We start from the raw sequence: 72,089 nt of genomic DNA, 5'->3' as shown, positions 1-72,089 counted from the left end.
AAAATGAGGTGTAGGCTGAGTCCAGGTGGAATTTATGTTGTCTTGAGACACCTAATTAAACTATGTGTCTTGTGTTTCAGGATACAAATCATGTGCTTACTCAGGCCGTAGCATTAGTAACTTAGTAAAAAGACATTCAGAGACTTCTACTTTCAACCAAGGTGGAGCAACAGAGACTAGAATTGCCCTCCTGCCACAAACAACTAAATAATAGGAAAAATATGTAAAAAACGGTGATTTTCAGATTTCGGACAGCAGGCATCACAGGACACTGATTCCTGAAAAAGAAAACTAATGAGGTGAACTCTGGAAACTGCCTGGAGACAGTTTCTAGGATACAGTGCAAAGAGAATGAACCCAGACAGAACCCCACAGTCTCCTGAGTTGGAAAGGTAGAATTAAGGGTTTGCAGAGGCCAAGGAAACTAGAATTTGGGCAAGGAATCAGAGAGGAGAGAACTTCTGGTCTAGAGAGTTCTGGAGATCTTCAGAGGTCCCCTTTCCCTCAGCATCTCTTCACCTGAGTCCTGATCATTGCATGTATATGAGAAAACAACCCTAGGCCATGGAAAGAACCATCTGAAAGGGGCAGATAGAACAATCCCTGGAGGTCCCACAAGGCTAGTAATAGTTACTGTTTCCCTTTGTCAGAGTAGAAAAATGGCATTATATATGGGGCATTAGGTGGAGCACTCTGAAGGGTATTGACTCACTAGTGGGCAAAATTAGCCCTAAAGGCTAATCTGGTCCCACCTAACAAAAATCTGTTTTGTTAAACTGTTATAAAGTAATTTAACTATGTCCTAGAATAAAGCTCCAGAATATTGTTTTAAATACATGAATATACAGTAGCAGACAAAGTAAAATTATCAATATCTGGTGTGTAATAAAAAATTATCAGGCCTTCAAAGAAGCAGGAAAAATAAGACCCTTAGTAAGTAGAAAAATCAATCAAAATAGAAACAGATGATGGAACTAGTAAACATAAACATGTAAGAAGTTATTATAAATTATTCCATATGTTCACAAATGTGGAGCGAAACATGAGCATGATAAGGAGAGACATAAAATATGTAAAAATGATCCAGACTGGTCATCCAGATATGAACAATACAATGTCAGAGATTTAAAATACACCAAAACAAACTGCAACACAAAGGCACCTGACAAATAATGCCTTTGTTTGGAACCAAATTCTGTTCTAGGTGATCCAACTGAGCTCCATTTCATTTGTGAAATGGTGATAATAATAGTGTCCATCATACTGGGATATTATAAGGCTTAAATGAGCTAACAAGTACAATTCAGAACAGACCTTGGCACATAAAGAGAATTCATTAATTTAGCTAATAATATTAGCAATATATCTTATTTACATATTTCACCCAGTTTCTCTGCTGTGCTCCAACTCCCTTTTGATTTCCCAGCTGTTAGCTATCTGCTTAGAAGAACCAATTTTCACTATTTTTGCCAACACATCCAGTTTGACTGAACTTTCTTTTGCCATACTCTGCTGACTATGATCCCTCCCCAGGGCCAGCCTAGTTTCTGCTTCTTTTCCCACTTGGTTTAGTCTGTCCTGATGTTTATCAAATTCGCTATTCTCTTTCTGACAACAGGGAACCTTGAAAGTCATCCAGTCCAATCACTAAAACTCCAACAGTGATAGATATTATAAAGAGTTTATTTTGTTTTCCTAGGCTAGAAGTTTATTTCAGACAAGACATAATACACAAACCAGTTTTGCAAAGTTTTTATTACTGAAATAATGAGTTTGACTAAATCTTATCACATAAACTATTCTATTTTAGTTTATATTATATAATATATATGGAATATTATATACCATCATAATATGTAAAATAATAGTGTATTATATAATGTAACATTGCATAGTATTCTACCCTGTATTTATAAATGCAATTTCTATATAAATGAAAAGTAGCTAATTATAGCTATAATTCATTTTAGCAACTTTTGTGCCAAGGAAAGTTTTTATATACTATCTCATTTCACTTCACTGCAACTCTATAGGGTATTTACTATTGATATCCCTACTTTACAAATGAGAAAATTGAGCTTCAGAAAGGTCAAGTGACAGAAAGTTGGTGATACTGGATTCTATTCCATGTCCTTCTGAGTTAAAAACCTAAATTCTTAACTACTCTGCTATACTGGAAAAAAATGAGATAAGTGCCTTGAATAGATCTAGCATTTGTTATTCTATCTCAAATAGTAGGTTACTAAAGCACAAAACAGGAAGATTCATAATATTAATGCTGAGAAGCCTCTGGAAATCTACAGATAGAAATAATTCCTGGAGAGAGAGGGCAACCATACTATACTATACCTTGAATCACCCATGAAGTCAAAACAAGTATGATATCTAGCTGTAGTCAGAAATCAATTTTCTTTCTAGCTTTTCATAGCTTCTCTTTCTCCACTCTTTAAACTGTCCTAATCTGCTTTCCTATGTGGCTTATTTCCAGTAATGTATAGTTTGGATCACAGCATCCACACACCTGGTGGGCTGTACATAGCTATCCACGCTGTGAATGTTAAGGATTCTAGGAAACTGGGAGGTACAATACAAGCCCTCATAACTTCAAAATGAAGACATGAGCTCTGTGGATGGTGGGAACTGGCCAAAGACAGTAGCATCAAAACCATAGGTGAGCACTCTCACATGCAAAAGCAAAACTCAATCAGAAGCCAAATAGCAGAGCATTTTGATGAAAAGTAACATGTTTTATTAGATTCAGTTTCATCTATTTGTTGAACTGTATTCCTTTTATCATAAAATACACATGTATTAACATATCCTGTAAACAGTACTCATTATGGTCAGACACTACATTTGGTATAGGGAATACAAAAAAAAAAAGTCCCAGATGTCAAAGTAAAGTCTTCATATTCAGGTAGAAAAATCAAATATGTGAATATGTTGATGCCCACCAGCCAAGCCACCAGAAATATACCTGTATTCAAAGTTGGGTTTATTATTTGCTGCAACAAGGGAGACTCCAGGCCATGAGGAACAAAGAGGAGTCTCAGAGGGTTATAGCGAGGACTTGTTGTAGGGTTTGAGTTTGGGTTTGCATTAGGTAATTTAAGAGAAGGTTTAAGGAAACAGTGGTTTTTGTCCATATCAGGTGCTGTCAGAAAGTGGGAGCAATTCTGTGATTGGCTATCTTAAATTTTATTGAGGAGGAGGAAAGAATAAAACGGGGTTAAACTTGCAATTTGTAAGGCAGCAGGAGCTATTAGCTGGGAACGGGGCGTATGTGGCCACTATTATGGTTAGCACTATGTTCTTGTTTTTTTCTGGGCTCTGATGTTAATTATAGAAGGTTCCTGTTTTTGTTTTGATCCATTATGTGGTTTATGCACACAGTAACATCATATGATTTTGTTTTTCTATAAAATGTATGTTCAGCTATGTTCAGCAGGATAACCATGGCTTGCTTGGGAGTGAAGTTGTTTTTTCTTCCTCAGTTGTGAGCTACACCATACCTTGATACGTGCTAAACTACAAGAATACACACAAGTTTGAAAAACTAATGAATTTTGCTTATGAATAGGTGTTCTTTAGAAAAAAGGTTTATGTGAATAGTGTATTGAAGAAACAGAATTTACTGGGCTCAGGAGAAGTCAGAGGACATTTCCAAGCAAAAGCAAAGTGTGCAAGCACACACAGCATGATGGGGAACTTTGAGCGGAGCAGCACTGCTAGAATGAACAAGGGAGCTGAATTGGTGAGTCTGAGGCTGAGTCAGCAGGTCATGGTCAAGTCATGAAGGAGTTTGGACTTCATTCAGCTGGTAAATATGAATCCATCAAAAATAATTTGAATCAGAGTCCACGCACGGTGGTTCACACCTGTAACCCCAGCACTTTGGGAGGCCGAGGCGGGCAGATCACCAGAGAGGTTAGGAGTTCAAGACCAGCATGGCCAACATGGTGAAACCCCATCTCCACTAAAAACACAAAAATTAGCCAGGCATGGTGGACACGTGCCTGTAATCCCGTCTACTCGGGAGGCTGATGCAGGAGAATCGCTTGAACCTGGGAAGCAGAGGTTGCAGTGAGCCGAGATCACATCATTGCATTGCACCCTGCACTCCAGCCTGGGCGACAGAGTGTGACTCCATCTCAAAAAAAAAACAAAAAAAACAAAAAACATTGAATCAGAGAATAACATAATCAAATCAATGTTTTAGAAAGCAGACTTTGGCAACAATATGGAGAACAAACTAGTCTGAGGAGATTTTTTTAAAAAGAGACCAGTTAGTAAATTACTTTAGCCAAGAGACAATTCATGTTTAAACTGAATCAGTAGCAGTAGGGATGGAGGACCGAGGGATGTAAGAGATGCTGCTGGTATGCAATTGACCAGAGTTAGAGATTATATCCTACATTTAAATGTAAGCTGCATCGGGGTAAAATCAGGTGCATTTGCTCACATTGTACACCTAACAAGTACAGTGTCTGGTGTGTGGCAGTTGCTCAATGAATGTTTGTTAAATTAAAAAATAAATTATGAGGGATGGGTTGAAGAAGATGTGAATGAAGTAGAAATAGTAGATATTTCTAGGTCATGATGCTGGGTGAATGGTGACTAAATAAACTGAGATAAGGGAGCATATTTGTGGAGGAAGAAGTTAGTTTGATTTTGGACAAACCCACAAAACAAAATAGATATTTTTGGCTTTATATATTTAAAATATTTCAGGGGATATTTTTAAAAGACAATATGACAACAACCTGAACTGTGTTGATTAACCAAATAAAAACTCAGAGTCCCGAAATTATTCACATATGTTAAAAGAGGTTAATAAGTTCCTTCAATGCTGAAAACTATCCTATGATAGATAAAAGGCACAGACTTATTAATTATATTTGGTGACTAAAGAGACAGAGCTAAAAACTAAGGTTCTGGAAAATATAATTGGCATATGAAATGAAAAATTTTCTTGTCTTCACCATAATTTGTTCAGCTTTATTGAGGTATAAGCAACATATAATAAACTGTGTATACTTAAAACATATAATGTGATCAGTTTTGATGTACTTACGCACCTCTGAAATAGTCACCACAATCAAGGTAATGAATATATCCATCAACCCTAAAAGTTTCCTTATGGTTCTTTGAAATCCCTTTCTCCCTCCCTTCCTTTATCACTCTATCGCCCAGCCCCAGTCCCAAGCAACCACTGATCTGGGTTCTATATGTACAGTTTAATGTGTGGCTATATAATTTTATATAAACAAAATCCTACAGTATGTCTTCTTTTTTGTCTGACTTCTTTCACTTCTCATAATTATTTTGAGAATCATCCATGTTATTGCATGTATCAAAACTTTATTCCTTTTTATTGATGAATAGTATTCCATTGTATGAACATGCAAGCAATTTCTTTATGGATTCTCCTATTGATGGACATTTAGGTTGTGTGGCTGTTTCAAAATATGTCCAAGAATATTATTTTGATACTACTTTGACACTTAGGAAATGGAGGCTAATTTCCCTCTCCTTTCCAGTATGGACTGGCTTAGCAACTCATTCCTAATGAATGGAATAAAGTAGAAATGATGATATACAACTTGTGAAGCTAAGTCATATAAAGATTTTGGATTTCCTCCCTGCTCTTTTGGGTCATCCACTCTGGAGGAGGCCCACTGCCATGCTGTGAGGAAACTCAAATAGCCTCATGTAGAAGGCCATGTAGTGAGAAACCGAGGTCTTCTGTTAGCAGTCATGTGAGTGAGCCAAGTTGAAAGCAGATCTTCTAACATCAGTCCAGACATCAGATGACCACAGGCCCTTGACAGCTTGACTGCAACTTTATGGGAAACCCAGAGCCAGAACCACCTGACTAAGCTGTTCCAGGATTCCTAATCCACAGAAATTATGAGATAATAAATGTTTGCTGTTTTGTCACTAAATTTTGGGTTCATGTGTTACACAGAAAGAGAAAACTAATATGGGTTATTTCAGATTCAGAGTTATTACAAATAAAGCTGATATTAACATCTGTAAACAAATCTTTGTATGAATATATGCTTTCATTTCTTTAGGTTTACTATATATTTTGACTAAATTTTTATTTTGCCTTATTTTTTTTTCCATTCAAGTGTCAAGTTGACCCAACAAGTTTATACGATCCAGGTACTTACTTAATATTCCACACAATGCTCATCCCCATGCTAATTGACTAGTAGATAATCAATATTTTGAATTGAGATAAATTGAGAACAATAATAAGTAGCCAAATGACTTTCAGTAGGCAGCCAAGAGAAGGGAGAAGGTGATTCGGTGTTGCTGTTGAACACACTGACTGACTTCCCCTAGCCCTATCCTGTGAAAAACAATTTGATTTGCTTTAGGCTCAGGAGAGCAATGTAGTTTGGAGTTCATAAAGAAAGTTTTACCCCCAGGTGATGTGAGTTCTCATTTGAACACCACACATAAATGGGTAAAATTAATCCAGCTCCATCGTGGTGAAAATCTGAAGTGACATGCTCCTCAAAATAGAAATAATAGGTATTTGATCACGTCGCCAGACTGGGTCCTCTCTCTTTCAGCTGCTTTTTAACCAATTTAAGCTGTGCTTAGGGGAACAAACTATGGCACTGAGAATTTGAGTGAGATTTCTCTTTCAGCTCTCAGATGTGATTGGAGAGAGCAGGTAGAGAGCATACCGACTGCTTTGCTCAAAGAGTTTCTACTGATTTAGTTCCTTTATCTGGTAGGGGGGACACTGAGCTTTCTAAAGGGATAGAACTATATTAAAGAAGCATTCTGAGCAAAGGGGGTTTACCAAACTGATCCACAATGTACTGAATTTATGTTAAACATAATTATATCCATTAGTATGAGATAGGAATCACTCTATAGCAGTTCTTGAGAGGTAGTAATAACATGAAATTTTCTAAAATATTAATGAAGTTTTCTGTTTTACATTTTCTTATGCTAATCTTGCTTCTATTCTACCAAAAAATGTGCCTAGGGAAGATTTAGCATTGTTAAAACAGGAATGTAAAGAGGAAAAAAAAACAGTGTTAATATTCAGCTCTTGCTATCTGAAATGCAGCAACTTGTTTTAGAGAAAAAGAGAGCAGAAGGATTTTGGAGACTCTTTTATTGCTTCCTTTAGTGAGCCAAGATTGGTAATCTTAGTCATAATGTTTTTTATATAAGGAAGATCCTATCAATTTAGGAAGACTGAGCAAACAAATTCATCCTCAGCCCAGTTAATAGGAAGTGAATAAGGCAGAGTAGAAGGGAGCAGAGGCAGTGAGTAGAGGAAACATCAAGACCGTTGATCCCTTTCATGCCTCCAGTGCCCAATGTGAAAGCACACAGGGGCTTTAGAAATATCCTAATAAATATATTGGCACTTGATTACCTCAGCACTGTTGGTATGCATCTCTCACTGCAAGCCTAGGAGAAGGCCTGCACCCAACCACTTTCAGTGTAGGAAAGAGCAAAATACTGGAGGTGGAGGCAGAAAGCAAGTAGATATGGAAGCTTGAATATTCATGTCAGAAATCCAGAAAACCCTCCACATCTTGATAAAGGTACGGAGAGGCAGTGAAGACTGCTGAACCAACAGAGAGCTTCAGGTCCAGAACAAATGGCCAAGACCATAGATGCCAGTGGGAGAGATATCACAAATAATCCCCAAGAGGCCAGTGAGATCTGTGGAGTCCCAACAGTGACCAGATTTAGCAGGTGACTACTGGTCTGACTACTGACCAGGTAAGTGCAGTGTTATACACCCTCTTCTGCCCCTCTTTAAGATGAGATGTGAAGAAAGAGAAAGGATTGTATCTTATGTAGTGTTATGGGGTTTGTTAGAACAGTGCTTGGAAAAATATAGTATCTTCTGAATCATTTTATTTATTTATTTATTTATTTATTTATTTATTTATTTATTTTAATGAGATGGAGTCCTGCTCTGTCACCCAGGCTGGAGTGCAGCGGCACGATCTTGGCTCACTGTGACCTCCGCCTCCTGGGTTCAAGCAATTCTCTTGCCTCAGCCTCCCGAGTAGCTGGGATTACAAGCACACACCACCATGCGGGCTAATTTTTTTTTTGTATTTTTAGTAGATACAGGGTTTTGCCATGTTGGCCAGACTGGTCTGGAACTCCTGACCTCAGGTAATTCACCCACCTCCGCCTCCCAGAGTGCTAGGATTACAGGCGTAAGCCACCATGCCCAGCCATCTTCTGGATTGTTTTAGAGTGACTGGGCAATCCTAGAAAAATACAGGAGCTATTGTTAATTTCTCCATGACAGTTGTGATGACAATACATTTTTGAATGTGCTATACCAGTTTGTAACTGCATTAGTTTGCTAGGGCTGCTATAACAAAGTACCAGAGACTCGGTAGCTTAAATAACAGAAATTCATTTTGTCACACTTCTGCAGGCTAGAAAGCCAAGATCAAGGTAGTGGCAGTGTTATTTTCTTCTGAGGATTTTCTCTTTGGCTTAGAGAGGGCCATTTTCTTCCTGCCTTTACATGGTCTTTCCTCTCTGCCTGTGTTTATCCTAATCTCCTGTTCTTATCAAGACACCAGTCATATTAAATTAGGGCCTACCCCCAATGACCTCATTTGATCTTAATTACCTCTTTAAAGGCCCTATCTCAAATAGAGTCACATTCTGAGGTACTGGGTTAGGACTTTAACATATGAACTTGGTGGAGGAGTAGGGGACACAATTCAGACCATCATAGTAAACAATCAGAAATTAGTGACTAGGGGCCTGGTGCGGTGGCTCATGCCTATAATCCCAGCACTTTGGAAGGCCGAGGTGGGTGGATCACCTGAGGTCAGGAGTTCAAGACCAGCCTGACCAACATGGTGAAACCCCATTGCTACTAAAAATGCAAAAAAATTAGCTGGGCATGGTGGCAGTTGCCTGTAATCCCAGCTACTTGGGAGGCTGAGGCAAGAGAATTGTTTGAACCCAGTAGGCAGAGGTTGCAGTGAGCTGAGATCACGCCACTGCACTCCAGCCTGGGCAACAAGAGCAAAACTCCATCAGGAAAAAAAAAAAAAAAAAAAAAGTAGTGACTAGGTGTGATGGCTCATGCCTGTAATCCCAACACTTGCGGGAGACCTAGGCGGGAGGATAGCTTGAGGCCAGGAGTTTGAGAGCAGCCTGGGCAACATGGCGAGACACTGTTTCTACAAATAAAAAATAAAAAAAATTAGCTGGTGGCAAATGCCTGTAGTCCTAACTACTGAAGAGACTAAGGTGGGAGGATGACTTGAGTCCAGGAATTCAAAGCTGCAGTGAGTTATGATCACACTCCTGCACTCCGGCCTGGGTGATAAGAGTGAGACTATCTCTAAAAAGAAATATAAATAAGAATTAAAATGTTATAATTCTTAATTATTTTCTAATACAAATAGTCAAGAATATAATTTTAGAGTTTAATAATTCTGCTTCAGAATTTTTTATGCATAAAAATTTTTATTCTTTGTTACCCTGGTTGATTATTTATTACCCCCAGCTGGAGAGCCTTTAAAAAACAAATTCCCAAACCCCATCCCAGACCTACTGAGTCTGCTCTCTGTGTGGTGGAATTCTCTGTGGCACCAAATAGCAAGAGCTATTCAAAGAAGAAGATATGTTTTCACTGTTCACTATAGGGGATGTATGTTATTTTTTGCTACCCTAGTCTCTATTTTCTTGGTGTCTTTTGGAAAATTACTGACTCCAATGTGTGCAATCCTGGACCCATAAAACAAGATTGTCTGTCTTTCCCTAGCTCAGGGGTGGACCAGGAACCAAAGATGGCTACTTGGCCTCTCTCCTCCAAGACTTTGAACTTTAAGTGGAAGAAAGGAGAATGGTTGGAACAGTATCCTGAAACAATGTGGTATACTCAGTGCTATCTGATTCCTGGAGATAGCTGTTGCTGTTACTTTTTAAGCCTGGTTCTCTACCTTCTTACTATTATCTTTCCATAGATTGCTTTTCTGTTTTTGTTAGCCAAAGTTGATTCCTCTTGCTTGGACCTCAAGACCTGCAACTAATGTAAACACTTGGAAAGTAAGAGGAATAGCTACTTGGAATAGACAAGGAGATAGGTACAGCCCAGCTTCAGATAAATTATGGTAATTTCTAATTAATGTCTTTTAATTAGTAACTTTTAACAAATTTCTTAGATGTACAATAACTGGTAAGACATTAACTACAGTTTACTAAGAGACTTAACCCTAAGGAACCATGTGTGAATTAACAGACAGTATCTGCCAGAAAAACATTTCTCTTTCTCTAGAAATAGGGGAGCCAGCTGTGAAATCCGATTACCAGAATTTTGGCCATTCCCAGTGTTCTGGTTCTCAAAGCCCACATCTAGATGTAAAGACTATATTTAGCCTCAAAATTTTAGAGCTTTAACCTGAGAATCTAAAAATCCACGGAAATAAGCAAAAAGTCTTTGAGGAAGCTAATAAATAGAACATGCTTGGATGCTGAGTTCGTAATTACTGTCAATCTACAGACAACAGCAAGACAGGCTCCATAGATACCTCAGAAGCGAGATGGAAATTAAACAGAAGAGAAATAGACCAGAGTCTATATGTATCCTCCCTCTTCTAGAGGATACAGTATGGGAGGTCAGCAGTCTGGAATAAAAACTTGCAATATCCCCACATTCATACTCTTAGTTGGAGCCATATCAGTGTCAAAAATTGTGAAGGGTTAAATGTTTACCCTACTTGCAAGCTGATGAATAAACCTTCCACAGTTTCACAGATACTGGCAGAATACACCAAACTCCTGGGTCAAAAACCAAAGGATTTTATTAATCATAGCAATAGCAGTAGCCACAGGGGCAGCATTTGCATAGGTTTCTCAAGCCTGAATTCCCACAGGGTGACATAAAGAAAGCTACTTCACTCCTTTATACATAGTTGATTACATTGTAAGAGAAACTTTGAGCTTAGGAAACCTGGATCTTTTATGATAGGCAGTGAGTCTACCTGACATTTGTTCCAGAGGCAGACATTGTCTTATTACCCTGGTCAGGAAAAAAAATGTGCTTTCTGTCCCAGAGAGAGTCACTATCTTCCAAGTCTTTCACTATATACTCAACTTTGAAAAGATAGTCTGGAACAAAGGCATTCAGAGACTCTGTTTACAAGATGTGCAAAAACATGAGACCTATACAGGACTGTGTTCCAACAATCAATACCTACTAAAAACCTTCAAGGTAGGGATTTTACTTGCTTTTTAGAAAAGGAAAATGAGAGTAAAAGAAGTTAAGGAACTCATACTAGGCCCCACAGTGGTGCAGCTGGAATTTATACCCAAGACTTTGTTTTTCCATGGCCTCTCCCCACTAAACCACTGCCAAGACCCATCCATGTTTATGGTTTATGTTTATGATAAGCCAAAAATCATGACAGACCATTCTAGGAGGAAAATTTCTGTCAGCTTATTATGCCCCCCAGGGTGGCAAATGCTATTTCATGAAAGATATCCTAGAAAAACTAGAACAAAACTTTATAAACAAGCTTAACATGCCTCCTGCAAAGTGAGATTTGTGTACAGTAGGCCACCAAATTCTAATTGTCAACAAAAGGGGGAGGGGAGAGAAGGAACTATTGTCCAAAGTGAAGGAATATCCTAGGAACCTGAATGGAGTATCTGTCCTCTTTTGTCCATTTCCAGAAATTGGGCTTCCAGAAACCTGGGAGGGGTGGTGAAATCTATCATAGCAGGGTGGAAAAGAAGAGGGAGAATCTTGTTTAAACCTAGGAAGATTTGGTAGCTTGTTTCCAAGATGGCCACCACCAATTTTCTCCCTTCCTGTATGTACATTTAATCCCCTAAAGAGAGGTAGGGTCTATTCCTCTCCTTCCACCTCCCACACCCCTCACCCCTCACCCCTTGAATCTAGGCTGGATTTGGTAAACTTCTTAAATAACAAAATGCAACAGAATTGGTATTCTGGGACTTGCAGACTTTAAGTCATAAGAAGCCTTGCAGATTTTGTTCAAGTTTCTTGAAATGTTTGGTCTGGGTAGAGTATAAAAAGTCTGACTACCAAAACTGCCATGCTGTAAGGAAGCACAAGCTGGCCATATGGAAAAAGATAGATGTCCAACAGCCCCACACTTCCAGCCATCTCAACCCATGCACCAGTCACATAAGCTAAAGAGCCATATTGGACATTCCTGTATCAGCAGATGCCACATGAAAAACAACAACAAAAAAGAAAAGAAAAGAAACTCAACCCATAGGGAGAACAAAGGCCCCATACATATGGCTCAGTGTTGAGCTGTCCTAAGTATCTCAAGCCACCTCTGCTATGCCTTATCCAAATTCCTGACTCACAAAATCATGTATATAATAAAATTGTTGTTCTATGCCCTAAATTTTGAGGTGGTTTGTTAAGAAGCAATAGATAAGAGCAAAAATAGGTATAATTGAAATACATGTTGAGAGAGTGGTTAAAAAATCAGACTGGGACAAATATTAAACAGAAATTGTAAATTCACATTGTAAGCTGATTAGAAGTTTAACAAGCAATTAAAACTTAAAAATAAATGTTTCACAGAGTTAACAGGATAAGATTTTAAAATGATGTTTGAAATCTCTTTCAGATACTGACTGATTGACCCAAAATTGGAAAAGGTATCATTCTGGGGTAGTATATCTCAACTAAGAGCAATTTTGTCCTCCAAGGTGCATTTGGCAATGACCAGAGACATGTTTGGTTACCACATTTGGGGCAGGGGGAGCTGCTGGTATGTACTGGAAGTTGCTAAATGTCTTATAATGCAGAAAGCAGCCTCCCATAACAAAGAATTATCCAGCCTAAATTGTCAGTAGTGCCAAGGTTGGGAAACCCTATCTTAGAGTAACTGAGGCAACTATATTAAAGGGATTTGGCAAAGTCATAACTTCTTCCATTTGGAGAGAACTTTCGTTATTCAAACTTTCTTCTCCGTAATACAATGTTAAATCTTTATGTGGATCGCAACATGTGGGTTTCAGTCTAAAATATAAAGAAACATTTCTTGAGGTATTTATTTGTTATTTTATTAGCAGTAGGCAATTCACTGGCACTGTGGATTTCACAAGTTTCCTGACTTCTGTGAGCTGTTATGTAACGTGGAGATTGACATGTCAACGATTATAGTACTATGGGATAACAGCAGTACTGGAGACTGGAAAATAGGACAAAGAATACTAAAGTAGGCAGGGGATTTTCAGGAAAGACTTCAAAAGGGAGAGGCACTGAATTGAAACTATATGAATATGTTTCAGACTGGAAGCTGGAGAAAAATAGGCTTGACTTGTATGTAAGCCCAATTAGTTTTATAAAATAAATTGTGCTCTCCTTTAATAGTATATGAAGCAATTAGGAGTTGAATCAGATGTGGAATCATTGGAGGCTTCTGAAAATTTGATTGGAAAAAGTACAATGGCTGGTAATTTAAATCTCCAAAGGAAATGTCAGGAAAACTAAACAAGTTTTCAGAATGTAACTTCTTCATGGTCCAAAGATTAAAAATATAAAACACACGAAACACAACAACAAATTTGGCCATGGCTGAGAATAAAAGATTTAAAGCCGATAACAGCTTTTTAAGGATACATGGCCAGCATTAAATGTACGGATAAAGAATAAAGAGGCTTTATCACCAGCATACGATGAGAAAACATAAGTTAAACTTTGGAAAATAAGTTTTGCCTTTGTTGTTTTCTAAAATCTTTTTCAGATTGAAACAATCATTTTTTGAAATTCCAGGAGGTCCTTATGATAAACAACTGAAAGTCTCTTATGCTATCACATGCATTCAATTTTCCTACATTTTCCCTGTAAAGACACACAAAAAATCCCGTGGGCTTCAGAATATCTTAAGTACCTTAGTCACACAATGTTCAATTTGAACTGCTATCACTTATAAGCTTTTATGATTCAAAAATCATATAGTATGACATTTTTAAATAGCCCAAAGACTATCATAGAATTTCTACAATCATTTGCCACAGTTGTGTATTCTAACACTCAAGAAAATACACCTGATTTCAAAAGACATGTTTCCCTTGGCAAAACTGCTGTTTCGAAATGGAGCAAATCTCCTTACTTCACAGAATACTCCGAAAGCACAGAACATCACTAAAGCAATGTATGTTAACAGAATGTTGTCAACTAACAGAAGACCAACACCAGATTCCACTGCACTAGGCCGGCCTGGTTATGCTCAACTAGGTAGAGGCCAGGCTCTCTCCCTGGACATTGGGCAACTCTGGTTTCTAAAAATCAGTTCTTATGTAATTATTTCCAAGTAGGTAAGTGGGACTTATGCTAGCATAACTAGTGAATGAATGCCCAAATATAAAGTGTATGATGTGATGATTCCTATGCAAAAAGCAAAAACCAGGTTATCCCCAGGGAGGTCATTTAGATTGTTTTCATCCATACATAGCACTTTTCTCAAAATGTAGTTCTTAGACCACTTGCATCAACATAATCTGGGGTGTTTACTAAAGAGGCAGTTTCCTGTGTACCCTCAGACCTACTGGAAAAGAATTTTTAGTTTGATTTTTTTAGGCATGCTATAATTTATGAACTGTGTCTTTATGTTAAAAGTCCAGCAAAATTTTGCATAAGAAAATTACTTATTTTGTGTGGAATTCACTCCAGTATATAAAATCATACTGAAAATATAGCTTTTAATTTCTTTAATGGTTTTGAGTGTTCCTGGCCTACGTCTACATGACAGGATATCAACATTTGGGGGTGGGGGAAATCAATTATTGATTCCTTGCTTAAGAAATAAGATATTTCATCACAACATTTGTCAAAGTCAGTGTCACAAAGTAGTAAGTGTTGAAACTGTTTCCTCTGTTCCCACTTTAGAAGGATTTGATGGGGTTGTTTCTCCAGATAAAGGAGCCTGACTTAACAGAGCAAATTTCTCTGCAGAAATAATAATAATAAGTTTTAAAGTATGAATATGGCTTAGCCCAGGGAAGGAGAGTTGATTTAACTTGAGAGCCAAGAAACCCTGAGGTAACAATTAGCATTCAAAAGAATAAAGTGTATTGTACTGAAAGGGCATTTTTCTTTTATATTACATGTCATGTAAACACCCCAATCTTAAAACCATATATTCTTATAGGTCTTTAGTCTGCCCCACAACCCCTAGCAAGGTGTTACTAATACTTTGGGAGGGAGGTTTGGGCAGTGGAAGAGGTTGACACGCTCATGACTGAATGAATGAAGTGCACTTTCCCTCCACTCAATGTTCTAGGGTGCCAACAGCTCATTCTTTCTGAAGTGCATTCCCAGAGGAGCTTATCTGTTGATTAGCCAGAGACCTTAGACTCCATGAAAATGTATAAGTTGGTATAGATTCCTCTTACTGCCATTTTGGGGTCATGAGCAAGATGACAGAGCAGAGGAAATTGTGATGAGAATGAGCCACAGGAGAGTAGAAACAGGACAGAGACAGAGAAGAGATCACGAAGCCTCTGAAAGACTGAAGTTGGTCTTCTGGTCCTAGTTGACATAAGACCTACTTAAATGCCATTGGGTGTCCTTATAGTTCACAAGACTTCCAAGCACCTATAATAGCCCTCCTTTCCTTTGATTTGGCTTATTTTAGTGGCACTCTGTTGTTGCATCTTGAAACATACAGTTTCTAAGATAATATGATTAATAATCATGTAAACTTCCATACAAAGCATTTACAATGGGGATCTGCCTTCTCGCTTGGTTTCATCAATAGCCTGGCCTTTCTGAAATAGCTTCTGTATCTTTTATCAGCATTTTAGGTCATATTGTGTGGATAAGAATTACACAGAGAAGAAGGTATTTGGACTCACTTCACCCTGTCTTGACTTAGGTAAACAGAGTCTTTAATCAGCTAAACTCCCTTCTAGGGATTAAAAACTAACATTTATTAAAAGTATTGCGCAGGCAAAGATGTTTATGGACATTAGCCCTTTAATCTTCACAGCTTTGTAAGATTCAGACTCAGAAAGGTTAATTAACTTGCTCAATGATCAGAGCTAGAAAATAGTAATGTTTATACCATAATCCTGGTCTCTACTTCCTAGTTCGGAACTCTTTCTACTAGGCCAGTATCTCTCAAAATATAGTACACATATCAAATATGGTACCAAAGAGTATTTTAAATAGATTATGAAAAAATGTTTAAAGTTACACATTTATTTAATATACTGGAAATGCAATTAAATCCAATTTTATAAATATATATAGTAAATAATAGTACAGATGGCATATAGATATGGTAAAAATATTGAAGATAAATGATTAAAGTTTGAAAAACCCTCACCACACCAAATTCACAACTTGACAATATGTTCAAAAATGATCCAATGGCCATATTAAGTTTAAAATTTGGATGTAGATAAGGTATTTTTAGGGAAGAATACACCTGTAGTATTTGATCTCCATATGATTTTGAAATTATTCATGTGCAGAAGACATTATTACATTTTAAAATAATCTTATTGTCATCAATATTCAATATAAAAATAATCTTATTGTCATCAATATTCAATATAAAAGTATAATAAATATTTTTCTAATTTAATACATGTACATTAAAATTGCTAAGTAACAATATAGGTAAACTCTTTTTTTGTTTTGTTTTGTGTTTTTGTTTTTGTTTTCTGAGATAGGGTCTCGCTCTGTTGCCCAGGCTAGTGTGCAGTCGTATGATGTCTGCTCACTGCAACCTCCACCCACCAGGCTCAGGAGGTTCTCCCACCTCAGCCTCCCAAGTAGCTGGGACCACAGGTGGACACCACCATGCCTGATATGGTTTGGCTCTGTGTCCCCACCCAAAATCTCATCTTGAATTGTAATTCCACATGTCAAGGGGGACCAGGTGGAGATAATTGAATCATGTTCTCATGATAGTGAATTCTCACAAGATCTGAGGGTTTTATAAAAGGCTTCCGCCTTCGCTCGGCACTCATCCTCTCTCCTGCTGCCCTGTTGAAGAGGTGCTTTCCACCATGATTGTAAGTTTCCTGAGGCCTCCCCAGACATGCTGAACTGTGATCAATTAAACCTCTTTCCGTTATATATTACCCAGTCTTTATTAGCAGCATGAGAACAGACTAATGCCCAACTACTTTTTTTTCTATTTTATTACACTCAGGGTCTCACCATGTTGCCCAGGCTGGTCTTGAACTCAGCTCAAGTGATCCGCCCACCTTGGCCTCCCAAAGCTCTGGGATTACAGGCATGAGCCACTGCACCTTGACCAACTCTGTAAACTACTCTAATGCTTTAACAAATGCTAAAAAGTTTTAAGCATGCACTTGGGAACTTTGTACATCTTGAGAAAATTTTCCAGGTAATCAGAATAAGACAGGGTAATGTTATAATGAAGGCCAAGAAACTTCAACCACCAAAGAAATATAATGAGCCTTTAGTAATGTACTGCCTGGAGTTTCACACCCATATGATGAAATGGACCTGAGAAAGGAAAATGACCAAGAAATCAAAACTAGGGATGACCGGACACGCTGGGCATAAGTACCAGAACACTCACAGCCGAATAAAAAATCCTTCACATATTAATTCTGAGGTTCTTTCAGAGAGATGTAAATGTGCAATATTTAGGGGATTTCTGACGCTGAATCATCTCTGTTGCATGGGAGCCAGAGAATAGCAGCAATAAGACTAGATTAGGAAGGAATCCAAAGCTTCATTCTCCTAGCTCTGTCCTCTATTAACTGGGAGAATTTGGGGAAGGCTTTTTACTTCTCCAAGTCTCTGTTTCCTCACTCAGAAAATATGAATAAAAATACCTACCTGACTAGATTAAAAGAATATTATAAAGGTATATCATAAATTGCTAAGTACTCTGTACCTGTTAAGCAATATTATGCCTAGAAAAATAGTTAATAAAAGGATTAATTTTTTCTCCTTATCATGAGATTTGCTTGTCTTATTTTCTCCTATAGTGCAAAGCTTGGTGTATTTCTTTTAAGAAGCGTAATATTTCTGTAATATAATACATAATAGTATTTGAAAGTTAAAGGTTGGATGCATTTTTATAGTGAGATGTGGGAGAAATCCTATATTAAAGAAAGATTTTTTTCATCCAGAAACATTACAGTAGATTCAGTAGCGTATGGGATGAGATGCTCCAATTTAAATACACAAAAAAACTGCTCTTTTTAGGATTGGAAGGAAGGAGGAATGTGTTTATTTTGCACAACATGGGATCCACTAGTCTGGAGATGTATCTGAAGTAAAGAATTCATGCCCTCTGCATCTGACTCTGCCAATGTCACTGCTGGTTTGAGAATGTTGTCTTTTTCTTTTACTGCCAACTTGGATCTTACTGAGGTTCTAAAATCCTATGTCATCATTTTGTTTTCTAAGACCTTGTTAAGTTCAACTTTTTAGAATAAAATCACTCTAGAAGCAGCTTTAATCAACAGGCTTAATGAGGGAGATGGTTACAGAGTTCCATGTATGTATAAAAGGCTTATTTTTTTGTTTAATTACTTCAGAAACATTTCTATATTCCTAGATAAATTCACTTTACTTTTACCCAAGACACACATTGCCCTTGAAAATCACTTGATATCCTTTGCCTTGGATAGATGTCAAATACGTTGACCATTTCTGAAAGCCATTTCTCTTTCAGATCACCTATTGAGGTTGTTTCAAGTACTGTGATTCTGTATTGCCTTTTATTTCTTGGTAATATTCTTCTGCTCAAATATCTGGAAGAAAGGTTGCTTACTGTACCCTCTAGTGGTGATTGTGACATTCTCTTAGAAATATATGTTTATTTCCATCTTTGGCCTTTTACTAAAAATTTAATGTACAGTATGAAAGAATTTCATCAATCTTTAAGGAGATACAAATGATGAAATTACACTGTGATGGTGTTTGCAATTGCATCACAAATTGTTTCATAGGAAAACATCTTATTTTCCTCAAAATTTGTTAACCCAAATTTTATTCAATTAAAATCAAAGTGTTTAAATTCTTTCATTTTAGCGTATTGTCAGTACTCAGTTATTCACACTCCTGGAGGAAGTATACATAGCACTATGCATCTCCCAAAATATCATTTATATTTGAATTTACAGGACCTTTTCATTCATGTTTAGTCATAGTACATTTCACTTTCTAAGAATTCACAACATTGGAAATAAAACAAAGAGGCCACACATGGAATTTCTGACTCTACAAGAACTAAGAATTTATCCACATGATTCCTCCTCTGGTATTCTGCCATTTTTTCTTCTCTTTCTCTGCCTTCCCTGCTCTCCATTTTCTCCCCACCCCAAGGTGGATCAAGGCGAGTCTTTAAAATGAGAGGAAGCGTGTGCTTTGGAGGAGCTGCTGCCAAGAGTACAGCTATCGCTCTGTGTCCTTTTTTCTCAGGTAGAAATTTAATTAGATATTTTTATTCTAAAGTTCTTGCTTCCAAACTCTAATGAGTTATAGTTCATATGTAGAGGATGAGAATAAATGCAGTTAAGAAACACAAAGGAGATAATCAAGCTGAACAGGTGGTTCTCAACAAAAACTTTAAGATTTGTCTTCTACTGAGAATAATCAAGAGATAACCATAAATTAAAATGACTTTAATAAAGACATAAAATGTCTTGTTCCTGAATAAGAAGACTGCATATTTTCAGTTGTCAATTTTCCTAAATTAATCTGTAAATTCAATGGCATCCTAATGGAATTTTAATAAACTTGAACAAATGTTTCTGAAGTTTATCTGAGAGAATATTCAAGTGAGAATAGCCAAGAACAACAACAATTTTAATAAGAGTTATAGAGAGAAGGATTAGATTTAATATATGTTTAAAGGTGATACCAAGCCACAATAAATAAAATGGCATGTTCTCAGCTCAGTAAAAGAGATGTATTCCAATGGAACAGCAAAAAACAAACAGTAATATATAGTATCTTGTTTCATTTTATTTATTTTTAGAGAAAGGGTCTCACTGTGTTGCCTAGGCTGGAGTACAGTGGTGCTATCATAGCTCACTGTAACCTTGAACTTCTGGGCTTAAGCAGTCCTCCTGCTTCAGCCTCCTGAGTAGCTAGAACTATAGGCACACACCATCATACCTAGCTAACTTTTTATTTTTTGTACAGACCGGGTCTCATTATGTTGACCAGGCTAGTCTTGAACACCTGGCCTCAAACTATCCTTCCCCCTCGACTTCCCAAAGTGCTGGGATTACAAGTGTGAGCCACTGTTCCCAGCCCTATCCTACAGATATCTGTACCTTTATGTAAAGCATTTCTGTAGGATAGGGCCATTTATATATGGCTATTTATATATATATAAGCTATTTATATATATAAAATACAGATATATAAATATATATAATACAGATACATATAAATAAATAAAAAAATATATATGGCTTTTATTTTATTAAAAATGACTCAAATGCTACTATGGGTAACAATGTAGCAGTTCCTTAAAAAATTAAACAGAATCACCATATGATCCAATAATTTCACTTCTGAATATAAACCCCAAAAACTTGAAAGCATGAATTGAAACAGATATTTGTATACCTACATTCATAGCAGCATCATTCACAATAGTCAAAAGCAACCCAAGTTCCATCAACCAATAAATAAACAAAATGTGGTATATACATATAGTGAAATATTATCAGCCTTAAAAAGGAAGGAAATGATGATACATGCTTACAACATCAGTGGACCTTGAAGAAATCATATGCTAAGTGAAATAAGGCAGTCACAAAAGGAAAAACACTGTATTATTCCACTTATATGAGGTACCTAGAGGAGTAGAGTTCTTTGAGACAGAAAATAGAAGAGTGGTTGCAAGGGGCTGCAATGAAGTGGGAATGCAGAGTTAGTCTTTAAGGGTACAAAGTTTCAGCTGGGGAAGATGAAAAAGTCCTGAAGATGAATGGTAGTGATTGTTGCACACAATGTGAATGTACGTAATACCTCAAAACTCTATACTTTAAAATTGTTAAAATCATAAATTTTATGTTATATATATATTTAACCACAACTTAAAAAGTGTTGTATGGTAAATGTTGGGATACTTACTAGATTTACATCATCTATTAAAGTATTTTGAAATAAATACTTGTGGCAGTATTTGTTTAAACAACCAAAATGTTCATCAACAAACTATAGTATAACCATGCAACTATGGAACAGCATGCAGCTATTAAAAAGCATAAAGTTGACATATATGGAATGATATACAAAATGTATTGTCAAGTGAAAGAGGAAATGGAAAATTGTATTCGACCTACTTTACATATTTCTTTTGTAAAAACAATATTACATCAAGTTGCCCAAGGGTAAGGCCGTCTAACCCACATGATAGAAAAAGCATCATCTTTGTTATTTTCTTCTTGGGATCACAGAGCCAGTCTCACTCTTTTATATAGTAGTTGGGTTTCCCTATAACAGATAGAAGTTCTCCACTGTCCATTATACTAGGAAGATATTCATCCTGGGACAAAAAATGAGGACTTAGTGAGTAGGAATTAGTCTGAGGTGAGGAGAAATTTTTTCTTTTTTCTCTGGGTTTGAGACTCGGTGACTGTGAGGAGCCAGGTGTCCTGACCTGGGCCTGACAACACAGAGAAAAGCTGATGACAAGTCAGGAAGGTGGCTAGGCCCATAGGTGACCTACAGCAAAATGGACTTGAACTGCAGAAGCAATGTATCTTCCGTGTTGGACTCTCCTTCCATTAGTCTTTGTTCTTCTGTAAGGGGAAATTATGGTAGAGCCCACATCCATATTTGTGGGCAGCGGTCACTGCCAGATAGCAGCCATGTCCTCCAGAGTAGAGATGGTGAGAGTCATCACTGGAACAAGAGGGATACTAACATGAAGTCAGGACCAGAAGAGAGGAATGCCAGGGATGTGTTCCCTAGCACACATTAGGTACCAAAATCCATTAGAGATATCTGAGACACATTCTTTAGAGCAGATTGCATCTTAATCAATAAGACTGGGGGAGCAGTCTCACCATCATGGTTTGGATTAGCGTAATTATAAACAAGATATCTTCTAGGGTCTTTCTGACTCTTAAAGGTAGAAGTGGTTCAACACTGCCAATTCCAGGTCCTGTAGAGTCTAAAACGTTTCCAAGTGTTCTGTGAATTTAGGGGGAATCATGCAGCAAAGAAGTAAGGGGCTGTGTCTCCTGGCCACCTCTGTCTCTCAGCCCATGGGTGCCTGCTTCCACACATATGGGCTTTTTTTCCACACCGCTTCAATATGGTCTTGACACTCACCCCTGTTCCCACAGGAAAAGCTCACTCACACCAACTATTCTGTAGATATAAAAGTCTTTACTAAGCCATTAGGGGAAACATGGCACTGCCTGCTGCACTGCTAATGCCATGATGCCCCTATAAGAAATTGCTGGTCTCCAAATGTTTCCTGGGCACCCCGGCAACATGAATTCTTCTCTTTACTCCTCCTCCATACAGTTCCTAGTCTCACAGCCTCCTCTGGCTCCCCTTCCCTCCCTCTCATTTACTTCTCCCTGGATTATTTGTTCTCTACTCTTCTCTCTGCCCTTTTTTGGAAGGAAAAAAAAAAAAAAAGAACTCCTCTCCTTTTCTCATGCAGAGCAATTCTACCCTGTTCTCTGAAGTTTGTGCATCAACCAATATCTTTTCAACATCTTTAAGGTTTTTCTTTTAACTCAATCATGTATTGGCTTTCCAAACAAAAACTGGCCTCAATCTATAATAAATTTTCAGACCAGTGGTTGAGATAACAAAAAATATTTCCACCTTGATATCTAATATAGATGGATAAATGATAGAAAGAGATTAACCCCCAAAAGTAATTTGGTTTAGTAAATCAAATGCTGATTTACCAAAGAGCCAACAATAAATTATCTATAAGGGAGTGGACTGAATTCTTTTCATTTTCTTTATTGAGTATTTTCAATGATTTTTGAATTTTGATAATAAGCATATATCATTTTCCACTGGAACATCAAAGGTGAGACAGACGAAGCCCCTGCCCTCGGAGCACTCCTAGTCCAGTACACGCAGCCCAGGCATCATGCCTGGTATGCTATGGTTGGTCAGTATGGCTAGTCCCTGGCCATCCGAAGAACTGAAACATCTAATTGCATTATCATTGTCTGTACTTTGTGGAACTCATTTTATATTGTTTTAAAACATTTTCTAAGTGGCAATAGACCCACTTTCTGTCTCCCAGAACCATAAGGTCCCATCAGTTCCTGGTTTTAATGTGTTTCCCTAATGAGTTCCTTCTAATAAAATCAGCATTTGATTTTTCCTGTCATTCACACAGCAATTTATCTTTTGTCAGGTTTTAATTGAAAACATCCAAATAATTCCTCTGGACCTCCAATGCCAAGGAGCCAGATTAGGCATACTTTTCTGCTCGTCCTGATAAGAAAGCCAGAGAATTCTAATTCTACCAGTTTTTTTTTCTAGGCTTAGAATTTAAATTATTTCAATATATTTATGAAATGAGACAAGTTTCCAGCAAAAGCAGTACTCAGTAATTGGAAAGTCAGTTACCTTTTATCTCTTGGTTAAAAAGAGGAAGTAGGTCAGTTCCTTGTTAATATTATTAGCAAATACTATTTATAGCATGATATAAATTACTGAGAAAAGACATCCTAATTTTTACTTTTAAGCAGAAGGCAATAGTTAACTCATTCTTATTCTTAAACATATTAAGGATACAGTGGACTAATTTTTCAGGAAGAGAGAGTGTGTCCTTGCCACCTTACAAACAACAACTAACTCACTAAGACAATTTTCACTACTCATATCATGTATCTGCTGGAAAGATTTGTCACTCATGCACATCTCAGCCACATATCACAGGTCTATGTGATGGAAAGAAAAATATGAACTTGAGAATAAAATATTTATGATATGGAGTTACTCATGCCCCTGTATTTATAGACTTTTCTGTGTGTATTTATATCTCAACTATAAAACTAAAATTCTGGTAGATATCTTTGCATTTGAATCTTCTGGTGAGGAGATTTAAATTGCCCAACCACTAAATTGGGTGCGTCTGAAATAAATCATGAAGTATTTATAAATACCATCATTTCAAAGGCAAGAAAAGGATATTTATGCATTTGGCTTATTCCTAAACTGAGAATAAGGTTGTCTTGGAGGCAACAAGATTATCAAACAGCCTCTGTGTTTGCACACACCAGAATAAATGGCAATCTGGACATAGAATACAAAAGCAAATATTTCTCAGGAAGAACCATGATTTGCTGCTTTTCATCAAAGTCTGGGTGAAATCATTACCAAATATCTACTTTATTGCCTTGTTCCTAAATGACTTGGAAGGATGGTGACATCATCCTTTGATGCTTAGAAAAGAAGGAAACCATATTTCAGCTAGAAAGGATAGGAATATTAAAACTCTTCAGACTGGAAATTTTTGCATCTGACAACACACCAAAAGCCATTGGGATAAATGTGCTCTCAAGGGCTGTCCTACTTTCAGTTTCCTCTCCTTTCTAAAGATTCTTCAGTTCTCAGCTCTGCTTCTGGAGGGATGCTGGCCAGAGTTCCAGCATAAACGATTCCCTGAGAAATGTTTCATGTTGAAGTCATGCACAAGGCCAGGGAGCTGTGATGAATGGCAGCTCCAAGGGAAGTCGGAAATCTAATCACAGGAGGAGCCTTTGGATCTTTCATACTCATTGACTTCACAGGATTAGTTTTGAGCCTGTAGACTGCGGATTAAAGCAGGAAGACTATAGCTTGTGTCCCTGCCTGGTATCACTTGCAAAATTTAGAACACTCTTCAAAGATGCCAAGAACTGAGATCTGAATTATAATTCTGTCAATTGTTCTTTGCTTGCCGCTTTCGCATTTAGTGCCTCTTCAAATTCTGCAAAACCCTGGATCATTTTGGTGACATGAATCATGATTCTCTACTTGGTATTTGGGAAGAATGACCCATCCACCTCCCAAGGGTTTTTGCTCTTAGTTATTGCTGATCAGTTGGGTTTCCATTGCCTTGAAACCCCAGTCTTATATATTCCTGAGGTATTTGAGTTATTTGTATGATCTATTTCTAGAACACTTATTTTCTTCAGCCAATTAAGTCTACAGGTACACATTGGTTTATTATTTTAGTTTTGAAGAGTAGAAAAGAAAGCATTTTCTTCATGATTTCCCCTTCTCCTATCTGATGAAGCCATTTTGCGGTCACATTAGAAGTTCAATTTTGTTCTCTGATTTTTATCAAGGCAGTGAGGTCCCTTCAGATTTACCCTCTGAGATGCTACCATGCATGTCTTTTAAAATGTTCATGTAGTGCTCAAGAATATAATGAACACCTCACTCATGAAAGAATTGCTTGAGGCTGGGCATGGTGGCTCATGCCTATAATCCGGGCAATTTGGGAGGCCGAGGAGGCCAGATCACTTGAGGTCAGGAGTTCGAGGCTAGCCTGGCCAACATGATGGAACCCCATCTCTACCAAAAATACAAAAATTAGCCAGGCGCAGTGGCGGGCACTTGTAATCCCAGCTATTCAGGGGGCTGAGGCAGGAGAATCACTTGAACCCAGGAGGCAGAGGTTGCAGTGAGCCGAGATCGCACCACTGCACTCCAGCCTGGGCGACAGATTAAGACTCTGTCTCAAAAAAAGAACTGCTTGATAAAGAGACAGACCATTTGAATGGGAGAATTTGAGAGAGAGGCCCTGAAGTCTTCTTTATTATCTAATTTAAGATTTTTTCCCCACATCTACCTCCTTCACCAGCTACTATGGCTGTCATAGAGAGCTTATATTGGGCACACATCGTTTTGATGCTATCGTGGGCTATAAAAAAGTTAGAACTAGTATGAATCTTGTCTTTCTTGGTAAAGTGATTTTTCTCCAAAGCATAAAATAAACTAAAACTCACTTTGGATTACATTATGAGTTGAAGTGTATCGTCCCCACTGCCCCCAAATTCATTAATATATCAAAGTCCTATGAGTGTGACCTCAGTAGGAGATAGAGTCTTTACAGAGATAATCAAGTTAAAATGAAGTCATTAGGGGAAGACCTTCATCTACCACAAATGGTGTCCTTATAAAAAGGGAAATTTGGACACAGACACACATAGCAGGATGATGATGTAAAGAGACAAAGGGAGAAGGTAGCCATCTACAACCAAAGAGAGAGGCCTGGCACAGATCCTTCCCTTAGGACCCCCAGAAGGAACCAACCCTGCAGACACATTTTGCATTTTGGACTTCTCATCCTCCAGAACTACGAGACCATCAATTTCTGTTGTGAAAGCCATGCATTTTGTGGTCCTTTGTTGCAACAACTCTAGCAAACTAGTACAGAGCCCAGTCGTTGTTGTTATTGTTTAAATAGAAATGGGGATTCCTTATGCTAACCAGGTTGGTCTCATACTCCCAGCCTTGAGCAATCCTTCTGCTTCAGCCTCCCAAAACACTGGGATTACAGGTGTGAGCCACCACTTCACAACCAGTGAGCAACCAGCCCCAGTTATATTTAATTGCTTTCCTCTTTACCTTTCACCCAATATCTTTGTTTTCTATAGTGAAGTGTTCATTGTGATAGCCCCCTCCTTCCCTTCTTCCGTGAAGCTTGAGTTGTGAGATGATAACTGTCTTAGAAGCAGGCTGCAACGCTTGGGGTTTGGCACTCAAGATCTAAATTTGGATTGTTGACTGCACAAACTTTGAATTTACACCCCTGGAATATAATTATGACAACAGCTATCACGTGGTATGCCTTTTTTATGTGGTAGCTCTTTAACAAACATCACTTGTCACAAAAACTCTAGGAGAGATGCACCAATATTATACCCACTTGACAGAAGAAACTGATAATCAGCAAGGTTAAATAACTTTACCAATGTCACACAATAGTTTAACTGAGATTTGGACCCAAGCAGTCCAACTGCAGAGAATATCTTTGCAGAAACCAAATGAGGTAGTCCCCTAACCAGAATGTCTACAAAAAAAAAAAAAATGAAATGCCCAAAATAGTGGAGTGACTAAATAAGTTATGACTTACACATGCAATGAAATATAAAATATAGTATATAAACAGTATAAACAAATCAACATATAACAAATATAACAAAATCATGACTATAAATTATTTTTCATATATTTAATGATATGGAAAAATGTTTATAATATAATATTAAATGAAACAAAGTATATAAAAGCTGTCTGCATAGTAAAACCCCAATTCTGTAGTTAAAAATTAGAAAATGCCAATACTGATTGTCTCCAGTGATTGGATAAAAAGGTGATTTTAATTTTTTTCTTTATGTTTCTATTTTCAATTTGTATGACTATATTCCACCTTTAAAATCCAAAAGTTAAGACACAGTAATGCATAAAAATTCCTAAAGTGAATGCTCTCTAATTTCTAGCATTGAAGAAAAAGTAGTCTGTTTTGTTTTTATTTTCTTCTGTAATAATCACAGCCCCCTCTATCTAAAGGTAAGGTAGCCTCCCATCCTGGCCTTGTCTGGATTCGATTCCTTAGTTTTCATAAGAAAATGTCAGTTCTACCACCAGCTCAAATGGATGTGTCCTTCATTAACATCACAGATTATCTATACTTGAGCAGCTCTCCAGAGAGGATAACCTTGAACTCAGATGCTCAAAGGAGTTAAAAAGCTTCTTGTAAAAAAAAAAAAAAGAAAAAGAAAAAGAAAAGAAAGAAAAAAAATCAGGTAAAATTCCCAGATACCCATACAGTAAATCTGTTTCTATGGGACTTAACATTTTTTTAACCATCAAATCTTACAGCTAGTATCCTACAACCACACTGTCGAGCTCCTTGCAGGATTACCTTTTCTGAGCTAAATTTGGCCATGAAACCATCAGCTTGCATTGCTGGACCTTATAAGTAACAACCCTATGAAACCCATTATTGCATTATATGTGCAGTGCTACTGAACAGTTGTCCACCACATCATTACACTTTAGGAGGGAATTCCTCTCAGGTCAAAAACTGTTATGATTCTTCTAAAAAATAGATTTGTTTTCTTCTTATGGACACTTCAATTGTATTATCCATTTACAAATTAGAGATCTCGCACACAAATCTGTATTAGCTGCTGCAAAGCTCTGGACCAAATGTGAGGTGCTCCTCTAGCAAATGTCCAGGTGTATGCATGGTGTGCTAGGCCCAGATTTCCCCCTAGCACTCATTTTCTCCTCTTTAAGATTTTACTATGCTCCTTCAAAGCCTTTGTACAAGAAGAAGGAGGAAGGGAGGAAATAAATGAATTAATGAAGAAAGAAATTTGTGGTGGGAACTTATGGTTATGATTTCAAGTCAACGCAATATGAAAGAGGGTTTTATTGCTTTGTCTGTGTTTCTAGAACAATCTACAGTGATTCAGGAGGAGCTGCCCTGAGGCAAACATGACAAATGGAAGATTTTTCTCTACTACTTGGCTTCAAGAAGAATGACAGTGTCCAAGTCCCAAGTACACATACAGCTCTGACAAGACCCACTGTGACCATAGAAACAACCTAAAACAGACTATTTTCTTAGGAAATAGGCCAGGTGCATTGGATCCAAATGAACAAGTGAGAGAGGCAGTGAAGAGTGATTTTTCCTTGGTTCCTTTGCAATTTTCTAAGTTCAAATTCTATACTGCATCTTTACACACAAACTTCCAACTTCAGAAAAGTGAGGATAAAGCAGGCATCAGAACAAGGGAGAGTAGGCTCTACCTACCAGCCACAGCAGTGTGATCACCTGATTAGGGCCTCTTTGCTCATGGATACTGAGAGATTTACACACAGCTTTTCAGAACCTGCCCTGTTCATACCTAGGAGAACTTCTGCTCTTCCCTTCTTTACCTTGCTTCACGGGGTTTTCATCATCTGTTGGTCGTTTGTTGTTGTTGTTGTTGTTGTTATTGTTGTTATTGTTTCCATTTAGCATTTAAGTTTGGTGTTTCAGCTTTCCCTGTAGGCAGGATTTGATCTCTTTCTTTCCTGTAAGCGGCTATGTGGACTGCCCTAACATTCCCTCCAGAACAATTTTTCTCTGTAAAGTGCTGAGTCACTGAAGAGAGCTACAGACACTCTGTGAGCAGCCATAGTCAATTGAGAAAACAGAATCATTTTCCAGGATTTAAAAGGTTACTTTTAAGAGAGCAAACTCCGGAGGATCAGGAAAGAGGGTGAGAAGTTCATGCAGGGTAAAAAGCACAAAGTCTATTTCAGAGTTTGAGGAAGATCATATTTCATAAATTAAAATGGCATGAATGGAAAATTCCCTATTTAGCAGCAAGGAGGTAGCTCATCAGCCTTGGGCTGGGACTGCAGAGAGTTCTGTTTGTTCTCATCCTTTCCTACTGGTCTCCACCTTTGAGTTTTTCACCAGTTAAATGGGAAGATGACCTTTGCTCCTCCTGTAATAGAAGGGTACTGAAAGGATGAATGTGTGAAGTTCTGAGCCTCTGAATGCCTTGATTTAGCTCTTGATCTTCAAACAGCTATTGCTTCAAAACCAAAGTCTGGGATTCAAACTTTCCATTTTAAATTTCCCAAAGGTCAATGAATTAAAAGTAAACTTTTTAAGTAAAAGAATGAAGCAGGCTGGACACAGGTGTTCATGCCTGTAATCCCAGAACTTTGGGAGGCCAAGGCAGGAGAATCACCTGCCAGGAGTTCAAGACCAGCCTGGGCAACATAGTGATGAGGCAAGAAAATGGGGTCTGGAGGCAGGGAACAGAAGGCCAATTCACACTTGAGCTATAACAGGAAATATCCTCTCCACAGGGCATACGCCATAAATGACTTTGTAACTTTACTTCATCCTTTTCATTTACATAGGGCGTACCCCAAGTAGAGGGTATTTAAACTCACAAAAACTCTGTAACAGGGCCTTTGAGCCCCTATTCTCAGGCCTACTCCCACACTATGGAGTGTACTTTCATTTTCGATAAATCCCTTCATTCCTTCCTTGCTTTGTGCGTTTTGTCCAATTCTTTGCTCAAGACGCCAAGAACCTGGACACCCTCCACTGTTAACAGTGAGACTTTATCTCTACAAAAAAAGTTTAAAATTAGCCAGGCATGGTAGCACATGCCTATCTATAGTCCTAGCTATTTGGGAGGATAAGGTGGGAGGATCACTTGAGCCCAGGCGGTAGAGGCTATGTGAGGTCAAGGTATTGAGCTATGATCACACCACTGCACTCCAGCCTGGGCAACAGAGCAAGACTCTGTCTCTTGAAAAAAAAAAAGAAGAAGTATGGCAGGATATACAGTAAAAGTTTGATACTATAAGCCTTTAAAAACGGGTATTGGTGAAAACTTCTTGTGAATAAACAATATTTCAAAATAAAAAAGGTTTAAAAATGAGTATTCGTCCTACTAAAACACAGGGAGCCTTCCCATAAAATAATGTGTGACTGTGATACATGACAAGACCCTCCTCAAATCCTTGTATTGCAATAATCACACCATCTATCATTCCAATAATATGGTCTCATTATAAATATATAATCTTACCCATCCTGGCAAGAACCATGTGAAGTAAGTATAATTGTCTCTCTCTTTTTTTTTTTTTTTTTTTTTTGAGACGGAGTCTCGCTCTGTCGCCCAGGCTGAAGTGCAGTGGCACAATCTCGGCTCACTGCAAATTCCACCTCCCAGGTTCAAAGGATTGTCCTGCCTCAGCCTCTCAAGTAGCTAAGATTATAGGCACCCACCACCACACCCAGCTAATTTTTGTATTTTTAGTAGAGACGGGGTTTCACCATGTTGGCCAGCCTGGTCTCAAACTCCTAACCTCAAGTGATCTGCCCACCTCGGCCTCCCAAAGTGTTGGAATTACAGGCATGAGCCACCACACCTGGCCTCATATTTTAAATAAGAAATTATTTAAAATTATCTCATATTTTAAATAAGAAAACTGAGGTTCAGAGAAATTAGGTAATTTGTCTTATATTATAGTAAGAAGCAAATACTTGGTCTATCTGAACACAAAGCCACTCTACTCATACTTTTCAGCTGATCACTCTGCTACACTGACTTCTATTGAGCTTCATGCTCCCAGCAACTCTATGGAAAAAGCATAAAATTTAGAATCACACTTCTGCTCACTCACCATGAAACTAGACAGGTACACAGCTGTCTGAACCTTAATTTCCTCAGCTCTAAAATTGGGATAACAATGTCCACCAACTGTGTTGGAACATACATGAGATAATGCAGGTAAAACATGGGGTACAGTGCCTGGCTCACATTAGGTGCTTAATAAGTATCAGAACAAAACCATACCATTCTTAACTTACACTGAAATGCACTGATATTTCACTTTTTTAAAGTGTGTTATGGTTCCCCCAACTAGATTAAAAATCTTTTATATCCTCCTTGTATCTGTTAGAATGCTATTGATTACAAGTTCTGGAAACCAGACTTATGCTGGATTAAACAGAATTAAATCAATCACCTCACATAGGAGGATGACTAGAGCAGGCTTGAGAAGTGGTCGATTCAGCAATCAGCAATGCCATTAAGGACCTAGATTCTTTCTGTCTGATCCACCAACTACAGGCTCTGCTTCACCCTAAGGCTTGTTACCCTCCAAGGTAAAGGAGGGCTATGGTGGCCTACAGTAACTATTAGCCATCACACTTCCTTCATGTCTGAGAGGAGAGGAAGGCTACCTCCCTCTGGTTCTAAGGATAAGAAAGCTTATTTCCCACACAGCTATTCAGTCTCCCCTTGCATCTCATTGGCCTGCACTAACTTTAGCTTGGGCATCCTGAACCACTCACTGGTAAAGGGAGATGGATTTTCAGGATTAATTTGATTAATCATCTGAAGAGAAGCAGAATTTGTCCACTACCCTGCTCAAAGCTTTATATATTAGGGTCCAATTCCTACTCCATGAATGGCTGAATGGATTAGAACAAGCTTATTTAAGAATACAAATGGAAACTCTTGCAACACCCAGAAAGTTGACAGTAAATTGGCATAGAAATAAACCCAGTTTGTCCAGTTTCCAAGTGCGCAATGCCTCATGTCCAGTGTTTATGCAGAAAGGGGTGGTAAGGGAACCCATGCTTACACACACTTTCACCTTAGACCAATCCTGTTGTGACACTAATTAACTTACATCTATAAATACAATTCTCAAGTACAGATGACATGAATGTGCAGAAGGAAAACAAGACTCTTAACACATTATCTACAGCAGGTTCCTCAAGAGATAATTTAGAGGGTGCATATTCACTGCCTTAAATGACATTAAATTATGTAAGAGTTAATCTCTATTCAGCCCCTTTTCAGTCCTCACGATACTATGAAAATGAAAGCCAGTTCACTGCTGAGTGTTTACTACCCTCTCACACTTGTTAATCTCCCTTTGGAGCTTTGAAGAGCATATATCTGGACTTTCAAACATTGTTTTGCTTGCCTTCAATTATTTTTACACTTATCTTGTATTTGTGATAAGCAGTATTGGTCTTTCCATTTGAAATATTAATATGAAGTTTCATTTGAAAATATATCGATTTAAGAAAAAGAAAGCCAATTAAAATAATTAATTTAGAGAAGAGATTGTACAGAGATATGTTAAAAATTATGATGGTAATATGTACTGATACGTGAATATGGCAAAAATATGAAAGAATGTATTATGAGAAGACTACAGTCTGAAAGGCATTTAACTCGGATAATTAGAGAATGCTTTCTGATATTTAAGGATAAAGAAATGCTAACGCATAGGGCAATTATTTCAGGAACCACATGAGGGCAGCGAATCAGTAACTGTAAAGACAATTTGGGCAGCACCAGGTCTTCTTACTTAATACCATTGTTGCTCAAAATGTGTTCCACAGACCAGCAGCATAAGTATCATTCCAGCAAGATTTCCTAAGCAATTCTCATGCACATTAAAGTTTGAAAAGCTAAAGTTAGTGCCTCAGCCTGCTGAGTAGCTGGGACTAAAGGGCATGCACCACCACACCTGGCTTCATTCAACAAATATTTTTGAGCACCGTCTAAATGCTAGGGATATAGAAGGAACAAGACAAACAAGGTCTCTGCTCTGGGGGAAGTGACTTCTAGAATGTGAGAGAAGACATATACAAACAAACAACAACAACAAAAAGACAAAACAGAATAATATGATTGTGAGTGTGGAAAGTGAACAACCTTAGAGCAAGTCATCAGGCAAAGGCTCTCTGAGAATGAGACATTTGCTCCAAGACCTGAGAATGTGACATTTGCTCAGGGCCTTGCAGGAAGAAACTTCCAATTAGAGGACAGCTAGCAAAAAGACCCCAAAACAAGATCAAGTTTGGCATGCTTGAGGAACAAAAAGAATCAGTGCACCTATATCAGACTAATCAAGGTAGTGATTACTATGTATAAAACTATGTTGGCAAAGATTCGGTGAATGAATGTGTTTCTGTGTGGTGCAGGTCAAGGTGATGTGAGAGCACAATGTGATGAGCCCAGAGGCTCCAAGCTCTGCTGTGATATTTGTACATATTTGTACTGCCTGGAGTTAATTAATGGTTGTAGGGGAAGAGAAATGCTTTGCATATTGGGGCTGGGTTGACTTGAGATTCCTGCTGATGCTCAGAAATGGACCTATTTGAATGATTTTTGTCATGGACAGAAATGTATCTGATCCCATCACTTTATGTTGTATATTGCACATTGAGTTATTTTGGAGTGCTTTATCACGGTGGCTCTGGAAGAGAGGCAGAAATCGAACCCACTCATGAAAAAGTCCTGGATATTAAAAAATTTAGACCTATCAGTAACTTTTATAAGAACCTTCTGTTGAGAATCTATTTTTTCCAAAGCATCATCACTCTTCATAATTAGTTCTATAATTTCCCATAGAATATGATCCATTTCATTTGAAGTGCTAAAACCAAGCACTAGTAGTTGATCACTGTCTGTCTATAATTTGCATTGTTCTTTATCCAGGAAAATATTAGTTCTTATTAGCCAGATAGAGATCTATTATGAATGTCAATGTAACTTAATTAAAGCATAATATTAATCATAATACTATCTTCCGACTCAAATACTTCCCCAATGATGTTTACTTATGTAGACCTTTGCTGAGGAAATACAAAAATAAATCAGATGAAAGCATTTTTGATGAATAGAGAGATTTAACCAAAGCCTTTCTTAATGAAAAAATAATGTACTAGAAAGTATAGAAAGAATTGTATCTGCTAAGTCATATTCAAAAGAGGATCCCAATAAAATAAGAAATGTATTTTACCAACTTTATATCTAAACATTAAGTAATATTTTTTTAAACTTCTGAGTGTTTCGTGCACTGTGTGTTATAAATATTAGCCAAAAAATCAAGCGCATAACCTCTACTAGTTTTCCCAAATTTTATTTATTACTATTTAAAATGCACAATAAAATCTTAGGCCTTAGAAAAAGTTTAGCCACAATCACAGTTTTCTTGTTTAGTATCTACATATATAATAACATTGAAAACCAAAGTGTCCTCTTCGTTATTGAGGATGACTGTAATTTATTTGGGGAAAGTTGCTCATTATTTTGGGAAAATATTCTAATAAATTTTTGGTTAGGCAAGATAAGGCCCAAAACTTGGCACTGGAACAGTGTTTGGGGATGGTGGAGTGGTGGGCAGTGAATACTGAGTCAAAAAGGTGGCAATGGAGGAAAAAGAGGTTCTCAAAGTCCAGCCAAAAAATCATGGATTTTTGGAGAGTGGTTTAACTCTCCAAAGTTAAGCGACTCTCCATAAAAGGCTGTCTTCCTCAGTGTAGAGAATGTTGCAATAACTTGTTTAGAACTTTCTGGTTGGGGTTGTAGTTGCCCCAGAAACAGCTGAGTTGTCATACAGGAATTAAAGAGGAAAAGAGAATGAGGACTTAGATCTGTACAAGAGTGACCCTAGCCACAAGAGAAAAGGTGAAAAGAGAAAATAAAAAATCCCTCCTTAGCGATCCTCGGAGGACTTGGAACAAGCACCACAGTACTTCCAGCAGTCTCCTGGGATAAGGGCCTTGAATTACAGTACTAAAAGAAAGAGTCATCCCAGGAGGCTGGGGAAATTTATGGATATTCAGTTTGCACCTTAATTTATTCTGTTGAAATTCTTTTGGATGCAAGTAGCAAAAAAGTATCCTGATTAGATTAAACAATAAATGGGAATTTTTAGTTCAATAGATTAAAAAGTCCAAACATTTTATGGGAGTTAAGGTGAGATTTGGTCAGGTACAGCTTCTTTGAGACATGGGTCTTTGAATCTTCTTCCTGGCGTACATCAGCTTTGCCCTCAGGCTGTCTTCGTAAGGTGACTGCAGCATCAACTGAGACCACCTGCACCTCAGTCACATCCAAAAGAAGAGGCTGGATTCCTCCAACCAATGAACAAGGGAAATGTCATGTGTCGATTACTAGGCCTACATTACCTGAGCTAATAAAGATGTCGAGGGGACTGGGCTACCCGGGTTGGTTTTGATATGTCAGGGCTAAGGACTGCCATGGAAATGGAGTCAAGCATTATGAGGGAAGAAGGGAGAATGCTTGGAAGATAACTTTGATGTCCTTTATGAAAATCTTACTATCGTCTGGGCACGGTGGCTCAGGCCTGTAATTCCAGCACTTTGGGAGCCTGAGGCGGGCAGATTGCCTGAGCTCAGGAGTTCGAGACCAGCCTGGGCAACATGGCGAAACCCCCTCTTTACTAAACATACAAAAAATTAGCCAGGTGCAGTGGTGGGCGCCTGTAATCCCAGCTACTCAGGAGGGTGAGGCAGGAGAATCAACTGAACCCGGGAGGCGTAGGTTGCAGTGAGCCGAGATCGTGCTACTGCACTCCAGCCTGGGCGACAGAGTGAGACTCTTGCTGAACTTTTACATTGGGAAGAGTCTTAGGAAGAAGTTTACGGTCCACTAAAATTTCAGTTAACTGCTCAAGAAACTCCAAATTTAGTTTTCTTTCCATAGCTGCTACATAATAAAATTATCTTAAATTTAGCAATGCTATTTTTTCAGAGTTAGCCAAAACCCATTTAATCTATAGTATTTTTAGTGAAACTTACCGTACTGAGAACTGAATATTTTAATAAACTGATAGCAATTTGAAAACTTTTAAGACTCAAGCAACTCAAGACTTCTCATGAAGGCAGAAGCTGGATACTGGAGGAACTTGCAGTTCTTGAGACCGCAGAGGGGGATTGGCCTCTGCAACCCCACAGTCAGAAGCCAAGGCATGCTGCCCAAATATAATGCCAGCTGTGCAGCCTGAAAAAGGAGCCCAGCTGTGAGACTCAAAAGGATTTTTAGGACTCCCTCTGGGCATCCTTGCACCAGCATACGGGGGCTCTCCCAATAAATACCAAAAGTCTGAGTAGCAGGAATTCCTGCCAGCAGCCACACAGTTGGAGTGATCCTTTAAGCAGCAAACAATATTTTCCAGATGTACAGACTCAGTGTGCTGGGAGATCGGCTTGGGGTAAACAGGCTAGATGTTTATGCCTGCTGACTGAAGAGGGTGTGTGGCTGGTGCCCTTCTAGACATGAATTAAAAAATTCAGTTGTATCTGTTTTACCACAGTGAAGAAAGAACTAAAGAATAATGAAGGTGATGGTTCTAGGAATCAGGAGACCCTGGGGCTCAGCTGCAGGCTAAAGTTTAGAGTACCTCCCTCACTTCCTGAAGGATTTGTCCATTGCTTATTTCTACTTTGCCAGTATGCAACCGTTGAATATTTGTATGGCACTTTCAAAGATCCTGGAGTACTCTGAAGAGGTGGGAGTCATTTCCTTTTTTATCTCTTTTTGACTCACACTAAATTGATCTGGCAAATGCTTTCCTTCTAAAAGCTTTCATGAACTTCACCAGGTAGAACTTTATCTGTTGTCTATTTAGCAAGATCTTTAAAGATTAAAAACAAGACTATTTGCATTTTTAAAAATATTAACTCTCTTGATTATTAACCCAGCCAGGAAAACAGAACAAAGTTGGATGGCAAATGCATTATTTATGTGAGATTTTTTAATTAATTGATTTGAATAATTTTCATCATGCTGGTTTGGATTGACAGATAACGTACGCTGTTCTGTAGCTGCTTCAGACCGTGTTAGCCTCTTCTAAAGGAGGACAGTTTTTCATCTGGGCACACTGACCTTGAACAGAAGAACAGATTGTGTGCTGTAAACCCCTCTCAGCTGCTACAAAGATTCTCTACTTCAAAAATATCTGCCTTGCAGGTGCTGAAATCCCTACCCCTGTACCTTATAGCTTGGAAGAAGGCACTTCCAGGAGCCCCCTCTTAAAATGTAAATATTACTTGGAAAAGTCATATACTTTGCCAACTCACATCTGGTTTATATAGAATGTCTCCTTGAATTTATAATTCTTTTTCTTGCACATTCCAGTTAGGGGTGGTACCTAACATTTTCTTCCATACTATCTGAATTCTTTATATTTGAATTATTCTTTATTCCTATAGGCTTGACTATGAAATTATTATATACATACACACACACACACACACCCCACCTGTTTATGTAACCAATTCCCTGAAGCATGTGCCACAAAACAGCATCATACACTGATGTTTCTATGAATGTAATTCTAACCTCATTGATAAGTCATGTATTTCAGCCCTCCTGAGCTCAATGTTGTATTGTATTCTTACTATTCCATTTGCCATTTTCTAACAACGGTAAAAGCTACCCTGTTGCTAGGTAACCTCAGCAATATTGCACATAGCCCTCTACTTTCTACATTCTTCTGGATTCCTTCTTGTGGTCTAATTATAATTGTTTTTCTTCTGAAGTCTCTCTCCCCATTCGTGGTTGCCATTGTCATTGGATAGCTGTCAGTGCATTGTTGTCACTCTTGAATTCACTGATGATAAGCCACAATTTGCTCACCCTACACAGAATAGAAAATTGACATGTTCTTATGATGCATCTGCATGCTTTCAGAGAAATAGTTCCTCTCTTAGAGGTTACATTCCCAAAGAAGATTTTCAGTATGTGGCAACCCTCCCCATCTCATTTGCCTCACCTTTCCAACCCCTACAGTAATTCCTTTTCTTCAAAAACCAGGCTTGTATCTTGATGGTAGTCATGTTTTTTGTGCAATGATAAAATTCTTACAGAAAGTAAATGATAAACAATGCTCAGCCTATGAACTGGTAAACACCAACAGCCGTAAAAATGACAATAACTGCGTTTAGCTGTGGACCTTTCATATGCCAGGCACTGCTAAGTGATTTGCACACTTTATCTCATTTGATCTTCATAAACTCTATGAGGTATCATCACTCCAATTTTGTAAATGAGGAATCTGAGGTGAGACCCAGAGAGCCCAGATTATATGGTGAGTGAGTAGCAGAACCAAGATTTCTTCGTTTATGATGTCACTGATTATAAAAAGTAATATCAATTTAATAACAGCTTTACATTAAATGTAAACTTGTAAGATAAAGGTTGAATTCAGAAATATTAAAACAATGAAAAACAGGTACCTTAGAAACAAAAAAATTACTCTATGTATATAACCTAGTACCATTCTCTTGCTTATGAATAAGAATTGTTCTCTAACATTATTTCTGGTAAATAATGTCATTGGATAAATGCCTTCTAATTCCATTGTTTCCCTCCCCCACACCCCAACTCCTATCTTATCACTACCATTTAATGGGATTCTTTCTAATGCATAAATGGCTATTTTGTAAGTTATGAAGAGGTGCCTTTGAAATCAGAAAGCCTGGAGTCAAAGCTTACCTCCACCACTTACCAGATAAATCATCTTGAGCCAGATAATTCACTGACTTTACTTCTCTGGTCATATTTTGTTTATTTTTATTACATTTTTTGATGGAGAGACAGATTTCTAAAAATACCTAAGTTCTCCACTAGCCTGTGACTTCTTTGATAGTAAAGTTAGTCTTTTGTTTATCCTGATATTTCTCTATGGTACTTATAATACCTTGACATACTGAGGTACGTGTTCAGTGAATATCTCTTTAATCAAATTTGTTAATACATGTTTTTTTCCAAATAGCTACAGTGTGCTGGTATTATGAGAACCAATAAAGTAATGTGGGGAGACCTCATTTACATCTGTTCCCTAAGAAATATCATCTCAGAGTTGTGCTTTTACCTACTCTCTGGTGCTTTGCTTAAAGAGGCTAAGATTCTACTCTTTCCACAAGAATGTAACTTCTCAAATACTTAATATGTGCCTTCTTCTTTGAGGAAGAAAGAACTTCCTGTTCTGATGTATAGGTTTCTTCAAAGAAGAAGGCACAAATGAATGGCAGGGAGAAGGGTGAGCACAGAGTTAATTTTACTAGGCTTTAATACAGAATGAATAGAAAAATTTTTGCCCTAGAGATGATTTTAAACTTTTATTTCAACATGTATGGTATAATGTGCATGTACTTTTATCATCTCTCCCTCTTGAGAAAATAGCCAGAAATTAGGTGCAGAAATTAAGCCAGAAAACACTGTAAGAACATCTATTTTCTGAACACTTTCACTTGGCTAGTTGTGAAATAAATAGATTAAGCTTAATTGTGGTGCTATTGTGTTGCACCACACTGAACTCTTCATAAGGCACACTGAACTCTTCATAAATGCATAGATAACCAACTGGAAGACGAGTAGAGACAGAAGATAAGCCTCTAATTTAATTGGGTGATTAGTCATTTAATTTCCTTTGTCTTTTCTTTCTTTCCTGTTACACTTCATCTCAGAAGTGTTTTATAAAAGAAACTAAATTAGAAAGATCTCAGAAGTGTTTTATAAAAGAAACTAAATTAGAAAGAGAGAGGGAGAAAAAAGATCCTGATTGGTGAGTTGTGGGTAAAAAGCTCTACTTGGAATCAGCATAAAAACAAAAGAGAAAACAGAAAAGAAGTCTGAACGTTAGATACCTGTTTAAACATTGAGCTTATACTGTTTTTCTCATTCAAGATTCTGAATCTTGGATTTAATGAAAGTAATCCATGTCGTTTGGGTTGCATATGTCTGGATAATAACAATGTGAACTTTTGCTGTTTTTTTAAATGTTATTTTGTTTTAGTTATTTATTTTTTGAGATGGGGTCTCACTAATGTTCTCCAGGCTGATCTTGAACTCCTAGACTCAAGGGATTCTCCTGCCTCAGCCTCCCACGTAGCTGGAATTACAGGCATGCACCACCATGCCTGGCAACGTTCCCTGTTTTGATTTACAGGTTTTTCATTACTTATTTGATAAGCCTCTTGTATCATCCTATTTCAACTATATCAAAGTACACAAATTCCAAATAATACTAGAGTATGGAATTTGTTTCAAGTGCTATTAATTGTCTCTTTCGAGACCAGATTTTATCTTTTATCTAACCAATGCTTTACATATTTTGTGGAGGCCATGAAATTGATATTTCCTTTCATGTTCAGAATTCTTATTTATGTCTTCTCTCCAGATGCTTTTTCAGCATTACAGTCACACTGTTACACTCGGGTCAGCAAATACACTGTGTGAGGACTATCATTCCCCCATTCTACACCCAAGGCAAATATTACTCATTGATCTTTCCTGTTTAGCCTGCGGTTGTACTTGGAATCCTTCTCAATGCCACACACCAGACATCCACTGCTAATGCAAACTCAGCATAAAAGCTTTTTGCCAAACTATGCCAGAGATTAATTCATCCCCTTCATTTTCTTTAATTATTATAACCAAATTGTTTCAGGATGCTTTTCTACCTGATTGGATGTTCTCCTACCTTAACAGATTTTTCTTGTGAATCAGAAAGTGATATTCATTCACTGTGACAAGGGTTCCTTTATAGAGGAAAAAGCTCTCCCAATAGGAATTCTAGTCCTGAGGTTTAGTTTACACATTGTCTGACAAAAATGGACAAAAATTTAATCTAGGCATTTTCTGAGTGAAGACATGGAATCAAAATCACAAGATAAACATGCAGTCTTACATTTTTATATCTTTATATGCACCTGCCTCATGCATTCTTAGAATATTTTTAAACCAATCAAATCCGAAGTACAGTATTTGTTATCTTTCATGTCCAGAATATATGCTTTCTCTCCCATGTTGCTTAAAATAGATTCAGCTGGTCAGAAGTGATCAGCCTCCAGACACAAATATGAATTTTGGATTCTATTTACAACAGAATGGCATTATCCCTCTGATATATTTTTCTAATGGGTTTATTTGCTTCAGGTTGAAATGTGGAAACTTCTTCAGCATTTGTTCAGCAACAACGTAGACTACATCAATTCATGCATAATAAATTACAGTGATAAAAAGACAAATATTTTTCTTTCTTTTTTCTTTCTTTCTTTCTTCTTTCTTTCTTTCTTTCTTCCTTTTTTTTTTGTGGGGTGTGTGTGTGTTTTTGTTTGTTTTGACAAGGTCTCATTATGTTGCCCAGGCTGGTTTCAATCTCTTGAGCAACTCAAGCAAACCTCCCATCTCAGCCTCCCAAGTAGCTAAGATTACAGGCACACACCACCACACCTGGTTTAGAACATACATCTCTAACATTTAATTAGAAGTCATATGCCTATATGCTATTTTTCTTTAGATTCATTTCACCAAAGTTCTAATTGTATTAGTTTCATCGAAGTCAAGCAGACCTTGCTACGATTATTGGAAGCAGCAGATAAAGGATTTAGCACAATGTCTTGACAGTTGTAGATTCTTTGTTGCTTTATTTTGTTTCTTTTCCATTTTATTTTATTTTTCAACTTTTGTTTTAGATTTTGGAGGTACATGTGCAGGTTTGTTATCTGGGCATGTGGCTTGATGCTGAAGTTTGGGGTATAAATAATCCTATCACCCAGGTACCGAGCATAGTTCCCAAAAGATTTTCAACCCTTGACCCTCCCCTCTCTCCCCTCTCTAGTAGTCCCCATTGTCTACTGTTGCCATCTTTATGTCTATGAGTACCCAATGTTCCCACTTATAAGTGAGAAGATGAGGTATTTGGTTTTCTGTTTCTGTGTTAATTCACTTGGGATAATGGCCTTCAACTGCATCCATGTTGCTGCAAAGGACATGATTTCCTTCTTTTTAGGGCTGTGTAGTACTCCATGGTGCATATGTACCATATTTTTTAATCCAGTCCACAGTTGATGGGTACCTAGGTTAAGTCTATGTCTTTGCTATTGTGATAGTGCTGTGATGCACATGCAAGCACATGTGTCTTTTTAGCAGAACGATTTGTTTTCTTTTGGATATATACCCAGTAATGGGATTGTTGCGTCAAAAGGTAGTTCGGTTTTAAGTTCTTTCAGAAATCTCCTAACTGCTTTCCACAGTGGTTGAATGAATTTACTTTCTAACAACAGTGTGTAAGCATTCCTTTTTCTCCACAGCCTCATCAGTATCTGTTTTTTTTGTTTTTTAATAATAGACATTCTGACTGGCGTGAAATGGTATCTCATTGTGGTTTTGATTTGCATTTTTCTGATGATTAGTGATGTGGAGCATTTTTTTCATGTGTTTTTTTTGGCCAATTGTATGTCTCCTTTTGAGAAATGTCTGTTCATGTCCTTTGCCCATTTTTTAAAATTTGGTTGTTTGTTTTTTGCTTGTTAAATTGCTTAAATTGTTTATAGATTCTGGATAGTAGACCTTTGTTGGATGCACAGTTTCTGAATATTTTCTCCCATTCTGTAGGTTGTCTGTTTAGTCTGTTGGTAGTTTCTTTTGCTGTGCAGAAGTTCTCTAGTTTAATTAGGTCCCATTTGTCAATTTTTGTTTTTGTTGCAGTTGAGAATTAAGTCAAGAATTACTTGCCAAGGCTGATGTCCGAAATGGTATTTACTAGGTTTTCTTCTAGGAGTTTTATAGTTGTAGGTCTTACATTTAAATCTTTAATCCATGTTGAGTTTTTTTTTTTTTTTTATGGTCATGGTGAAATGTAGGAGTCCAGTTTCATTCTTCTGTGCATGGCTAGACAGTTATCCCAGCACCATTTATTGAATAGGAAGTCCTTTCCTCATTGCTTGTTTTGTCAAAGATCAGGTGGTTGTAGGTGTGCAGCTTCATTTTAGAGGCCTCTATTCTGTTCCATTAGTCTGTGTGTCTGTTTTTGTACCAGGTTTTGTAACAGTACCATGCTGTTTTGGTTACTGTAGCCTTATAGTATAGTTTGAAGTCAGGTAATGTGATGTCTCTGGTTTTGTTCTTTTGGTTGGGATTGCTTTGGCTATTTGAGTTCTTTTTTGGTTCCATGTGGATTTTAGAATCATTTATTCTAGTTCTGTGAAAAATGGCATTGATAGTTTGATAGGAAAAGCATTGAATCTGTAGATTGCTTCAGGCAGTATGGCCATTTTAACAAGGTTGAGTCTTCCAGTTTATGAACTTGGAATGTGTTTCCACTTGTTTTTGTCATCTGCAACTTCTTTTAGCAGTGTTTTATAGTTCTCCTTGTAGAGATCATTCACTTTCTGGTTATGTGTATTCCTAGTATTTTATTTTTCTTGTGGCTATTTTAAATGGGAATTGCATTCTTGATTTGGCTCTCAGCTTGAATGTTATTGGTGTATAGAGATGCTACTAATTTTTGCACATTGACTTTGTATCCTGAAACTTTACTGAAGTTTTCTGTTGTTGCTGTTGTTTGTTTTTGTTTTTTCTTTAGAGGAGGCAGCAAGTACAGTGTGGGGAAAGCTAGAGAAACCAAGGCAGGTTCTCAGCCTTCATGTATTATTCTTAAGAGTCTGGCTTTTGGCCCAAAATTGCACTCCCCAATCAGCAAAACAAAAGCCTAGAATTAAATAATCCATCCTCCTAGAATATAGCTTATCCTGCCAGCTGTTACCCATCACACCACAAACATTACCATCTTATATTCTACTCTCCTTAAGACAAAGTGTGGTAAGTATAATTTTTGACACACATACTTCTCCAACAGAGGTAGCTTCTTCATACGTATCTGCTAATGCGTTTGATGGCAGTGAATGAAAACTGATGTCTGCAGGCAAACCTTGGTGAAGTGTGGTATGAAAATGTTGGTTTGGCCACCCCATCGCCATGTGGTAAGCAGATCGCTCTAATAACCAGGTCTAGTTAGAAACATAAATATGAAGGTCAGGGCTGGACGCGATGGCTCACGCCTGTAATCCCAGCACTTTGGGAGGCCGAGGCGGGCAGATCATGAGGTCAGGAGATCGAGACCATCCTGGCTGACATGGTGAAACCCAGTCTCTGCTAAAAATACAATAAAAATTAGCTAGGCATGGTGGCAGGTGCCTGTAGTCCCAGCTACTTGGGAGGCTGAGGCAGGAGAATGGCATGAACTCGGGAGGCGGAGGTTGCAGTGAGCCGAGATCGCGCCACTGCACTCCAGTCTGGGCGACAGTGTGAGACTCCGTCTCAAAAAACAGAGAGAAAAAAAAAAAAAGAAGGTCAGATAAAATATGCAAGCTGAAGATATAGTAGTTTCACATCCCCACTGGATATATGGATCACACCTATAGGTATTATGCAAAGATATGGAATAAATGGGGTTTCCCCAAAGAGAAAGGGTTAAACATTAGAAAAGGCCTAGGATGAAACTCCAGAGTGAAACACAGTTTAAGTAGTAGATAAGCTCAGTGAAGGAGTGTGAGAGAGGTACAAAGAAAACCAGGAGGTAATGGTGATAGAGAACTCAAGAGAAAACATAGTTCCAAGAAGGAGGAACAGCTCTGCTCATTCAACTTTTCTTTTTTTTTTTTTTTAATAAAATTTAATTTAGCTGGGCATGGTGGCTCAAGCCTGTAATCCCAACACTTTGAGAAGTCAAGCTGGGTGGATCGCTTGAAGCTAGGAGTTCTAGACCAGCCTGGGCAACAAAGCAAGACCCTGTCTCTACAAAAAATTAAAAATTGGCCAGGAATGGTGGCACACACCGTAGTTCCAGCTGGGCTGAGGTGGGAGAATCACTTCAGCCCAGAAGTTTGAAGCTGCAGTCAGCCATAATCATGCCATTGCCCTCCAGTGTGGGCAACTGAGTGAGACTTTGTCTCTAAAACAATATAAAATTTTAAAAAGTTTTACGTTATAGTAGATTCCAATTGAGATGACAGAAGAGGGAAGTGTAAGGCAGGTAAAGGAAAGTTTAGAGATAGGATGGTGGGAAGTTGAGGAACTATTTACCAGATAACTTTTGTTTCCATGGCAAGTTGAAGGTAAATTTATTCAATAAATATAAATGGGGTGGTTATAAAAGTTTGGGCATCTGCTGAGCAAAAATGGAAAACAGAGGCAACTAAGAAAAAGCAAAAATATTTAGGAGGGCTTGAAAACCCAGGTGAGGCTGGAAGATACACATTGTAATGATATAGTTTATATCACTACACAAGTTCCTCCAGCAGCCCGTGAGCAACTGGAGGCAGGGGAAGATTAGAATGAATTCGTTCTTATCCGTCACACAATGACTACAAAAGATGCATCGGAAACCAATGACAGCAAAAATCATACCTGATATCTGATTCAAAAATATCAAAGTAGTGTGGAATATATTTTAAAACTTGAACTGAGATTCTGGTGATCTGAGTTACATCTCTGGCTCTGCCCCTAACTAGCTATGTAACTAGATTAAGTGACCAGTTTACCTGTTTTCACTTTTCTGACACTCAGCTCATTTATTTCTAAGGTAGGAAAGCCCGAGTGAGAAACAGCTTTCCTAGTGATGGTGGTGGAGGATCGTTTCCAGTATTCTCTTTAGATATGTTGAGTTCAATATGCTTATGGACATCCAAGGGAAGATAGCAGGTATTGAGTGAACACTACAAATCTGAAACTTGAGGCATAGAGATACATATTTGGAAGTCATCTTCACATAAATACATTTTAAAGCCATGGAGCAAATGAGATCAAGAGACAGAGAGTAGTGTAGCTAGGGAAGAGAAGACTGAATTCTATCACACTCAATATTTAGAGAAGAGGCATAGGAGGAGGAACCAGAGGCAGGAACTGTAGAGTTATCAGTGAGGTAGGCATAAATCAGGAAAGTTGGGCTAAAGAGGACAAAAAGAGAAAAGAGAAGGTTATTGAGTGTGTCAGTCCTGTTGAGAGAAGAGGAGGACAAAGAAGTAATCACTGAATTTGGCGACATGGGGAGCACCGGTAACTTAAAAAGCCATTTTAGTGGAGAAAAAGTCAAAAACCCAATGGCAATGAGATTATGGAGCTACAAAGTGAGGCATGTCTTTTCAATGTATGTGCTGTGAATCTGAAGCAAAGAAGTGAGGTTGAGGCAGGAAGGGAATATGTAGTCAAAAGAGTTTTATTTTGTTAAGGTGCATGCTCTACAAACTCAACTCAAGCATGCTCCAGCCAAGTTGTTATGAATTGTTATTAATGTTTCTGTCCAGCTCCCAGTCCTCAGGAAAAAATGTTCTTATTTTCTATGTTATTTCCTTTCTTTTTGCTTATCATGGTTTCTTGGTCATTTCAGCCATAGAGCCTGTAGTTGTTTAGTTCATATCAGTTCTGGTACATGATGAATAAACCAACTTCTTCCCATTTTTTAACTCTTGAAGTATATTGTATTATATTCTAGAAAGGATTTTAGAGATTAAAATCCTTACTTTACAGAGATTAAAATCATCTTATTTTATAGGTGAGAAAACCAATGAATCGAAAGGATAAGAAAATGCTTCAGTGATGGATCCAGAAATATAATCTAGGAATCGATATATTTGCTATCTGACAAAACACGTTTCTCTCCCTCAGATTTACCTCAATATGTCTGAGCACTTTCCTCATCCCAGAGATAGCTCTCTGCACATCTGAATCCAATAAAGCATCTTACCCTTAACCATTGAGAACCAAAAGTTAGGCCATTTCATACCACACCCAAAGCAATTTCTGTGAACATTCAATACACTTTTACTAATACATTTAAGAAATCCTTTGAAATTTTGAATTGGGCAGTGAGAGGTCTTTCATTACAAATGGTAGAAAATGCTTTGTTCTTATGGACTAGGTACTTTGCCCATTAGATCATGAGATCATAGAGGGCAAGAGTTTTTGAATTTTCAGAACATAAAACAACACCTTGCTTATAGTAGATGTCAAAAAAAATCCTTACCTATTGATGGAAAGAATGAACAGAATAGTAGCTGCTTGGTCTACTTCTTAGAAAACTACATTGTAAGTAGCATTCATAATTTTGGTTCTTGAACAGGTCATAACCCGCCTTTATTTGGTTTAGTCTTCTGATTAACAATTATCATCATATTCTAGGTTATTTTGCTCATCTCCAGTTTCTAGGTTATGTTGTTCATCATCGGTTTCTATGTAACAATAGTTTTCTTTCTTCCCTAAGAATTTGTAAAACTAGGTGTCTACTGTATTATCTTCTCTGTTCCTTGACCTAGTAAGAGTCTCAATATCTAATCATTAGATGAACCTGGAGACATATGTAGGATGTTAATACTAGTGATAACTTCTGAATTAAAAATTGAAAACCTAGTCTTTCTTATGAGCATTATAGAAACATAGAAAAGTATTCACATAAAGAAAATGATGTTACTACGTACATCATTTTCTATATGCCTTACAGACATTGTATGATTCAATGGTCTAAGCCCTGAATATAAGGAGAACAGACTTTTACATTGATTTCCAAAGCTCACTCTGAAAAAGTGACTTCATCTGGAAAATGAAAAGTGAGTCCTTTTGAATAGTCAATGGAATAGTGAACCTTTCCAACATCCATCAGAAATGTCATTTTAAATAGATGATAAAGGGGAAAAAAAGTTAAATTCCAATTAGGGAGTATACTTAAAGGGCTATTTTTTTTTTTTTTTTTTTTTTTTTTTTTTTTTTTTTGAGACGGAGTCTCGCTCTGTCGCCCAGGCTGGAGTGCAGTGGCGGGATCTCGGCTCACTGCAAGCTCCGCCTCCCGGGTTCACGCCATTCTCCTGCCTCAGCCTCCCAAGTAGCTGGGACTACAGGCGCCCGCCACTACGTTAAAGGGCTATTTTATGTTTTAAGGTTAAAAGTGAAATTGAGTATAAAAACTATAACAGGAAAAAAATTGTGTTATTTCTAATAATGTTTCTTTGAACACTTTATAATGTCCAAAGAGATTTGACTCAACCATAAGAAAATTCTATTTAACCCAAAAGTAGTTTAAGGTGTTTTGTAAAATCTAAGCTGGGAAGCAGCTCAAAAGGATAAGAAAAATATTATAATTCAAGGAACCCAGAATTTCCTGACAATTTTTAGACAAGTGACTTCATTTGCCTGTGGCACTTTCCAAGTCTGTGAAGTTACTTGCCAGTAAGGATTTTAATAACAGCAAGCCTTACTATCAGATAAAGTGCTTGATGGAAAACTATAGAAATCTGGAATTTGAAAATCTAATGTTCCTTTAGAAAGTAAATTAATATCCCACTTGAGACTATGTGAGTATCATGTTGATATAATCAACATGAAAAAGAAGAATAAAAGGGTCAGACTCAGCAAACACAAAATATCTCATTAAAAATGCTTCTAATTTGAATATTGAGATTTAAGAAGCTTGAGATTTTTCCACCAGAATAAAACCCTTGAGATATGTGGCAGGCTTTCACTCCAGAACCACCAAGTCATACCTACTGGCTCCTCTACCACATAGGAACAAGTGGAAGCTGGCCCAAATTCAGACTAGTCACTTCATACTCACGCTCAAAATGTGTAGGAATTTCCACTTTACAATTCGCATTAAAAACAGAAAGCAAGAGCAAAGATTTTACCACCACTGAGAAAGCATCTAGTTCCTAGCAAGCACCAACATATGGCATCAAGCAACTGCTGCAACCCTTCTGTTCCCAAAGGCAAAGGGAGCAGATCCATAGCTAGAAGTTCAGTCCCTGGTTGTAGTTCGAGCCATGCTCTAAAGGCTTTAAGTTAAAAAGTGGCCGCGGCAGAGTAGAAAGGATAGGAAAGGCTGGTCAAGAAAGCAGACTTAGCAAGTGATGAGAGTAAAAGGATTTTTTAGCATTTTGGAATTTTCTAAATGCAAAAATGCAATATACAAATAAACTATGCTTCATGTATACCAATGGCTTCTTTGATGCATGTCGAAAAATCTTTGTACAGTGACAGCTAGAGGACTTCCAGGGCTCCATTGATCATTCTGAAGTGAGAATGAGATGATACATTCATTGAGGGAAACTTTCATAGATATTTTTGTATCATTTTGCAGTTCTTCACTATATTTAATAGACAAATTGTGGGAAAGCTGTGTGCAAGCCAAATTATATTTTAAATGCATTCATTGAGCTTGCTGAATAGAGAGATGCAATTGTGTATTGTCTGGTAAAGTCAGCAATCACCCTGCAGTCTCCTTTGTGTGTAAATCTAGACATTTATAATTGGGTTTGATGAAAGCCAAGTTCACATGCCTTGTTAAATTCCATACTTATATAGCAATTTTACTTCTTATATGATGTAAAAATCACTAATCACTTCTTCCAATTCCCCTTTGAGGACGAAAGGGAAGAATTATTAATCCAATTTTATTTCTATATACTATTAACTAAACCACTTTGACTCAAATGAAACCTAGTTATTATCTATCATTCTGATATACAGTATTGGAACATATAAATAAGTGAATTCACTTATTACCTATGAAAATGAATTTCTGGCTCCCACTAACACTGTAATGTTTATTTCTTACCACCAAAAGTAGGTAGAAGCATCATGTTGAAAATATTTATGTATATATGAATCTAGCATAGTAGATGGGTTGGCAAACTGGCCCAGTGATCAGATCCAGCCCACCATCTGTTTTTGTATGACCCACAAATGTAGCTTTTAAATTTTTAAATGGTTGAAAACATTCAACAGAGGAACAATATTTTGTGAAGCAAAAAAATGTGAAATTTAAATTCAGTGAACATAAATAAAGGTATATTGGAACATAGCCACACATTCGTTTATATATTATCCACCACTGTTTTCATGCTTTAAAGGCAGAGTTGAATACTTTTGACAGAAACTGTATCACCTGAAAAACCTAAAATATTTACTATCTGGCCCTTTACAGAAAATGTTTACTGATATTTGGTATATAAGGTATAAGAGAGTTTATATCTTCATAAGAAATAGCCTAGCAATAAAGAATAGTATTCATATTTTATTAAAATGAAATACCAAAATATTATAAAGTTGTCTGAGGTTGAAATAATGTATAAATTATGTGGACACATAAGGTCTAATATTTGAAATGGAAACTAGTCCTGTTGACATGGTGAATACATCGGTGATTTTTAAATAAAGTGACATTATTCTTTCAATAAAAGAGAAAAAAATTATAAATAGATGTGGAAACAAATCTATATATCATTTTCATTTTGGAGCACTGTTGTGTGTGATACAAAAGTTCTTTTGGCTGTAACTCAAAAAACCAAGGAACAGAAAATAATTGAGTAAAGCGGCTGGGCACGGTGGCTCAAGCCTGTAATCCCAGCACTTTGAGGGTCTGAAGTAGAGGATTGCTTCAGTCTAGGATTTCAAGACCTGCCTGGGCAACAGGAGAGACTTCAACTCAAAAAAAAAAAAAAAAAAAAGAGTAAAGAAATAACTAAATTCCGATTATAGAGAGATAAATAGCATAATTAGTAGCACAATTGAGTTATAATTGAAGAAACATGCTTGGTGAAGTTGTGAAACACTTCCTGAATTCCACACACCTGCACCATTTCCAATGGTTAGTTCTAATTTGGAAATGTTGGCGTTCCTTCTGATCACAACTTCAGACTGAAGAAATAATTTTGTATTATAGTAGTAAACAATGTAGTAGGTATTTTACAGTTCACAGTGCTACCTGTATAATCAGCATGATTCATTAGCCTGTTTAATAATTCTGACATCAGACTGAAGCCAGACAGACACAGGCTTCTGAGGTAGTTCAGGCTTCTGAAATAGTAGAACCTAGGATTAAATCATATTTTAATGTAAATAAAGCTATTTAATTAGGAGGCGAAATAAAATCACTTCTTGTTCATTAATTATCTACTTGAAAACAAATCCTAATGCTTTTCAGTCACAGCCTGATTGATCCTTCCATTTTAAATTTCTGTACATATTAGCGTCTTCTTTTCTTTCTTTCTTTCTTTCTTTTTTTTTCTTTTTTTATACAGGGTCTCACTCTCTTGCCTGGCCTGGAGTGCAGTGGCGTAATCACAGCTCACTGCAGCCTTGACCTCTGGGGCTCAAGCACTCCTCCCACCTTTGCCTCTTGAGTAGCTGAGACCACAGGCACACGCCACCATGTCTGGCTAATTTGTTATTTTTCCAGAGATGGGATCTCACCGTGCTTCCCAGGCTACATGTTAGGGCTTTTTGCCATACTCAGGTTACCTCCAGTAATTCACAGTATGGTAAAATGTGGCGATAAAGAAAGCAGAATTCTCTTGGAAGGAATAAGAATTCCATTGCAGATGAGCCTCAAGAACGGAAGAAAGCGGCTTGGGACTAGATCACTGGACAACTCTCAGCATAAGGCAAGATTCATTAGCAAGACCAATTAGCAAGAGTCGCTCCACCTCCCACCTTGGTAGTGGCTTATTTCTCCCCGTCATTGCTTCTGTGGTTCTTACCATGACCTACTAAATTCCCAACAGATATTACTCTTCAGGATTCAGAAACACAAAAAATAAGAATTTCTGAAAATTCTCAGCAATTCCCCAAATTATAAGTAATCGATATTTTTCATAACACTTTCTGTATTGTTAAGAATATATTATCATAGTAATAAGCAGTAAGTCATTTTTCTGTGATAGGCTTATACTAAACCTCTCAGAGTTTTTCTATAAAAATGTTATAATAATAAATTATGGTTTGTTATTATTATGACCCTAATATATTAGCATGTTATTTTAATAATACGTAAAAAAAACTCTACCTGATAATTTTTTAAAACACTAAAAGAAGGCAAGAATAACACAAAAATAACATGCAATAAAATAATTTTAAAATTAAAAAATAATACCATAACTATTTAATATTTTAAATTATCATTCTTAAAGTAAAACTTTAAAACACATCTAGAATTAACTGTCTTGTTCAACAGAAAATATTTTTTCCTTTTGCATTGACAGTCAGATTTTTAAGTAGGTCCAAAAAAGCATCCTCAAGTTGGGCATTGAGTACACGTAGCTTCTTAAAAGTTTATCTCATTTTTTTTTAATACTTTAAGTTCTGGGGTACATGTGCACAACGTGCAGGTTTGTTGCATATGTATACATGTGCCATGTTGGTGTGCTGCACCTGTTAACTCATTATTTACATTAGGTATATCTCCTAATGCTATACCTCCTCTGTCCCCTCACCCCACGGCAGGCCTTGGTGTGTGATGTTTCCCACCCTGTCTCCAAGTGTTTTCATTGTTCGATTCCTGCCTATGAGTGAGAACATGCAGTGTTTAGTTTTCTGTCCTTGTGATTGTTTGCTCAGAATGATGTTTTCCAGTTTCATCCATGTCCCTACAAAGGACACTAACTCATCCTTTTTTATGGCTGCATAGTATTCCATGGTGTGTATGTGCCACATTTTCTTAATCCAGTCTATCATTGATGGACATTTGGGTTGGTTCCAAGTCTTTGCTATTGTGAATAGTGCTGCAATAAACATACGTGTGCATGTGTCTTTATAGCAGCATGATTAATAATCCTTTTGGTATATACCTAGTAATGGGATGGCTGGGTCAAATGGTATTTCTAGTTCTAGATCCTTGAGGAATTGCCACACTGACTTCCACAATGGTTGGACTAGTTTACAGTCCCACCAAGAGTGTAAAAGTGTTCCTATTTCTCCACATCCTTTTCAGCACCTGTTGTTTCCTGACTTTTTAATGATCGCCATTATAATTGGTGTCAGATGGTATCTCGTGGTTTTGATTTGCATTTCTCTGATGGCCAGTGATGATGAGAATTTTTTCATGTGATTCTTGGCTGCATAAATGTCTTCTTTTGAGAAGTGTCTGTTCATATCCTTCACCCACTTTTTGATGGGGTTGATTTTTTCTTGTAAATTTGTTTAAGTTCTTTGTAGATTCTGGATATTAGCCCTTTGTCAGATGGGTAGATTGTAAAAATTTTCTCCTATTCTGTAGGTTGCCTGTTCACTCTGATGGTAGTTTCTTTTGCTGTGCAGAAGCTCTTTAGTTTAATCAGTTCCCATTTGTCAATTTTGGCTTTTGTTGCCATTGCTTTTGGTGCATTAGTCATAAAGTCCTTGCCCATGCCTATGTCCTGAATGGTATTGCCTAGGTTTTCTTCTGGGGTTTTTATGGTTTTAGATCTAACATTTAAGTCTTTAATCCATCTTGAATTAATTTTTGTATAAGGTGTAAGGAAGGGATCCAGTTTCAGCTTTCTACATATGGCCAGCCAGTTTTCCCAGCACCATTTATTAAATAGGGAATCCTTTCCCCATTGCTTGTTTTTGTCAGGTTTGTCAAAGATCAGATGGTTGTAGATGTGTGGTGTTATTTCTGAGGCATCTGTTCTGTTCCATTGGTCTATATCTCTGTTTAGCTACCAGTACCATGGTGTTTTGGTTACTGTAGACTTGTAGTATAGTTTGAAGTCAGGTAGCATGATGCCTCCAGCTTTGTTCTTTTGGCTTAGGATTGTCTTGGCAATGTGGACTCTTTTTTGGTTCCATATGAACTTGAAAGTAGTTTTTTCCAATTCTGTGAAGAAAGTCATTGGTAGCTTGATGGGGATGGCATTGAATCTATAAATTACCTTGGGCAGTATGGCCATTTTCATGATATTGATTCTTCCTATCCATGAGCATGGAATGTTCTTCCATTTGTTTGTGTCCTCTTTTATTTCGTTGAGCAGTGGTTTGTAGTTCTCCTTGAAGAGGTCCTTCACGGAGGTGGGGGGTCAGCCCCCCGCCCGGCCAGCCGCCCCGTCGGGGAGGGAGGTGGGGGGATCAGCCCCCCGCCTGGCCAGCCGCCCCGTCCGGGAGGTGAGGGGCGCCTCTGCCCGGCCGCCCCTACTGGGAAGTGAGGAGCCCCTCTGCCCGGCCAGCCGCCCCGTCCGGGAGGGAGGTGGGGGGGTCAGCCCCCCGCCTGGCCAGCCGCCCCATCCGGGAGGGAGGTGGGGGGGTCAGCCCCCCGCCCGGCCAGCCACCCCGTCCGGGAGGTGAGGGGCGCTTCTGCCCGGCCGCCCCTACTGGGAAGTGAGGAGCCCCTCTGCCCGGCCATGACCCCGTCTGGGAGGTGTGCCCAGCGGCTCATTGGGGATGGGCCATGATGACAATGGTGGTTTTGTGGAATAGCAAGGCGGGAAGGGTGGGGAAAAAATTGAGAAATCGGATGGTTGCGGGGTCTGTGTGGATAGAAGTAGACATGGGAGACTTTTCATTTTGTTCTGTACTAAGAAAAATTCTTCTGCCTTGGGATCCTGTTGATCTGTGACCTTATCCCCAACCCTGTGCTCTCTGAAACATGTGCTGTGTCCACTCAGGGTTAAATGGATTAAGGGCGGTGCAAGATGTGCTTTGTTAAACAGATGCTTGAAGGCAGCATGCTCGTTAAGAGTCATCACCACTCCCTAATCTTAAGTACCCAGGGACACAAACACTGCGGAAGGCCGCAGGGTCCTCTGCCTAGGAAAACCAGAGACCTTTGTTCACTTGTTTATCTGCTGACCTTCCCTCCACTATTGTCCTATGACCCTGCCAAATCCCCCTCTGTGAGAAACACCCAAGAATGATCAATAAAAAAAAAATAAAAAATAAAAAAATGAAGAGGTCCTTCACATCCCTTGTAAGTTGAATTCCTAGGTATTTTATTCTCTTTGAAGCAGTTGTGAATGGGAGTTCACTCATGATTTGGCTCTCTGTTTGTCTGTTACTAACGTATAGGAATGCTTATGATTTTTGCACATTGATTTTGTATCCTGAGACTTTGCTGAAATTGCTTATCAGCTTAAGGAGATTTTGGGCTGAGACGATGGGGTTTTCTAAAGATACAATCATGTCATGGATGCAAACAGGGACAATTTGACTTCCTCTTTTCCTAATTGAATACCCTTTATTTCTTTCTCCTGCCTGATTGCCCTGGCCAGAACTTCCAACACTATGTTGAATAGCAGTCGTGAGAGAGGGCATCCCTGTCTTGTGCCAGTTTTCAAAGGGAATGCTTCCAGTTTTTGCCCATTCAGTATGACATTGGTTGTGGGTTTGTCATAAATGGCTCTTATTGTTTTGAGATACATCCCATCAGTACCTAGTTTATTGAGAGTTTTTAGCATGAAGGGCTGTTGAATTTTGTCGAAGGTCTTTTCCTTATCTACTGAGATAATCATGTGGTTTTTGTCTTTGGTTCTGTTTATACGATGGATTGTGTTTATTGATTTGCATATGTTGAACCAGCCTTGCATCCCAGGGATGAAGCTGATTTGATCATGGTGGATAAGCTTTTTGACGTGCTGCTGGATTCAGTTTGCCAGTATTTTATTGAGGATTTTTGCATCGATGTTCATCAGGGATATTGGTCTACAATTCTCTTTTTTGGTTGCGCCTCTGCCAGGCTTTGGTATCAGGATGATGCTGGCCTCACAGAATGCGTTAGGGAGGATTCTCTCTTTTTCTATTGATTGGAATAGTTTCAGAAGGAACGGCACCAGCTCCTCTTTGTATCTCTGGTAGAATTCGGCTGTGAATCCGTCTGGTCCTGGACTTTCTTTGGATGGTAGGGTACTAATTATTGCCTCAATTTCAGAGCCTGTTATTGGTCTTTTCAGGGATTCCACTTCTTCCTGGTTTAGTCTTGGGAGGGTGTATATGTCCAGGAATTTATCCTTTCTTCTAGATTTTCTAGTTTATTTGCATAGAGGTGTTTATAGTATTCTCTGATGGCAGTTTGTATTTCTGTGGGATCAGTGGTGATATTCCCTTTATCACTTTTTATTGCATCTATTTGATTCTTCTCTTTTTTTCTTTATTAGTCTTGCTAGTGGTCTATCAATTTTGTAGATCTTTTAAAAAAACCAGCTGCTGGATTCATTAATTTTTTGAAGGGTTTTTTGTGTCTCTATCTCCTTCAGTTCTGCTCTGATCTTAGTTATTTCTTGCCTTCTGCTAGCTTTTGAATGTGTTTGCTCTTGCTTCTCTAGTTCTTTTAATTGTGATGTTAGGGTGTCAATTTTAGATCTTTCCTGCTTTTTCCTGTGGGCATTCAGTGCTACAAATTTCCCTCTACACACTGCTTTAAATGTGTCCCAGAAATTCTGGTATGTTGTGTCTTTGTTCTCGTTGGTTTCAAAGAACATCTTTATTTCTGCCTTCATTTTGTTATGTACCCAGTAGTCATTCCAGAGCAGATTGTTCAGTTTCCATGTAGTTGAGCAGTTTTGAGTGAGTTTCTTAATCCTGAGTTCTAGTTTGATTGCACTGTGGTCTGAGAGACAGTTTGTTGTGTTTTCTATTATTTAACATTTGCTGCAGAGTGCTTCACTTCCAACTATGTGGTCAATTTTGGAATAAGTGTGATGTGGTGCTGAGAAGAATGTATATTCTGTTGATTTGGGAAGGAGATTTCTGTAGACGTCTATTAGGTCTGCTTGGTGCAGAGCTGAGTTCAATTCCTGGATATCCTTGTTAATTTTCTGTCTCATTGATCTGTCTAATGTTGACAGTGGGGTGTTAAAGTCTCCCATTATTATTTTGTGGGAGTCTAAGTCTCTTTGTAGGTCTCTAAGGACTTGCTTTATGAATCTGGGTGCTCCTGTATTGGGTGCATATATATTTAGGGTAGTTAGCTCTTCTTGTTGAATTGATCCCTTTACCATTATGTAATGGCCTTCTTTGTCTCTTTTGATCTTTGTTGGTTTAAAGTCTGTTTTATCAGAGACTAGGATTGCAACCCCTGCCTTTCTTTGTTTCCCATTTGCTTGGAAGATCTTCCTCCATCCCTTTATTTTGAGCCTATGTGTGTCTCTGCATGTGAGATGGGTCTCCTGAATACAGCACACTGATGGGTCTTGACTCTTTATCCAATTTGCCAGTCTGCGTCTTTTAATTGGAGCATTTAGTCCATTTACATTTAAAGTTAATATTGTTATGTGTGAATTTTATCCTGTCATTATGATGTGAGCTGGTTATTTTGCTCGTTATTTGATGCAGTTTCTTCCTAGCATCAATGTTCTTTACAATTTGTTATGTTTTTGCAGTGGCTGGTACGAGTTGTTCCTTTCCATGTTTAGTGCTTCCTTCAGGAGCTCTTGTAAGGCAGGCCTGGTGGTGACAAAATCTCTCAGCATTTGCTTGTCTTTAAAGCATTTTATTTCTCCTTCACTTAGGAAGCTTAGTTTGGCTGGATATGAAATTCTGGGTTGAAAATTCTTTTCTTCAAGAATGTCGAATATTGGCCCCCACTCTCTTCTGGCTTGTAGAGTTCTGCTGAGAGATCTGCTGTTAGTCTGATGGGCTTCTCTTTGTGGATAACCCGACCTTTCTCTCTAGCTGCCCTTAATATTTTTCCTTCATTTCAACTTTGGTGAATCTGACAATTACGTGTCTTGGGGTTGCTCTTCTCGAGGAGTATCTTTGTGGCGTTCTCTGTATTTCCTGAATTTGAATGTTGGCCTGCCTTGCTAGGTTGGGGAAGTTCTTCTGGATAATATCCTGAAGAGTGTTTTCCAACTTGGTTCCATTCTCCCTGTCATTTTCAAGTACACCAATCAGACGTAGATTTGGTCTTTTCACATAGTCCCATACTTCTTGGAGGCTTTGTTCATTTCTTTTTACTCTTTTTTCTCTAAACTTCTCTTCTTGCTTCATTTCATTCATTTGATCTTCAATCACTGATACCCTTTCTTTCACTAAATCAAATCAGCTGCTGAAGCTTGTGCATGTGTCATGTAGTTCTCATGCCATGATTTTCAGCTCCATCAGGTCATTTAAGGTCTTCTCTACATTGTTTATTCTAGTTAGCCATTCATCTAATCTTTCTTCAAGGTTTTTAGCTTGTTTGCGATGGGTTCAAACATCCTCTTTTAGCTAGGAGAAGTTTGTTATTACTGATCATCTGAAGCCTTCTTCTCTCAAGTCGTCAAAGTCATTCTCCATCCAGTTTTGTTCTGTTGCTGGTGAGGAGCTGTGTCCCTTTGGAGGAGAAGAGGCACTCTGATTTTTAGAATTTTCAGCTTTTCTGCTCTGGTTTCTCCCCATCTTTTTGGTTTTATCTACCTTTGGTCTTTGATGATGGTGACATACAGATGGGGTTTTGGTGTGGATGTCCTTTCTGTTTGTTAGTTTTCCTTCTAACAGTCAGGACCCTCAGCTGCAGGTCTGTTGGAGTTTGCTGGGGGTCCACTCCAGACCCTGTTTGCCTGTGTATCACCAGTGGAGGCTGCAGAACAGTAAATATTGCAGAACAGCAAATGTTGCTGCCTGATCCTTCCTCTGGAAGCTTTGTCTCAGAGGGGCACACAGCTGTATGAGGTGTCAGTCGGCCCCTACTGGGAGGTGTCTCCCAGTTAGGCTACTCGGGGGGTCAGGGACCCACTTGAGGAAGCAGTCTGTCTATTCTCAGATCTCAAACTCCGTGCTGGGAGAACCACTACTCTCTTCAAAGCTGTGAGACAGGGACGTTTAAGTCTGCAGAAGTTTCTGCTGCCTTTTGTTCAGCTATGCCCTGCCCCCAGAGGTGGAGTCTACAGAGGCAGGCAGGCCTCTTTGAGCTGTGGTGGGCTCCACCCAATTCGAGCTTCCTGGCCACTTTGTTTACCTACTCAAGCTTCAGCAATGGCGGACGCCCCTCCCCCAGCCTCACTGCCACCTTGCAGTTCAATCTCAGACTGCTGTCCTAGCAGTGAGCGAGGCTCCGTGGGTGTGGGACCCTCTGAGCCATGTGCAGGATATAATCTCCTGGTGTGCCATTTGCTAAGACTGTTTGAAAAGCACAGTATTAGGGTGGGAGTGTTCCGATTTTCCAGGTACCGTCTGTCACGGCTTCCCTTGGCTAGAAAAGGGAATTCCCTGACCCCTTGTGCTTCCTGGGTGAGGTGATGCCTCACCCTGCTTCAGCTCACAGTCCATGGGCTGTACCCACTGTCCTGCACCTACTGTCCAACAAGCCCCAGTGAGATGAACCTGTAACCTCAGTTGGAAATGCAGAAATCACCCATCTTCTGTGTCACTTACACTGGGAGCTGTAGACTGGAGCTGTTCCTACTTGGCCATCTTGGAACCTCCTCCTTAAGTTTATGTCATTGTTTAACGATGAAAATATTTTGTCTGTTTGCTCTGGTTTTAGTTTTGCAGCTGAAATCAATATTGCTTTTGATAATTCAGATTTTGGATCTGTTTCCCATTTTATATAGGGAGCATTCACATTTTTTCTCTCTGCTTTTTCCTATTACAGTATTTACAGAGATCTATAGCCTGCAGTGAGTATTTAAACGTTGAAAACACCAGCAAACATTATTGGATAATATTCAAGTAATTTCATTCAGATCTCCTAGCAAGGTTTATAGGATTTTACCAGTTTGGCAATTTAAGAACTTATTTTGCTTCCAAAACTTATTTCTTGGAACACCACTCATAAGATTTGTATTAAGTATACTAAGCATATAAACTTTTTTTTTTTTTTGCAAGAACAACTCACCATCAAAAAGAGATGGGGCCATGAAAATACACTTGTAACATTAACAAATACACTTGTAACAGCTGCAAGCAAGACTGATGGACTGGATTGTGACCACTTCTCTTCCATGTGCTCTTGTCCCATTCCCGGAAATGTCGACTTTAACCTTTGACTGGACGTGTCAATGTTTCCTGTTCTTGCTTTAGACTTGACATTAGTGATTTCCATGGATCAATAATGTTTCTATGCTGATTGTTATGCTTTAATTTTCACAGGAGAATTTGAATACTTTCCCTGTTTTCCTGATTTCTCAACTGAGTTTTCTAGAGATTCAGCATTCAGGAAAACATAAATTTCCTGAGAAATGGTAGGAAGGAATTTCCATATGAAAATATCATGACCAACCAATCCTCTAATCCCTCTCTCTACCAATGCCACTTTTTAAAAAACCTGTTGCTCAGGCTGGAGTGCAGTGGCACAATCATAGCTTACTGCAGCCCCAAACTCCTGGGCTCAAGTGATCCTCCCTCCTTGGTCTTACAGGTGTGTGCCACCATACCAGGCTAATTTTTTAATTTTTTCTTGGAGACAGGGTCTCACTATGTTGCCCAGGCTGGTCTTATAGGTGTGAGCCACCATACCCGGCCCCACTGATGCATCTTTATTGGGCCTTACAACTCTTCTCACTCATAGGTTTCTGCTTGCCTTCAGCATATGTCCTCCAGTTGGCCCAGTTCACCTCCATTGTCACCTCTTTGGCCTATACTATTCTTTCCAGACAATTCTTGGGCCAGGTGCTTATCTCTGGTCCAACCAGCTGTGGTCTGCAGGAAATGGGGGTCAAAGTTCTCTAGGCTGCTCCCTCAGGTCCAGGTTAGGGATAAGGCAGCTTTCCTCAAATGGAGTTTGTGGGCAAGCTGGGCACAATGATTAACTAGTGTAATGCTTTCTCTGTGAGTTGCTAAAGCTTCCTTCCAGGGAAAATAATGCCCATAAGTGAAGGTAACAAAATATCATTGCCATGTGAAGAATGATTGCCCTGTAGGTCTTTTTGTTGTTGAGCACCTGTGTACATACTGATCCCTAAAACAGGCAGAACTGAAAAGAGGGGAAGAGGCACAGAGGGTTTGGGTATTTGGGGAAAGTAACCCAAAAGACAGGAGCTATGGACGGTAAGGACAATGTGAAGAGAAGAGGCCAGGGCAAAGAAACTCCTTTTGGTGGCACCGCCAAGGAAGGGACTTTAGAAACAAACATGAACAAAAGTACAAGTTGAGTGTCTTTCCTTCCAATGACATGTCCTCTTTCAGTGGTTTATTTATTTCCTTTCTTTCCCCTCTTTCCTTTTTTACATAGTTGTAAATGATGTTATAATGGAGACTTTTGCTGTCCCCTCAAATCCCTTCTCCCTTCCTCTTTGGTAATGGAGCTCCTGACTTTTGTCTCCACACATGACCATCCAGATTAGAGACTGCCTTTCCTAGTTTGCAGCCATGAGTGGCCACTTGACCGAATTCAGGCCAGAGGGCTCAAAGCAGAAGGGTCATGTGGCAACTTCTGGGAATCATCCTTCAGAGACAGCACATAGACCCTTTGTCTTTATTCCTTCGTCCTATGCTGCCTGGAACACAGAAATGCTTCCATCTTCAGCTTCAATGTTCAGTCTATGCATAGTGGATCAACAAGGTTAATGTCTACGCGCCATCAGCATCCCGGCCCTGGATTGCCAAATGAACTTTCATTTAACAGGGAAATAAGCTTCTATCTACTTTAAGCCACTGTTATTTAGGGCTTTCTTCACACATACCTGAATTTAATCTTTTTTTTTTTTTTTAGAGACAAGGGTCTCGCTGTGTTGCCCAGGCTGTTCTTGAACTCCTGACCTCAAACAATCCTCCCACCTCAGCCTCCCAAATTGTTAATTGTTGAGATTACAGGCATGAGCCACCACATCTGAGTGAACTTAATCTTAAGTAATATAGGTACATGAATTTTGCTAAAGTCTATCATTTTAACTTATTAGATCATACTTTCAATTGCCAAATAATCTTTGTAACTACAAGTTTTAACGGCAGTTTACAACTTCATCTCATGAATATGCCACAATTTACAAAAGCAATTCCCTATTATTGAGTGTTTGTATTTATTTAATTAGCTCTAAATGCTCCCTGGTTTTAATATACCCATCCTTACTAGAATAACTACAATAAAATAATTATTTTTGTGTCTATTCAATTGCCATGACAGTATTTTTTCAATAACTCTTATTCCTTTTTGATTTGTGCTACTGTCTTTATCTGATTTTAAAGTTTTACACAGTTAATTTCTGGGTTACATATTATATTTCACTAACCTATCAATTCTTAGGCCAATATTTTGTTTATTTTAATTACCATATCTATAAAATAACCTAACTACAAATATATGTTAAAATACTTATGATTTTAATGTTTTTAACATGGGTCAGTTTATTTTACTCATATATCTTAGAACCACAGTTTGGTTTTTAGAGCTGGGTCTGTCGTTTGAAAACAATGCCAATAATAATGATACCCTGCTTTCTCTCTAAACAGTATTTATTTCACAGCTCCATCAAATGTATTGTTTTATTTGAGTCCTAAATGGGGCTATTATGACATTCTTCAGATTAGCCCCATTCAACTACTCAGTCTTCCAAAATTCAAAACCAGAGAATTCTAAAAAGAAGTTACAATCAGGCTCTCTGAAATTGCTGTGAAATGCTCTTAAGAAGACAGCTGTCAACTCCTTTGGCTGCAGCCCCAGCATTTCCTTCAGATTATTGATGGAGTTCTGCAGTCAGGTCAAAGCTGGTTAGCCTCTTGCTAACTTTGGTTGCAGCTGTCTGCAGTCATGCTGAGCATGAGAGGTCCAGTAGCACAGGCCATCAAAACACTGTTCTTTGCCTGCTTTAAAAATAAATCCCTATAAAGTAGGACAAGTAATTGAAGCTTTGTAATTTTTCGGCTTGAGGCATCAACTCTGTTCTTAAGATGATGAAGCATTAGCAGATCTGTTTAGAAAAGAGGTGAGAAGCTGCTTGAATAATAAAACATGAGAGAGACATTTTACAGATTTTCAGTTTGTACTGCCGACAACAGAATGATATACCATTCTCGGTATTCAACTGGCTTCTCAGAATAGAATAATATCTATTTTGTGCAAAGGAATATGGAAAAGATATATTCTTCTGTATTTTAAGTGTTTTAACTACCAATAAAGTATAGTTCAAGTGTGATAGGACAAAAATTCAAGTAATTTCCAAGATAATGTATTTTTTTTTTAGAAAAGCTTAAATCCCAACTAGATCAGCTGGAAATTTTCTGTAACGATATATCTATACAAATGTTTAAAAATGTTGTACAGAAAAAGTTATAGCCACTTTAATCAGTAGCAAGAAAGTGAAACGGACGTCTTCTAAGGTGGTGTATAGATACATTTAAGAAATTCCATACAAATTAACTTTGACATGAAGACAGACCAAGACAGAAAAATGAAATAGGTAGAGATCATGATCAGGTTGGAAAGGAATCATCGAGGGCACTTACCAGGCCATGAAACTGTCCTATCTTAAGTCAACCTGCTCATAGGACAAGGAACTTATTTTTTTTTTTAGACGGAGTCTTGCTCTATCGCCAGGCTGGAGTGCACTGGTGCAATCTCGGCTCACTGCAATCTCGGCTCAGTGCAACCTCTGCCTCCCAGGTTCAAGCGATTCTCCTGCATCAGCCTCCCAAGTAGCTGGGACTACAGGTGTCTGCCACCATACCCAGCTAATTTTGGTATTTTTAGTAGAGACAGGGTTTCACCATTTTGTCCAGAATGGTCTCAATCTCTTGACCTCGTGATCCACCTGCCTTGGCCTCCAAAAGTGCTAGGATTACAAGCATGAGCCACCGCTCCTGGCCAGTACAAGGAACTTTAATGAAACAAAAAACTAAAAGGAACAGTTGCTCTAAACCAACTGTTGTCTAAATCAACTGGCTGCTCTAAATCAGCATTTCTCAAACTGGTACCAAAAGAAGAAATTGCCCCAGGATGCAAACATGTGTGCCAAGAGAAAAGTGTTCCGTGTTCACACTGGTTAGGGAGTTGCTGGATTAAGCACATTTCTATACTGCAGGACTTCTCTGAGGCTTCTGTGGGCCAAAATAGATTGTGGACCTCCAAGAAAGGCAATCTTCCAAACTTACTTGACCTCTAATGTGGCCACCTATTTCTAGTTCCTGAAACACTGATTTAGAGAACACAGCTCAAAATAAACATGTAGTTATTTAGACGTTTGTTGTTAAAAAGTCAGGTGTGCCAACAGAGCAAATGAATGTTCTCTGATATCCTGTGTGCAGGAAGTTTGGGAGCTCTGCTGTGGTACCACCCTGAGGCATTAAACTGGTTCTAGAAAACTATGGCATAGCTTCTTAACATCTAGAGTATATAAAAATTAAGTATTAGAACAGAACAAGAGAATTCAGAGTTCTATTATAAAGCTGTTAATTTGTTCCATTTATGATATGGTTTGGTTCTGTGTCCCCACTCAAATCTCATCTCCAGCTGTGATCCTCAGTGATGGAGGAGGGGCCTGGTGGGCGGTGATTGGATCATGGGTGCAGACTTCCCCCTTGCTATTCTCATGACAGTGAATATGTTTTCACAAAATCTGGTTGTTTGAAAGTGTGTAGCAGCTCCCCCTTCTCTCTCTGTCTCTCTCTGTCTCTCTGTTTCTCTCTCTCTCTGTCTCTCTCTCTCTCTCCCTCTCCCCTGCTCTGCCATGGTAAGATGTGCCTCCTTCCCCTTCACCTTCTGCCATGATTGTAGTTTCCTGAGGCTTCTCAACCATGCTTCCTGTACAGCCTGTGGAACTAAGTCAATTAAACCTCTTTTCTTTATAAATTACCCAGTCGCAGGTTGTTCTTTATAACAGTGTGAGAATGGACTAATACAATTTAAAAAATAGTAAAATTTTAAACCTTGGAAAGATCTTAATAGAACTTCTCATTTCATCAATTCTCTAACTTTATAGATGGGGAAATTAAGGCCCAAATCACTTAAGTGGTTTGTGCAAGGTTATTCAATTAGTTAGGAGCCTAATGAGCCCAGTTCTGATCATGCTCATGGCATACTCTCATAATTCCCATATAACAGGCCAGTTGTTTTTCCTTTTTTTTGAGCCAGAGTCTCGCTCTGTCACCCAGGCTGGAGCGCAGTGGTACAATTTCGGCTCACTGCATCCTCCGCCTCCCAGGTTCAAGCAATTCTCCTGCCTCAGCCTCCTGAGTAGCTGGGATTACAGGCATGCACCACCTCGCCGAGCTATTTTTTTTTTTTTGTATTTTTAGTAGAGACAGGGTTTTACCACGTTGGCCATGCTGGTCTCGAACTCCTGACCTTGTGATCTGCCCGCCTCGGCCTCCCAAAGTGCTGGGATTACAGGCGTGAGCTACTGCGCCCGGCCTTTTAATTTCATTTTATTATTTTATCTTTTTTCTGTAGACATGGAGTTATGTTATGTTGCCCAGGCTGGTTTTGAACTCCTGGCCTTCAGCGATCCTCTTGCCCCAGCTTCCCAAAGTGCTGGCATTACAGGCATGAGCCACTGAGCCTGGCCTCTGTTGTTTTTCTTTTTTTTAAATTAAACACAGAAAGAGAAAAATGAAAATTCTTCCCTCACTCAACCCTTTATCTCACAATATTCTCCAGAGTTAAGTTTTTATGTTGCATTTTTATTTTGTGCTCAATATCTGTACCTCTCTAATTTTATTCGAAATTGTATTATTCATCTATTAATTTATACAACAATCATTCAGTGAGCATTGCTCATGTGCCAGCCATCAGAATCTGAGTCTCTGCCCTAAAATTGCTCAGTCTCGTGGGAGAGATAGCATATTCTGTGATAAGTGTTGTGACAGAAATTAGACAGGAAACTCAGGGGCCACATTTCTTGAATTGTGAGAAATCAAAGGAACCTTTCCAGAAAGAATAGAACCTTAACTGACTCTCTCAAAGAGCAAACAGGACAAAGGCAGATGCATAATGGCTTGACATCATGAGAGCAGCACAGCAAACGTCTAGAAGTAGGGGAGGTGTATAGTGTTGTGTGGCTTTGATAGGAACAAGGCAGGGAAATACATTTGGGATCAAAGAGACACACCAGATCATGAAAGGACTTCAATACAGTGCTAAAGATTCTAGATCTCACATGTTAAAAAGACCCAACTGGCAGCAATATAGCAAAGGGATTAGAATGAAAGAAGACAAGAGGCTATGGCAGTGGTCCAAAGGAAAAGTGATGAGGACCCGAAATATGATATGGGAGATGGACAGGGAATCCTAGGGTCAAGAGCTCATAAGGAGCAAGAATAGAAGCAGGGAACCCCCCTCTGGAGAGAGATAAATGCAGCCTGGAACTAAACGAGGAAAATGAGAATGGAGAGTGGGTTGGTTTGAGATGTATTTTGGAAGTAATATCATAGGACTTGCTATTAGACTAGATAGTCTGGGTGTAGACAGGGAGAGAAAGGAATTGAGCACAATGCCAGGTTTCTGGCTTAAACATCTGGGCAGATGATGGTGCTCTTTTCTCTTATTGCAGAGCTAAAAGACAAGCAGGATTAGGAGAAAACATGTTTTGGACTTGTTCAGTGAGACATTCAAGAGAATGGCACATCAACGATTGGACATACAAGTGTTGAGTGCCAAGGAGAAATTTGGGCTAGAGATATTAATCTGGAAATGCTAAGCATATAACACAGATGCTGTGTTTAAAGTCAGAAGAGAAGGCTTAAAACACAGAATATCAAGGGCAGGAAACAAAGCAGCAACTAACTACGGAGAACCTGGAATGGTCCAAGAGGTAGGAGTTAAGTAAGATGAGAACTGAAACGTCTATCTAAGTTATCAGCAACGAGGGCCAGAAACAGGGATTTTTTATTCTTCTTCAAAAGCCATTTTTTTCTCTATAAAATAGAGGCAAGTTGTTTTCTGAGACAAAGAGGGAGGTAGAGTATTTCAGGGGAGTTAACAAGACTAGTGAAGATTTGCCAACAAATGCTGTGCAGAATAAGTGAGCAAGCCACCAACAGCAGACTCATAATGACTATTGCACGTCATTGATGCCCCAGCTACAATGGGCTCCAAGATGTTGAGGGGGCCTGGTCCATAATGTATGTATTTAAATAGAGTGCTAATTTTTATAGACATTTGATAAGCTTCTGTCTTCCGTCTTAGCTCAGGCTGTTATAACAAAGTACCATAGACTGGGTGGCTTATAAACAACAGCAATGTATTTCTTACAGTTCTGAAGGCTGGGAAGTCCAAGATCAGGGTGCTGGCATGGTTGTGTTCTAGTGAAGACCCTCTTCCAGGTTGCAGACTACCAACTTCTTGTTGTATCTTCACATAGCAAAAAGAGAACAAGTTAGCTCTCTGGCCTCTTCTTGTAAGGGCACTAATCCCATTCATGAAGGTGGCACTCATGACCTAATTATCTCCCCAAAGGCCTCATGTAAAAATACCATCACCTTGCATATTAGATTTCAACATATAAATTTTGGAGGATACAAACATTCAGTGCACAGCATCTTCCTTTTGGTCAATCATTCATACCTTAAATAATCATGTTCAGTAGAGTTAAGCAATCATAATTTAAAACGCCACTATTCACCTAGTTCTATTGACACCTAGATTGCAGTCTGGGTGCAGAGGAGGAAATAAATCATCCCAATCCTTCAAGTCTAAAGACCAAAGTTACCCAAGGGTCATAGTCTCAAGATAATATATTTAATTGCCTTTTGACTTTATCAGATTAAGTGACTGAGATTTTTTACCTCCTTGTTGAATACCATTAACCTAAAATTTACTCATATGAATATTATTTTCTGATATTTAAGAAAAGTTTCTGTTTGTTTTTTAGCTAAAACTGCCCTCCAAAATATAAAATGGAGACATCAAAGAATGTGATAATGCTATTAGGCATGCCTGACTGCTTCTAGAAGAAAAAAAAGTAATTCAGAGTGAGAAAGCAACTTAAGGGAGAAATTTGATACCAAGTAAAAGGAATCTTTAAAAGAAGAAGTTTAATTATATTCCCATTAAAATCAGAATTTATAGTTTATTACTTATTTACATAAACTATATACATATATATATGTATATATGCTTATACTTCCTATTGCAACTTTGAAAATCATTTTTAATTTTTTTTTTTTTTTTGAGACAAGAGTCTCACTCTGTCGCCCAGCTGGAGTGCAGTGGTGCGATCTCGGTTCACTGCAATATCTGTCCCCTGGGCTCAAGTGACCCTCCCACCTCAGCCCCCTGAGTAATTGGGATTACAGGTGTGTGCCGCCATGCCCCGCTATTTTTTTTTTGTAGAAACAGGGTTTTGCCATGTTGCCCAGGCTGGTCTCAAACTCCTGGGCTCAAGCGATCCTCTTGCCTGGCTTCCCAAAGTGCTGGGGTTACAGACATGAGCCACTCTACCTGGCCTGAGAATCTTAAGAGTTGGTACTGGAGGTCCACAGCACATAGGGTTATAACACACAGACTTGAAAATCAATAATATCCCTGTACCAGGCGGTATAATATAGCGGTTATAAGCCTAGACTTCTGGATTGCCTGGGTTCAGATTCTGTTTCATCATTCCTAACACAAGAACCTTGAACAAGTTATTAAACATTTTTATTATTTTGTTTTCCAATCGTAAAATGGGAGTCATTTTAATAGTAATATATCTCTTTTTAATTAGAATTAAATATTAAATATTATTTAAACTAAATATATTTAATATTTAAATATATAATTATAAAATTCTATATATAAAATTTATATATAAAAGTAATATTTTGTAAGTGCTCAATAAATGCTGGAATAGATCTTTGAATTTTTTCCCAATTTCTGGATTAAACAATACATAAATTACTATGGGAGAAGCCTTGTATTTTGAAACAAAACAGACTGAATTAATTTGAGGAAATGCATTGTGTTGATCAAAGAAAATACATTTTCACTTAGGAACACAGGCAAGTATTCTGTGTCAGTTACTCATTCACTAGCCAATGAATATTTGTTGAGCAGCTACTATAAGCCAAACACTATTCCAGGTGCTTGGCACAGAGAATATACCAGGGAACAGAAAAAGACAACAATCTCTACCCTTCTGGAGTTCAAATTCTATCAAGGAAAGATAGATAATAAAAAATAAACAATAAATAAGTAATTTTAGAGTGTGTTAGACAGTGATAAATGCTGTTGTGAAAAAAAGTAGAATGTAGTAAAGGGAACTGGGAGAAGAAGTCGAGATGTTGAGAATGGGGGAGGTTGTAACTTTAAGTGGGACAATCCTGGTAGTATTTTTGAGAAGGTAACATTTTCAAAAACACTTGAAGGAGGTGAGAAGTGAGCTTTGGGGGTTGTATTAGTTTCCTAAGGCTGCTGCAACAAAGCAGACGTTTATTTTCTCACTCTTCTGGAGGCTAGAAGTCTGAGGTTAAGGTGTCAGCAGGATTGATATTTCTGAGACCCCCTCTGGCTTGCATGTGGCCCTCTTCACCCTATGTCTTTACACAGTCTTTCTTCTGTGTCTGTGACCAGCTTTCCTGTTCTTTTTAAGGACACAATCATATTGGATTAGGGCCCATGTTAATGATCTCATTTTAAAGCAATACCTCTTTAAAGGCCCTATCTCCAACTAGTCACATTCTGAGGTACTGGGGTTAGGACTTCAGCATATGAATTTTGGGGGAACACAATTCAGCCCATAGGAAGGATATCATATTCCATGTAAAAGGAAAAACTAGTACAAAGGCTCTAAAATGGAAACTAGAGGGCTGGAGAACAGCAGGGAGGTGGGTAAGGTGGAGTGAGTGGGACTGTGGAGAAAGGCAGATTACTAGAGCCTTGTGGGCCATTGTAAGATCTTGGTGTGTTACTGAGTAAAATGGAGAACTGCGTTTGGACTTTCGGGAGAGAGTAACACATTTGCCTTATGTTTTAAAAGAACCATTGGTTGCTGTGTTGTGAACAGACTGCCAGGAACAAGGGGAATAGGGAGACCAGTTAGGGGTCCCCTGACTATGATACAAGAGAGATAATGAGGCTCAGATGTGGGCCACAGCTGGGGATAGCAATAGGTGGAAAATGTCAAGATGCATTTTGGTATTTACATATTCATCTGTCAAGCAATTATTGTGTGCCTACTATTTACCAAGCCATGACTTTTAATGAGGGGGAAATAGAAATGTAAATAGATTTGAAGCAAAAATTAGGGATATACACATAGGGAAATGAGTGAATTGTTTTTCTTCAGAGAAAATAAGATAAAGGCTTACAAAGGTAGTGAAATGTAAAATCATTAAATGACTTAGAAGTAATTTAATTAGAAATCCGTTCACACGTTAAGAACTTTGTTTCTAAGATGAGGAAGAATGCCATCCTAATTTTTTTCAGGTCTAGTACCATCTATTTCCCCTTACCTTTCAGTTTCTCTCTATTGTTTCCATTTGGAATAGAATGACATTTGTTCCCCTTTCATACATTTAAAGACATCTGGTTGCAGCATGTGGATCACTTCCAAAGCCCTGGAAGGGAAAGAGCTGAAGTGAACCAAAGGACAAAATACAAAGCAGGGAGAATGAGTAAGGAGGAAGGAAGCAAGAAATGCTTGGTGAGGGTTCCAGGCAGATAAAATTCATCCAGCCCCCATGCCAAGGTCCACAAAACAAACAAACAAAACACTTAAATAGCACTTTAATTGGGGACTAAAAGATGATCTGGTCCACAACAGACCACATACAAGAAGGTAGTCCCATAAGATTATGATACCACATTGTTTACTGTACCTCTTCTATGTTTACATATGTTTATATACACACATACTCTTACTATCGTGTTCCAGCTGCTACAGTATTTAGTACAGTGACATACTGTATGGGTGTGTAGCCTAGGAGCAATGGGCTAAAACATATACCTAGGTGTGCAGTAGGCTGTACCATCTAGGTGTGTGTAAGTACAGTCTATGACATTTACACAACTACAAAAAGGCTAACTACAAATTTCTCAGAATGTATCCCTATGAGTAAGTGATGCATGACTATACCACAGACTGGTGGTTGGAACAGCAAAAATGTATTTTCTCGCACTTCTAGAGGCTGCAAGTTTGAGATCAATGTGTCGGCAGCTGGTTTCTCCTGAGGTCTCTCTCCTCGGCTTGTAGATGGCCACCTTCTCACTGCAGCCTCACACGGTCTTCCCTCTGTACTCAGGAAACCCGGGTGTCTCTCTTTGTGTCCAAATTTCCTTTTCATATAATGACACCACTCAGATTGGATTAGAGCCCTTCCTAATGACCTCATTTTAATTAACTACCTCTTTAATGGCCCATTCTCCAAATACAGTCACATTCGGAAGTACTGGAGGTTAGGGCTTCAAAATACTAATTTGAGGATGGAGGTAGGACACAGTTTAACCCCTAACAGTGGGTTTAACCAGCTTCATTTAATTTTTTAAAAAATCTTCATATTTTCTTTGACTCCATGTTGGAGTTTAATTTATAACTTGTATTAGTCCGTTTTCATGCTGCTGATAAAGACATACCCAACACTAGGCAGTTTACAAAACAGAGTGGTTTAATGGATTTATAGTTCCTCATGGCTGAGGAGGCCTCACAATCATGGTGGAAAGCAAGAAGCAAGTCACATCTTACATGGATGGCAGCAGGCAAAAAGAGAGGTTGTGCAGGGAAACTCCTGTTTTTAAAAACATCAGATCTCAGGAAACTCATTCACTACCACGAGAATAGCACAGGAAGATCCATTTCCATAATTCAGCCACCTCCCATGGGTTCCTCCCATGACACACGGGGATTGTGGGAGTTACAATTCAAGATGAGATTTGGGTGGGGACACAGCCAAACCGTATCATAACTTTAAAGAGAATGCAAACTAACTAATTAAGCATAAAGTAAAATACTTTAGTCTTTAGTAGAATTACTATATGTGTTACAACTATAGGCTTTTTCAGATAAAGTATTTAGATGAATTAGCTTCTTCTATTGTTTTATACACAGAACAAAGATATGTGACCTATTTTAACTCAACCATATTGTGTGTGAATCTATGTATAAATCATGGGAAACTAATACTAACTTCTGTCATAATGCAATGTGTTTAATTGGATTTCATTTATTATATTTTCCTTCCTTCCTTCCTTCCTTCCTTCCTTCCTCCCTTCTTTCTTTTTCTTCCTTTCTTTCTTTCCTTTCTTTCTTTCAACAGGGTATAGGTCTGTCACCCAGGTTGGAGTGCAATGATATGATCATGGCTCACTGCAGCCTCAAACTTCTGGGCTCAAATGATCCTCCCACCTCAGCCTCCCGAGTACCTAGGACTACAGGCAGGTGCCACCATGCCTGGCTAATTTTTCTATTTTTTCTCGATACAAGGTTTTGCCACGTTGCCCAAGC

The 72,089-nt window shown here is 38.4% G+C and overlaps 1 annotated feature.

The window, feature by feature from the left end:
• Positions 28,566-29,765: an enhancer, noted in NCBI's record as "MED14-independent group 3 enhancer chr2:180208678-180209877 (GRCh37/hg19 assembly coordinates)". NCBI's record gives its function as "activates an origin of replication core promoter dependent on BRD2, BRD4, P300/CBP and CDK7 cofactors, and independent of MED14, by STARR-seq in HCT116 cells {active_cell/tissue: HCT116}" and the evidence as "EXISTENCE:reporter gene assay evidence [ECO:0000049][PMID:35650434]".

This window comes from Homo sapiens, chromosome 2, assembly GCF_000001405.40.
Source record: "Homo sapiens chromosome 2, GRCh38.p14 Primary Assembly".
Classification (NCBI taxonomy): Eukaryota; Metazoa; Chordata; class Mammalia; order Primates; family Hominidae; genus Homo; species Homo sapiens.
The sequence above is the reverse complement of the archived record's forward strand: the minus strand, read 5'-3'. Positions and strand labels throughout refer to the sequence as shown.